Raw genomic sequence first — 72,089 nt, forward strand, 5'->3', positions numbered from 1 at the left:
ATTTGCCCTGAAGTGCATACTTAATAAGGGACAGAAAAGAGTAAAAAAAAAAAACAAAAAAAGAACAGAAATTTTCAAGCCCTTTGAGGGATAAAATCAGAAGTTCACCTTTTGGAAGATGCCTATTATGCTAGTTCTTGCTTATCAGCTGCCTGAAGGTGTGTTGTCTTCATCATATCTGTGCTCGCATTTAATTACTTATGAACACCTCAATGTTTATTTATAAAAACACCTAACCACTTTTTTTGAGATCTTCTATTTAAATTATTGCTTTATAATTAAGCCTGAGCCAGTGAGTGTTCCAGCACGTTGAACTTTAACTGCCTGTATGAGTAGTAATTAACACATTAGCATTGCCAGTCACAAGAAACCACTGCTGTAGGAGCAAGAGCACCAATGTAGGAGCAGCACTTTTCGCCCTGAAACAAAAGAAGTAGGGCATTGTTTGTTTGGGGTGGTTTTTTTTTGGTTTTTTGTTGGTTTTTTTTAATCAGAATAAGAGCAGAAATAATAGATCTATAATTATTCCCTGAGAGGTGCTAACTACTATATTTCCATGCTGTTTTCTCTGTTTCCTTTGGTTAGCTGTTTACAATGAAATGGTAGTGAAAAATGGCAGCATATGGTGGTGAACAAGGGCGAGAAAACAGAAGTGAGGGAATGTACCAAGTCAAATATAAGTAAAAGTCAAATCTGTGTTGCTGGGTCATTTTCTCTCGTATCTGCTTGCAGTTAATTAACAGCAAAATATGCCTTATGCACATTAATGCTCCCACTGAGTCCCAGAGTAAGTGATTCTGTCTTCATCCATTTAATTACTCAAATAGTTTGTGTTTCTTAGCCTTGAATTTTAACCAGAGCTTGAGAAACAAACAAACAAAACAAAACAAAAACAAAAACAAAAGAAAAAAAAATAGAGTTTCAAATTGAGCCTCAGAAGCATTTTGGATCTTCAAAATATGTGACTTGGGGTATATGAGAGTCAAAAATATTATGTTGGAATACACTACTTTGACTGTAGCTGAAAAAGAGATGACTTGTACCCCCTTTTTAATTCTGTGAAAGACCAGATACTTAATACTATAAAAAGTTACCTCCCTGGTCCAGCCTGAAAGGGCAATGATGTTGTAATTCCCCAAATCTGTAGCTTCTATTTGTGTCATCTGCTCCATTTTACTTCCCGTGTAAATAAATTCTCGGTCTTACTACAAGAAAAATAAAACATGTTTTTTTCTTAATTTAATTTAAGGGAGAAAGGAGGAGAACTTTTGGCTTTTAGTCTTAAAGAGATGTCGTTTCTTCTGTTGACACACATGTCAGTAAAAACAACAGTTTTGTTGCTGGTACATGAGCTGCTGTGCTTTGACTAGCAGATTACAAAGAGTCTTGGCAGAGTCAGTAAACTGTGACAGCAAGAGATTCTAGCTACAGTAGAATACAGTTAGGTAGGATGTAGTGCTAAATGCCTGCCTGAGGGATGAAAGAACATGCGTTGAAGTTCCCCACAGAGATTTTGGATCTAGCACATATCCTGTAGTAGGACTAGTGCTGAAAAGGAGCAATCTCTTCAATGCAGTGCATGGAGTCTGCTCTCTTTTCTCTCCCTCCTCTTCCACCAAAAGGCTGTTTTTGGATATTTTCTGCAAGAAGCAAACCTTAATAGCATTGCCATAAGTCTACACATACTTGCTCTCTAAAAAAGATTGTCACTTCATGATTACTTCCTATATGTGTTGAGCAGAGTGATGGTCATATTTGTTCACTGACTCTAAGTTTATTAAATGCTCTGCTATATATTTGAAACAAAAAGAGTTCGAAGTAAACTTTAGTCTACGATAACATGTTAACCTCATTACTGTCTTACTTCTTTATTAAGTCATAGAGGCATATATGTCTGCTATTATCTGGGCATTTATTTTCTGTATTTCTGGTTGCTATTTCTTTTTTAATACTGAGCACTCAGATAATAATAATAATAACTTATTCATCGGTTCAAAACTCCCATTAATTTTCTTCACATCTTTTACCTCAGCAGTAACTGTCATTTTGAGACTAAACGTATAAAGCAACATATCTTATGTTCAACCATGATTGAACTGGACTTCTGTTTGTCAGTGTTGTGTGGCTGTGGTTTAACTCCAAGTAGCTGTTCTTATTGACCTGATATATTCAGGTGTCCAAAACCACGCTGTTTTCTGAGGTATTTTGTTTCTTAACAAGAAATAGAACTGAATTCCAACCTCTCAAATATTGAGAATCTGTCTTCTAAAATAGTGGAGGTTTTTGTTTAAAATATGACCAAAGAGGGGAGCCAGCTTCCTACCATTCATCTGGTTCCTACATGCAGACGTGTCAAGGACTTACTCCTCAGCTGATGATGAAATAGAGAGTCCAAAATGTTCTCAGGACAGCTTAGGTATTTTCAGAAAGCAGTGATTTTCCATCATTTTCTCTATGCACTTTCCACCTAAATGGCTGAAAAGAGAAGAAATGGATAGAAAATTTGATTATGTGGGACAGTGGGGAAGTCTGCTGTGCCACAGACTCCCTGTGTAAGGAGAAAGGTACAGCAGCAAAGGAATAACACACAGTCTTTCAAATAGATGAGATTGTTGTCATAAAGGAAAAGGTGGAGAAAACCAGACAGCTTTAATTCCTGTTCGCAGATTATGGACTATCTTACTTATCTTTTTGGCTGTTAATAATCCTGCTAACATATGATAGCCTTCAGCATGCTTGCTGCTGTGCTTTTGGAGCATAACCTATTACACACTATATTGGGACCCTATGCTATCACTTGATTTAAGCACAACAAATACCAAAGGCACATTTTGAGTTGGTCTGACTGCTGTGTCTTCTAATGGTGTGCCTGGGTAAGAAGGAGACTAAAGGTTTGATTAACTCTGTGCATCTGATGATCTGACTGACTTAGATTAAACACAATTTTCCATGGGCACAGGTCTTGTGATTAGGCCTGTATATGGGGGTAATACCCTCATTTCAGTCTGTAAGTCTCCATCCAGGCTGATTATGCCATTGTACTTTATTTGTGGCGTCTAAGGTTTTGTCAAAGGCAAACTTTACTATGTAACAGCATTCCTCGCTTTACCAAGGGAGGCCACTAATAGTCCAGAGTTCTACAAAGCCTCTTGAATGTTGCTTCGATCCGTGTGGCCTTTTTCTTCTCTTTCATAACCACTTGGTGTCAGTAGTTGCTTGGCACGTGGTTTTAAAACTACTCCTGTATTAATCACCTGTACAACAAGGAATGTCTCCCTTGGGCTACTGCATGACACCAGGTAGTCAGTGGACAATGGGACACAAGTCCTGACTTACGTATCTGGACAATTCAGCTAAAGTGCCACTGCTCTTCATACCCACACACTGCCTTGTGGACTGATGGGCTCAGATCTCTGCTAATTTGGATATCTTTACACTGTAACCCTCTGTAACACAGCCAGTAGCTGCCAGGCAGCTTTGAAGAACTGAGCTGTAATCACCTTTCTCTAATGAGAAGAGATCTCTGGTAACATTATGTAAGTCCATAAAGCAAGAAAACAAAAACAAACACATGATGGACTTCCTACTTTATTTGCATCTACCTTCATTACTGCTGGTGAACTTGAACTGGAATAGGGCTGATTCCTCAGTTGCCTACACCTTCTAACATGTGTGAAATAAATATTTTTGCTGGCATCAGAAAAAAATTCAAGTAAAACTCTACTCTGTCAAACCACTACATGCTGTTTTAAATAGCTCTGAACACCTCATTTAGATACATCCTTGTGCTTTTCAGCAACCACAAAGTAAAGAACAACATGCATGCATTAACCTTAGTATTGCTCTTTTGCCAAATTTTTTCTCATTTTCCTTTGAGTTTGGGTAATACAATCAAATAAAAGCATTTAGCCCAACTGAGCAACATTTCTCTATTTTCTGTCTTGTTCAGCAGATTGAATTTAGTGAAACTAATCAGTTATCCTAACTATACATGTGAGGTGTGCATTTTATTTTTGCTACCAAATTTGTTTAATGGGGGAACAAAATGGCAGATTGGAAAAAAAATTCCTCTTTAAAGGCATTGCTGATTTGGGGTATTTTGGTAAAAATACTCGTTTGCTTATAAAGTACGAGTAGGCATAACCAAACTTAAGAGAATTGACCTCTAAAGTAGAGTAAGAAAGGCAGGTGAAACTTCTTTATAGAAGAGACATCTAAGTTCTGTTTTATCTTCACAACGGGCTATATTTATTTTGCAGTTTGGAGGAGTGTCAAAAGAAATGCTTGTCTTTGCTGCAGAATTGTCTAAACCTCTGTAAATAATTTAATTGAGCTGTGAATATTCAGTGATTGAAAACTAATTACTTTGGCTTAATTTGAGTACTGCCTGAATGCTCTGGAGTTGCGGGTAATTTAACAATGTAGATAGTGCGTGAACATGGAATGTTAAACAGTGACTGGGACAGAGCTAAACATTAAAAAATAACTCGTAAAGTTTACAAGTATGCCTTGGGCTGGGCTGTTTCTACCATCCAAGGCCTTTCTGCAGACAGTTTTATGCACAGTACTTTCTGAAACATCTATTTGAATATTTTTATACATCATTAAGTAATTGCTTTCCACTCCCCACAGAATTTTGAGATAATTTTGCTCATAAAGATTAATGGTGTAGCACAATGAATTGCATTCACTCATGTGAGCTTCAGCTTTCAGTTTTAATCATTGTTTAGGTATCATGCAAATATTTTTCCTATGAGTTTCTTTAAACATTTCAACCATGAGTCTCATTGTTCCTGGAGGGAATGTGATGTCTGTGCTTTTCCTGAGGAGGCATTTCAGTCACATTAAATTGCACAGTATGCAGTGCTTCTTCATCTTGTGTTGCTGATACCTGTAAAATGCAGACATCATTGAATATTCTTCCTACAGAACTTTAAGCCTTGTTTTCTGGGGTAATGACAAATCAACACTGCTTTACTTCTTATATATTATTGCATGCTTCTAGTTTTCAGCTGACTTGTAATAGACTTCTAATATGAATGTCTACTGTTAAATTATCTAGAGAATTAATATTTAGCTGCCCATAAATTAGTAAACTTCTAAAGAAGGCTGCATTTTAAATTACATTCTTATTTTTCTAGAAGTGATTAGGTGAAGTTCAGGGAGCCTGTGGAAGGAGTCAATTTTTTTAAAAAAATGTGCAGTATGTACTTTCCAGTGGAAAGCAAGGGAAATGAGACCAATGGAATAATGGAAAAACATGAATAAAGATGATATACTATGCTTGTAGTCTTCATCTATTATTCTGTGAGCCAGTCATCAATAGTGATGTGGTCAATAGTTTACTAGCATTTTAGTAAAATGAATAAATAAGAGTTCCAATTCATATATCAGTTTATTATCTAACTTTCTGTTATGTTCACATATCTCAAGGAAAATTGTAAGAATTGTCGGGAGAATGGGGTTAAGAGTTATCTGTGTTTCATGACAATGAACTGAAAGAATTTCAAGGTCCTTCTCTACTGAGTATGGTGATGGTAGAAATACTCGATAATTTTGGGTTTCTTTTCCTAATTATTTTACATTAGTAAAATGAGAATTTTTAACAAAAAATTGTCATCTTCAGTGAATTAACTAAGGCCACAAGGGGAAGCATCCTGCAGTTCAAAGGCATTCAAAGGTAACGTGCATTATGTTAGATCACTGCACAGAACTTAAAAAAAAATTAAAAAAAACCAAAACGAAAACAAAACAAAACAAAAAAAACCACCTGTGAACATAGTCTGAGCAATCCCTAAACCTGAAGAGAGGCTGGCTATGCTCTGTTCAGAGGAGGGTTCTCCTTACTAGGTATCAAATAACCTCTGAGATGGGTTTCCTGCAAAGCTGAATAGAGTTTAGTACTGCTCTTAGTCTCCCTGTGACACCACAGGATTAGTTCTTGGGAATGACTGTAACAATCCTTAAAATCTAATGGAAGAATGGTCAGCTAAGCTACAGGTGCAACAGGAGATGTTTCACCTATTAAAAAATAAAAACCTAAAATCCAAACCCAAAACAATTCCACATGAGATCATGATTGGCTGAGGTGTTATGGTGTTTTTTCTTAAGAATCTAACCTGCATGCATGGAGAGCTAGCAACCTGCCATGCTGTTACACATCGGTCACCACACTGGACAATAGAAAATATAATAGGTACAAAAGGACAAGAGAAGAGACAGGTGTTCAAAAATTGTTCTCCATGGAGTGTCTGCAGCCTATGACTTCCAACTGAGTTTTTTAATCCGCATGTAGCAAAATACGGGTAGAGCATTCAACTCACCCACAGGGCAGAGGAGATAATAATTCATACCCTGAACAGTACTTGAGGACTAGGAAGGTCATACTTCACTGAGTTATTCAATAAAGAGTATACTAGGTGGATCTGGATCAAGGATCTAGTAAGTAATTTTGTGATCTTTTAATGTTCTTATTATCCTCGTTTTGGCCAAGGAAAGCATTAAATTTTTGCAGCAGCCATGAGGGGGTGGAGCTGGAGCCATGTGGGAGTGACCAAGACTCTAGTATTATTCAGTAACATGTTATGATTGGGGATGGGAGGGCATCTCTCTCTCTTTTCTGGGAAGAGCAGTGTTCCTTTCTGGAACTTGGAAAAGTGTGGTGGCTAGAGGTTCTGTCTGCCTTTTTTTTTTTTTTTTTTCCATTGTCCCAGTCTTGGTGAGCACTGTGCAAAGTAAACTGCTCTCTCTTTGTACATTAAAAGTTAATAATGATTGTTTTCTCATTTCATTGCTGTTTTCAGTAAATTGTTCTCATCTAAGCCTGTGATCTTTCCCTTTTGAGCTTACAGCTGGAGGGGGAGGAAGCATTTGCTGGCACAGTTTCAGTGGGAGCAATAAATTGGGGAATACCATTGCTAAACCACGACATTTATCAGCCCTTCCAGTATGTCACAACACATGGTACAAAAAAACCCTCAGACCCCTTGAACTTTAAAACGTATTCACTGAAAAAGTTCTCTGCACTCCAGAGAATGGGAGTAGCATCTCTTTTTGATTCTTCCCTCTTTCCTTCACCCACAAAATTCTCTGTGACGGTGTTCATAAGAAAAGTCTCTGGCACAAGGGGATCTGAATCTTTTTAGGGTATGCTTGCAAATGTTTTAATAATGTGTGTTTTTCAACTTCGAAGTGAACCTGAGGAGTGCCTTTAAAACAATTTATACATCCAGTTTTCTCTCTGGGATTGTCTTCAGCCCTGAGGAAATTTTTCAGAAGTCATGTATATACAGAGGGTGGGCCCTCCAAACTCTCTAAATGCCGCAAAGTGAAATTCCTTGACTCTTGAGTATAAAACAATCTAATGGTCCAGATGTTGTTTTCCTAAAAGCATTTGGCAACCCTTGAGGTACAGAGCCAAGATTAAATACTTTTTTGTAGTGTGAGACTACATAAGAATACAATAACTTTCCTAAGTCTGTCAATATAATGAATATTTTCTGGGCTTGCTTTTTACAATCTATGAATGCTCTTACAATGAAAGTTATTATAGAAGTACTCTAGAAATTCTGCTTTTCTGGGAAGTTTTTCTTTCAGTAACCCACAAGTTTAATCCAGATAAAAGTTGTCAGACAGCTTTTAAATTCTGTTGAAAAGTAGGACATGGACAAAGGTTTTGTTCTCCTCTGTTTGAGAAGCTGGAAGGAAGAGGCTAGCCATAAAAAAAAAACACCCCATATTTCAAATTCTTTTTGAGACAAGGCATTATTATTTTCTACAGCTGTTATTGCTGTTGTTTAACTTCACCAGCAGCAGTGGGAGAGGAGCTGCAAAACAGAGAAGTACAGAGAATTCTATGCATCCTGTGTCAGGTGGATAACTGATGGATGAATGTGTGATGTATCTCTTCAGTTATCCAGCAGAACACAGAAGTTTTGAGTGACTGAACAGAATTATATATTCCCAGTGAGCAAAAAGATGGAAAATAGGATTATCCTTCACTGTGATTTTCTTTTCTATATGAAGGGCAATGAGATCAAGTAAGGTCCTAGTAGTAAATGGGAGCACCACGGTGAGTTTGCAGCAGTTGAAACACTTGTCACCATCAAAACAGGTTCAATGACTCACCACAGCTTGAGTCCATATGCTGACTAGTCAGTAAACCAAGTGCAGAAGACTTCAGACTTCCTGAAGATTAAAGCTTGTTTCTACCCTCACCTTGTTCTCTAATTAAGCTAATCTTCTTAAATGTGATGTTAGTAATGGCATATTGTCAAATGGAACAGATGGAGAGAAGCCTAGGCAGCCATTTTTTTAATAGGAGTGGAAACTGTGAAAGTGAGTGTACCACAGGACTCAGTGTTAATAGCATGTGATAAAAACGAAGTGTCCTGAATTGTGAAACTAACACTTCTATTGAAATCACAGAAAAAATTAAGTTGGAAGAGACCTTCAGTCAAAGCAGGAGCAACTTTTAACTTACATCAGGCTGCTCATTCCAAATATAATTCAAAGTCTTGGCAGGACAGTGAAGAAGAGTCACATACAGTTTTGGTTTTTTGCTTGTTCTCCCATAGTCCTGAGGAAGCAGTCCATTTTATTCACAAGCTTCTTGAGGGTTTTGATAAATTGGTGCTTTAAATACAGGAGTAAAATACGAGACATGGCTACAGACTGTTACATGCTGTGTTTCTGTTCTCACTCTTCCCTGGGTCTTCTTTCCTTGATGTGCTTCTGCATAGCCCAGGGTAGGTCATAAGAAAAAGTAGCAGTCACTCACAAGGGAAATTACAGGTATCTGAGGTTGACCCAAGCTCTTCTGTTCTCTGTGAAGAAAGAGGCTTTTGCAGAGCGCCAGAGGTGAAATCCTGCTCTGAGTTGTCCTCTGGAACTCTCTGTCTCCATTGTGTAGAAGACTAATTTCCAAATCTAGGCCACTATCAAAAGTGTGAATGCCTCCTAGGGTACAAGCTGGTGGCAAATCAGAATCCCAAAGGCCCAAGTGACCTTACCAGCCAGGAGGTCACATATTCATAGCCAACTTTTTTGCGTGTTGTCAGTGTCTGTTTACTTGAGTCTTATCTGGATACTGCAAAGATTAAACAGGTATTTACAAACAATCTGACTTAGTACTGTAAAGACTATATGGTCCCTTTGCACATAGTGAGTTGTTAATTTGAATTCAGTGAAAGGAGTTATTTTTCTCCTGCAAAATCATCCTTTCTTAACCAGTCTTTATTTGTTTGTTTGCTTGTGGTGGGTTTTTTGATATTTCTGACTGTTAAAATGTTTCCCTGCTCTATTCACTTTTAAGCATCCGAGTAAGTGGTAGGTGGAAATATTCAATCAACAAATCTTTCATATTTGTAATTTTGGAAAAGATACTGCAGTTCTTAATATGACTTGGTTCTTGTATGGACTTCTCCCTTGTGTAAGAAATCGTGTCCAAACTGGCTGCATACCGAGAGCTTCACATCTGTAGGTAACAGCAAATATTGCTTTGGAAAGCCTGAGAAATAATGTGACTCTCTCTGTGCTTTTGCAGCCTCTCTGAAAGGAGGCTCCCAAAGTAATTGGTATTTGATGAAATAATACAAGGAAACTTTCTTTACTTATACTCCCTCAACCCTTCCTATACCTCATTTGTCTTGGGTGCTTTCCTCCACATAATGAAAAAACAGTAACCACTTTGACTTCAAGTTATATTTTCCTCATTGCTCTTAGACATTTCCAGGATGACTCTATGAGATTCAGATGAATTCTTTCCTACTCACATTGATTCAGGGACTGGGATTGGTTTGGGAAGCATGAAAGAAGCCTGGTTTTTTTAGTTCTCTACCTTCACAACATACAAATAGTCTTGTTTACCACAATCATATTTACAATTCAAATCTGTACATAAGTTTAAATTTTTATTTTTTTTTCTCCCCTGCAATGTTACTTTCACACAGAGGGAGACTTTTGAGCTATCGGTAAATCTATGAAGAATTTTGAATAAAGTTCTTCTTTCAAATTGAATAGCAAAATGATCACTTGTCAGAATTGATGATCATTTGCATCAGGTAGAGATAGGCAATGGATAAAGCTGGGAAATACACTCTACTCTTCACACTCTTGCTGCAACTATAGACTAGTACTTGAGTGAGTAACTACTTTGTTTCTTTCCAGTGCACCAGTGAGGCTTCTGTTCACAGTTTCAAACATGACACCTTTACTTTGCACAGTACTGATTCCTCTTTACCACTAGGATTAGAGAGTTGCAATCATGCAATTTCACAAAGGTGCTTAAATACGGCATCTTTTGGCTTGTATCTAATGAATTTGGGTGAGAGGAATGTCCCCAAAAGGTACTTGAGACAGGCAAAAAAGAAAAGAAAATATATTCAGCATGCTCTAGAGCTTGCTGACAGTGGGCAAACAGTAGACACTGAAGGAGACTCTGGCTACAGGTTCAGTAATGGAGTTCCTAGTGACAGGGAAAGAGAATTTAAACCACTTTATCTGAGTGATACTTTCCTACTTCATGGCAAGAAACTATACCTATTTCTGAAAGCTACAGTGAAGCATTACATCCTAGCACAAAGGACTGAGCTGGAGCAGAAGTTTCTTTCTTAGAACATCAATTTATTTTGCACGTGGTGAGATTGTATTTTACACTCTCTGTGCACTGCATTTCATCCAAAGCTACCCAAAGCTTTTGTTTATGAACATATTTCAGCAGGTACAATGGAGATTTTGCTGTTGTTTTACATTGGCAGGTTTGCCAGACCCTGGTCAGTCTAGACTACCTTGCAAGTCCACTTATGTTGATGGATCTTGGTTGGTCAAATTCTGTCTCAAACAGTAATTCAAGTTTCAGATTGCAGCACTGATTCAGTTTGCTCTGTTCACTCCCTAGTAATTATGCACAAATTATGCCAAGGAATTTATTAGAAAACCTAATTTTCCTTATCACTGCTTTAGGATTAGAAATAATTTCAAACTCTGACATATAGCTATTAGCAATAGATATTATAGAAGAATATCTGGCATTTATAGTCACAATTATGCAACAATAAATGCAATAACACTGCTCGATTAGTCCAAACTACATGAAGTAACTGAAAAAAGCTTATTAACACAAAGCTCAGTTTAAGGTAAAATCACCTAAGGGATCTGAGAGTATAAACCTTTTTTCTTAATATTAAGCCTTTTTAATAGCATATAATGCTAAAACCTTGTTTCTGAACATAAGGCAAATTCAGAAAAAAAGAGATGTTATTTATATTCTTCAGTGCATCTATTTCTGCTCTCAGTTATTTTTTTATTTTCTCATTTGCCAGTCTGCCATTAATCTGTAAAGCTCTGTGCTATATAATTGTTTTCTAACTTTCAAGACATAGATACAATCAATTGTTTAGGATCTTCTTACAACTCCAGGCGAAAGAAATTTGATACTTTCTCCTTCTGAGTGCTATAAATAAATAGCATCAGATTGTGGAAAAGAGCACACCAATACTTTCAGGCATAGAAAAAAAATGAGAAAGCTCTTACATTTTTACTCTGCTCCTTAGTCTTTCCTTTTAATCTGATTATGCCTGGAATTGTCATGGGAAGCTAAACGTCTGACTATGTTTGGTTCTCTTCATATGTCTCTTTAAAAGCCTGCAAACCTTAACAGCGCTCTGAAGCATTGCAGCAATTCTGAAACAGGGTTTTCTTTTTCTCTCTTCATACATATTCCAAAGGATTGCAAGGTCTCTTCACAAGCTGTTTTAGGAGATGCTGCAAAGACCTTTGTCTCAGCTTTGCATAGCAGTCCAACACAGCCGGTGAAGGAATGCTGTACACCATTAACAGTATAATCTTTTACACTCACATAGTATATCACTGGAGATTAACATTTTAGGGATGTTTTTTGAGGTTTATTGTAATATTTCTTACCAAAAAGAATGGGAGGAACACATAAGCAGTTTTATTTAGATAAGATCTCTTTTGAAATGCAAAAGCACACGGGCTATTTTCAAATCAATTATTTATTAAGTGTGTTTGGGTGGTTTTATATGTTTTGTAAGTAGAAATACTTACAGAATCACAGAATCATTAATGCTGAAAAAGACCTCCAAGATCACCAAGTCCAGCCTTTCAACACCACTTTGTCATCTAGATCATGGCACTAAGTGCCACTTCCAGTCACTTCCTGAATACCTTCAGGGAGGGTGATTATATGACCTCCCTGGACAATCTGGTCCAATGCCTGACCACCCCATCAATAAAGAAATTCTTCCTGATGTCCAGCCTGAACCTCCTCTGGCAGGCCCTGGGGCCATGTCGTCTTGTCCTTCACTTAAGAGTACAGTGTACCCTTTCATAACATCTAATGGAAATCTTTTTACAGAGCCAGTATGACTTTGACAAGATTATTCAAATAATGTTTGATAGCAACTTGAGTTTTCTTTAAATCTAAGTTTTGGAAGCCCTGAGATAGATTCCAATTATGAAGCTTGGTCACAGGAAAATGTAGAGAAAGATGGTGAAGCTTTTTTCCTTCCAATGGTTAATTATAAGGATGTCCATAAGTCAAAAATATAGTATGACAGTATTTAAGATTTTTCACCTTTTCTTAAGAGTTGTCTTACAAGTGTCATATTTTTGCAATATTTATAGGTGTCCCTCTAATAAATATAAGATATCTCAGAAGAGGATATAAAGTTATATATTTCTATGATCTTGCAACTTCTAGTCCATTGGGTTGTCAAATTAGTTTATTATTAACAGACAAGTCTGCAATATCAATATTATCAGTTCCAACTTGTTTTCATTAGACTGCTGGTGAATACATGTTTGTTTAAACAAATTTCATAGTCACTGAATAATTAAGTAGGAAGGGATCTCTGAAAGCCATCTGTTCCAAACTGTGTTCAAAGCTGGTCAGATCAGGTTAGGTTGCTTAGAGTGATGTCCAGTTGCATCTTAAGCACCTCTAAGATTTCCAGCCTCTCTGGGCATCCTCATGTTCAACCACACTCGAAAGCTGTTTTGTTGGTTGGGGGTTTTTTTGTAAATTTCAAAGAGCAATAATAATAATAAAGTAATCATAATTTCCTGTTTTCTAGTTTGTGCCCACTGCATCTTCTTTTATTGCTGTGCACCTCCAATAAAAGTCTGGAAACATTTTGTCTGTATGCTCTGATTATATCTTTCCTTAGAGCTGCATGAAGAAAAGTTTTCATGAAAATTGTCAGTATATGCACTGTCCATTGTTCATCAATTTTATTAATTGACTATCCCTGAAAACAATTATGTGTAGGCAAAAATATATAGGCTGCATAAGTTCCAATTATTTCATTATGTTATTTATTCACTCTGTTTTGTGAAAAATAAATTCTAGAAAAGTAAGAAATCAGCTAGAATTCACAAAACTTCCAAAGCTTTATGAAATCTAAATTCATTAGATAATTTATTCCTAGGAAATAATTTAGCCACTTTGATTTATAATGGAGCAGGGAAAACAGTACCCTCCTAACAAAACTCAGACAGATTGGTTCCTAATTACAATGTTATATGTTCCAGAGTCATGTAGTCTTCTGGGTTTTGTCTGTATTCTTCTCTGAGAAGAGACATCCATATAAAACAGCTGCAGCTCCAAAAGGACTTCAAGTGGTAAATTGATTTGATTGATTCAAATTTGATTACATACTGGAAACACATTTAGTTCAAGTTAAGCACATTAGCGCACATCAGCTAGAATAAAATTCCAATTGCTTCTTTGTTATTCATTAATGGAACTTAATGACTCCAACAAAACATTAATGAAGTAAAAATATTGGCTTGCATAATTCATTTGGAAAAATTAATTAATTGTTGTATTAAGGGCAGTCTATTCCATGGAGTAATTACTGAAGCTTTGGTGTGGAATACTTCATGATATTTATTTTGCAAGCTGTTGTTTACTCCTTTCATTTCACATCGATTTCGTTATGCAGATAATATAGTTTTCCTGCAGAAGGAAATGAAACACACTTTGTAATGATGCTCCTAACCAAATATTTGTAATTGATAGGGTCACCACAGTTTAACACTCAAGCTGTTAACATGATGTTTATTACTTCCAGCACCTACTGGGAAGATGAGAAAATTTGTCAAGAGATAATATGCAAAGTCAAGAAAGGCCTTTGATAGAGCCAATTCACCTGTTCCAGTGTACAACATAAATAGTCACATCTGCTCAACTTTCTAACAAGTAGAAAATAACTTCTGGGCCATATTTTCAGCTTGCTGACATCCATTTAGAAATACATGGGGATTTCCCATAAATCCTTAATATTAAGACAATGAAAGCCTTACCTAGAAACTTCTTTTTTTTCTTCTTTTGTTTTCTTTTGGCTCATTAGTTTACTGTAAATAAGACAGAAAGTAGTTCATTGTGATTTCTGCTTTCAAAGGAGTCTTCGTTCTTTACTGAAGCTAATCCTCAGTTGATAAAATTAATTTTAATTAAAACATGACATGAAAGTGATTTTAGGTGAAGTAGCAGATGGTATCATGTGGTAGTCTTGTTGACAGCAAAAATAAAGTTTACCTAGAGAGATATAGTTCACTGGAACCAAGTGTCACTTACCTGATAATGGATATCTGAGAAGAAAAACAATTGTGAAACCAACAGCTCCTTTAAATGTTTCTCCAAGGATTTTTTAGTTTGCTTGTTTTGCTTTGTATCCTTCCATTGAAAAGATATCTTCTTTTATCATTGTTAGCTGAAAGGAAGATATGTGAGGGAAAATATTGCATACTTCTAACCAGAATCCCAGAAGAGCCAGTCCCCATAGCACTTGGAAGGCTCTGTAGGCTCTAGATGTAAAGTGGAACCATATGTCATCATATTTATAAAACTGTACAAAATAAAGCAGAGTTTTGTTCTGTAGCTAGGTTCTTGTTGCTGCTTAAAATGTGGTGGGTTTAATGAACAGCATTTGGCTGTTTAATCATTGCTTCAGAAGAAAACCAAAAGCTGTTTGTTTATATGACTTTTGGCATTTTGATCACAGACTATGCTCCATGTATGATTGGGGTTTTCTTTTTCCCTCCTTGGGAATTAATTTTAGCAACTTCTGCTGTCTAACCAGCAAAAAAACTGCCTGACCACCAGAGATATGATCCAAAGCTTACTGTCACTTATGTGATTTTCTCCCTGCATTAAGTAGGATTTGCATTAAATTTTGTACTTAGCAATATGCATGGAACATGGTAGGGTACAAACAGATGGTGGAGATGTGTTAGTTTAGGTGGTCAGAGATGGAATTAATTACTAAAATCCTCTAGAAATGTTTTTATGTGGCAATTTTTTAACAAATATTGAGTCCTTTCATTTGTATTACTGAGGAATGAAACAAAATACTGCAAGCAACCCTCCTGTGGTTTGGGTGGGGAAAGAGGGTCAAGAGATAATCTTTTTCCGGTTACTTTTATGAGAACAGAGAAAAGGACACACAATTTATGTAAATTGAAGTAGAAAATGAAACTCATTACCCAATAAAGACAATTTTCCTTCATCATAGGTAAAAAGAAAAACAAAAACCAAGGTTTAGTAGAAGTCTTAATCCTTCTGTTCACCAGCTTGGGATTGCTACTAAGTAAGGCTTTCCAGTGAAGCTGAAAATGGCCCACAATATCAAAGGCTCAGCAGCTTCTGTGCCTTTTGCTCTTTGGCAAGACTTTACTGTCATGACAGGCTGGATTTTGTGCTGGTTTTGCGAACAAACGACAAAACCAGGAAAGAATCAGAAGATGAAAACTCTCGAGTGCTACAGGGGATTCAAGTCTTCCATCTCTCCCCTGACAGTCAGTGGCAGGCCAGCAGCAAAAGAAAGAGAGAAACTGGAAAACATGACTTTGTTTTTTCCATTAATCTTCAAAGCATGAGCACGTAACATACCACACGATGGCAGCACAGGCTGCAAAATGCAGAGGAGTTGCTGTACACAATAAAGGGGACAGAGACGATTCGACATTGAAGATCCTGTTTTGCGAATGCGTCTTGGGGGTAGCGTATCACTGAACAAAACCGGCTGAAAAGTGAGGTTTTCCTGTACACAGATTCACTTGTCTAGTAAAAACCGTCTTTTTGAGATGGTATAGGTTTTTGTTTGTTTTTGTTTTTGTTTTTCTCAGAATTATGAGGAGTTTATTGTCTCTAGTGACCTTTTACTTTCCCCCGGACCCAAATTTTCTGTTCTTTCTTTAAACAACAGAAGTAATGCCTTCATCTCAAGATGCACTCTGTGCTGCGCTCTGTGACCTGCTCCTCCTGCACAAGGTGAAAGTTACAGCTTAGCAGGACAAGGCGTACTTGAGGACAGAGAGTGGTTCCAGCAGAAATCTTTGCTTTCCACATACAGCTGTCTCCAGCACCATTTCAAAGATTTCAGGTTTCAAAGGGAAAAGAAAAATGAACCTCAGGAAGGAAAATAAGCCGCAATTTTGAAAACTGATTGAAGGCAGGCTAGGGAGCTGTGATGAAGAAGGGCTGGGTTTGAAAGCTGAACAAGGTGCCCTTTGCTGCTGCCTTTTTAACTTCCCCTTTGGTTTTTATACTTCCTTTCTGTCTCAGAAATCCTGAACATCTGACTTTGTGCTCCTTTTTTGTCTGTCGGTGATTAACTGGTATCTAGCAGACAAATACTCACCAAATGAAAATACAAACCCCATAACATTTACAAAAAAGAAATACCCATCTAGAAAAAAAACTGAATATATCACTTTTCTGGATGTGGGATTACAATACCTTTTAATTCAAATTCATCCTAAAATGATTTTGGGATTTGTTACTGCCGCATTTAGTCTGGATTTCCCTTGTTTGCAGTAGCCCAGGGTGCAGTTTGGGTTGGAACTGATGGTTTGAAGGTCTCGCTTTTCTGCTAGGGCTTGCTGCCATCCTGAGGCCAGTTCCTGCAGTTTCTGGAGCAGCACACGCTGCGGGCTGGCTGTGTCGGGCTGCACAAGCGCTGTGCATCCCTGCCCGCTGACAGACCACCCCAGATCAAAGCTGGAGTTCACTGAGAATCATCGCAGTTTCAGAGGTAGCCGAAGATATCTTTTTCATTTTCACTCCAAGGAGTTAAATTAAATTTCACTTTTAGTAAGCACTCAAGTTTATCTTGTACTTTTAGGTAGTATTTTTCAGTCTGAAACCATGCAATTACTATTTCTACAATTGAAAGTTAGCTTGGTGTCGTTCTTCACTTGATAAATATAATTATGCCAGGCACAATCATTCTTTGCATTTTCTGGATCATAGATTATCTGTCTGTAAGTGGTGTATAACTCATCACTGGTTATCTTTGGGTCCTTAACGCTGTCCTAGAACTTGAGAGGATGAGCATGTCACCTTCATAGCTGCACACTGTTTCTAGTGTATGTTTTGATTATAGAAAAAAGCTCTGAAAAGAAACTGGGTGTTGCCAAGCTTTGGGATAACACACGTGAAGATGAATAGTGCCAGCCAGGTGAATGGATGCCGAGAGACACAGCAGGAGCTGGGAATTACGACCATTAGGATAACGAAGGACGTGATGCCAGCTACATGGATGGGCATAGAGAAGGAGGCAGGAGTCAAAGACTCGGGAGCAAGAGTGAGATTGTTGCAAGATTGGTGCTTGGTGAGACTGTGAGGGTATAAAAGCCCAGGGGCTCCTTGGTTGGGGATCCTCCTCAGAGGCACCAGCTTGGGCTGTTTCTGTTACTGCACTGTGAATAAATGGCCTTATGGAATAGACATCTGAGAATTTGCCATGGGAAACCTGGGGTCAAACTCCAGGAAACCTGATCTGACTGTGTGAGGGGAGTGTGTGAAAAGCCAAATGTGGATCTGTTTGGCCACAGGAGCCTCCTGCTGTGAAGGGGCTTCAGTCCAACAGTAAAAATCTCTGGCATTGGGAGTGCAAATGCTGGAGAGGCTTGTGAATGGACAGATTGGGAAGTTTCTGTAACAAGTGACCCCTCACACACAAGTTTCTATTTCAGCTCACAATGACAGAATGTGTAAAAGGGTTGAGTTCATGGTGACATTTGCTCCTCTGTTCAACTGTGGATTCCTCTGTGTCAGGGAAATCATCTCCTTTGGCCCTAATAGGAAGAATGAGGGTCAAAATGTAAACTGAGTCCTGCTATAGACTGGACTAGTAGTTTATGCTGTATTGTGTTTCTAAAATCAATTGCAGACATTTTAAATGATGAACCCTAAAACTAGTTAGTTATTAGTAACAGAATTTCTTGTTTTCAACTAGTACTGGTCTTCTAACATGAAAAACAGCTCCTTGTGTTGTTCTCTGACATCCTCCCCAATTTAGCTGCAGTGTTTTCTTCTTCGTGTAAAATATGAATTGCTTTAGAACTAATTGCATAAGAGATAGCCTGTCTCCATATGGCTCATTGTAATATTTTTAAAAAAATAGTAATTTTAAATATTTTCTTGTTTAGAATCAGTGGATTTTTTCAGGATGGAGCTTTAGAACATGCACTTTCTGTAGAAGGATCTAAGTTTCCCAGGTTCTCTTTCAGTCAATATCTGCCACAGGGTCCCAAAAAAAACACTGAAAAACCCCCAGATAAACTTCTTTCCTAACATCTGACAGCAGAAGAGATGGAAATGTAACAGTAGAAAGTTGTGGGATAGGAGAAAGAGACTTTTCAAGCTCTCTGTACTTACTGTTGTGGAGTACATTGAGCTGTAAAACTGATTCAGGATTTTTATCCTGTGATCCTAAGTTAAATCAAGAATGCAAGCCTGTAGCTAAATGCCCTTTTTAAAACTTCTACCAACAAAAATACATTAAATGCAGAATTCTAATGTACTTTTCTGCAGGTGTTTCTTTGGGAAAACATGAAGGACTAGATCTAGTGGAAGTCAGTGCTGGAACTATTACATCCCCTTTAAGCATGAATTGCTACAAGTATTGCTTATCTCTGTAAATACATGTGGCTAGATTTGCATTAATTTACTTTTTTTTTTTTTTCTTTAGAGCAAACTTGTGGTATGATTTAATTCTTGTCTATTTATTTCTTAGGTAATAAATTGAGAAGTGAGCTTGGAGAAAATCAGCTAGTAACAAATTAGTTAGAATATTATAATTAAAATATTAATGGCTTGTTGAAACTTGGATAATTATGAAAAGCAATGCAGTAGAGAAATTCAGTTGTCACATATGAATATTAGGATAAGAGGAAACGCTCATATTACCTCAACTGAAATAGAGAGCAAATCTTTCCCTTTGTAGTAACATGAAATAAAAAAAAAAAAAAAAAAAAAAAAAAAAAAAAAAAAAAAAAAAAAAAAAAAACATAAAGTGTGTGAACAAGTGTTTTACATAAACTATAATTACCATTCTGAGGGCAAAACCTTATGTTTCCCTTTGTAAGATGAACGAAAATATTTACACTCCTGTGAGTACATGAGAGCAACAGTGTAACAAGTAGCACTATATGATAAAATCCAGGTGGAATACTGAGGTGATGCTACATCTGTTGACTGGAGAAGCACCCAACCGTGTTAGCCAGTGTTGTACATCTGATAACGCTGTCCTTCACCTTTCAATCAAATCTTCTTTTGGTTCACTTTTGTTGTGATTTAACCTCGATAGGCAGCTAACACAGCTGCTTGCTCACTCGCCTACAGAGGAGTAGGGGAGAAAATAAGAAGAGCAAAAGTGCGAAAACCCATGGGTTGAGATAAGGACAGTTTAAAAGGGAAAGCAAAGGCTGTGCACACAGCAAAGCAAGGCAAAATAAGGAATTAATTCACCACTTTCCATTGGCAGGGAGGTGCTCTGCCATCTCCAGGAAAACTGGGCTTTATCATGCATCAGAGTAACTTGGGAAGAGAGATTCCATAACTCCAAATGTCCCTCCTTCCACCTTCTTCCACTAGTTCTCGTCAGCTGGGGTCAGTTGGGTGACCCCTCCCAACTGCTTGTGCACTCCTAACTTCCTCACTGGTTTGGTGGGATGAGGAGCAGAAAATACCTTGATTCTGTGTAAATGCTGCTCAACAATGACAAAAAACACTCCAAGCTTATCAATGCTAATTTCATCCCAAACCCTTACCATAGCACTGTTCAAGCTACTATACTCCAGACAAAACAAATACAACTTACTTAGAGTGCACACTCTGAAGTGTAGGCTCTTCTTGTTTGTTATCTGCTTGTGCAGGGTGAGCACAGTGAACCTCTGATCTGTAAGTCTTTACTATTAGCTGGAGTAACTTAGACACTGCAGTCTTTGGCTATAAAGCTGTTACCCTCCCTCTTACAGGAATGAAGGATTGAGGCAAAGAAAATTAATTGCTGCAATACAAAAAGCATGTTACACCATTATACATTTTTGCTCTCAGCCTTTGTTTCGCTTTCTGGTGTTTTTTCTAGCAACTGGAATAGTTTATGCTAATATCTTGGTGAAAGAGTTTGTCATAGCCACTGCTGTTCTAACTGGTTCATGTGCACTGGGAATTCACCCAAGAGATGAATGCTGCAAATCTGAAAGAGCACAAAACTTAGGGAACTGCCAACTTGCTCTTCTCTACATTTACATCTTAGATAGCAGTGAAGTTCATATGTTCCATCCTGGTTCACTTTTCCTGTAAAGCTCAAGAGTTACTGCTTAGCACTAAGAGGGATTCCTGCCATAATTTCTTTTGCTTCTAGTCTTCATTTCCTCTAATACCTACTATATCACAACATTATTATTTTTTATATGAACATCATAAAGCATTTGGGAATGCACTTGTTAGGAACAACAGTGGAAAAAAGTGATGTAGCAGTTCTGTCTACTGTCACTGTGCAGTAGAATGGGAGCAGATCTGTAAAGAAAATTGCCAGGTGTTGAGGGGCAGTGCTCACACTACAGGTGTGTTGGGGAAGTTATGCTCAGCTATGGCTATTCTCATCCCACAGGCTGTGTGTTCCTGTGTGTTTCACTGCTCAAGGTAAAGGGCCAAACACCAGAACAATGAAAAAGAAAATACAATGGAGAAACAAAGAACTTTGACAAGGAAGAAACAGAGATTATGTTGATGATGTGTACCTAAGCAAGCTAAACCAAAGATCCACCCTTCAGCTTCTGAACTCTTGCTTCCAGGCATTCACCGATCACGTTTGTAGTTTGGTGTTCTGCAACAGGTTATTCACTTTGAAGAGCTTAATCTTCCTTAGAGTTTAATCTTCCTTTCATATATGATTTTCTGATGATTGTGTTGGCCCAGTTGCCTCACAGGACATTGTATTTTACTGTACCTTTTCAGAAGAGTAAATTCAAGACTCGTCTTTTGGCAAAATTAGCTTTACTGGGTGTCTCCTGTGGCAAGAGTCAGCTTTAGTTGCTCAACATTTCTCTTCATCTGTTGCATTTATGTTTGATCTTGTTCACAATTGAGTCACTGTTGAGGGATATTTTGCAATCATTGTCCTTTGAGAATTTTTATTATCATAGCAATTTTGTTGAGAGCCAATTAAATCATGTTGGTAAGACATGTTTGGACGGTAAAAGGAAACTGCCTTGTAGCAGCAGAACAGTACTTAGTAAGAGTGTCAAATCACATCAAGTACTAAATCTCATTAACAGATATATGAATTTCAACTTGCTTTTTAAAGCAGGTTGCACAGAAAAATAGAGGCTAGGAAGCCCGTCAGTGTAAACTAGTACATCTGCCAATGGATGCAATGCTTTTATATATGTTTCTCTTTTCTTTCTCATTGCTCATCACTTCTCTCTTCTTTCCTCATTTCTTTTCACTAATTTTATTCAATGAGCGACTAATAATTTTAGCATTTTGAAAGGGTTGCTGAAATACATGTTTTCTCTGCTCATTTCATCCTATAACATTTCTTTCCTTTGTTTACCTGGAAGGTAAAGGAGTATTTTATATAAATCACAAGGACAAATACATAGGAAATACCATGTTTGGAAATAGAAAATGTTAATTTCAGAACAGGAGGAGAAGAAAGAGTATTATTCCTGTAAATATGAATAATTTCTTTCTCAGTGCATTAAAATGCTAATGATTTTTTATATGAGCTCAAAGATGTAGCTGATGCAACACTTCCACTTTTTTTTTTTAACTTGGCTTGAAAAATATTTTGAACAACTCATATTCACACAGCCATTATCTACACTTAAGCTAACCAGTTTTGATACGTGCCTTCTGCCTTGATCTTAACTACTTTTAATATTCTCTTCATTCTTAGTATGATGCTATCAGTTGTCCCAGATTCTACACCCAATATGTCATCAAAAGTTTCTGTGCTTCACTAGCAAGATGCTCACTAGTTTTTGCACAGCTACAGAGTTACAAGTTGATCCAGACAAACAAATCCTGTTTTCCTTGTGCATTTGAGTTTCACAGCCTGAGGTGAATATGACCTTAACTTTAATTATATCAACAAATTTGTCACTTGATGATTTTAAAATATTAAACCTGTCTCCTTTCTGCTTTTATTGCAATGAATTTGTCTTTCCATGTGGAGTGACCCAGATAAACGATAGCTGTTGCTGAAGACAATCAGAAAAATATTGTAGCCCCTTATATCTCTAAATTTAGTGAAATATGATGAGAAATCCTTGATGAACCTCATCCAATATGAATTTAGGAATGGCTTCTTACAGTGTCAGACAGAAGAGGGGTTTATAGCAGGTGCCAGGTCTCACATGCTTTTGACAAATTTCTGGTTTGTACATATCTTGCATTGGGCAAAAGTGCCTCAGTCATCAAAGCAGTTTCTACACTGACGTTTCTCTCTAGAGTACTTTTACGTAAATGTCCAAGTCACCCCTACTTACTGCATGCTGGTGCAGTTCTTGGACCAGTTCTGGTAGCAGCAAAATGAATTTGTTTAGGAGGAAACTCCACCAAAATCTCTGCTCTGTGTGTACATTAAATACACTCATCACTCCTAATGATGATACAAAGCTTCAACCAGTGAACAGCCCACAAAGGGCCTTTAATCACAGGAAGAGGATGTTCTAGTCAGGGAATCAGGTTAAATCTCGGCTGAGGTCACATGAAATTGCCATAGTCATCCTTGATGCGTAAGTAGAGGCCTTGGCACCAATCACTTTAACCTACTGATCCAGTGTTGGTGTGACAGATTGTTGGCTAATGTAGAATTAATCTGGAACTCCTACAGCCCTTGCAGGATTAGCCCCTGGTGCTCTGGTCACTCATTCATGGAGTGTGCAGGGTGGTTCTGGAAAACTCACCTCGCACCAATAATTTTGAGCACTATCATGCAATGGTCCAGCTGTTGGAATTTAAACAACATTTTCAAAGGAAGTGATTTCTCCCTTTTAACCAAGCAGATCTATGCAGAGGACAAATCATTTCCAATTTTTTTACTCCATTTCCATCCTGTCTTGTAGTAATTAACTTGTGCAAAAATGCTTCTGTTTACTTTCAGTAAAAGGGTTGAGCATGGTTTCAAATTTAGGTCTATTTTCATGATGCTTACTAATCAATGTTCTCTCTAATTCATTCTAAAACATACTGTATGTAGATGCTTACTAAGGCATAAATGTTGAAATTTTTTGCCTATATTTTGTTGCAATGGGCCATAGAGAGGAAATCTATGCTCTGCATACTATATGATGAATGTGATGAGTATGAGCCTGTTATTCTAATGTCAAAAAAGTCAATAATTATTTGCATTTTTTATTTGAATTCACACACATCATAGTACATTTATACTCTATCATACCCATAGCTGAACAATATTCTGTTCAGCTTTTTCATTCTTTTGCAGTTCCTATTTCTACCCCAATCTTGTTCCCATCCTTAATGGAAACAACTTTCCATCATAGCTGTGGTCCTTGGTAACAGTAACAGCACAACATGAAGAGATTCAGGCACAGATGTCAGGAAAGGGAGTTTTCTGTCAGTCAGGTCTGTCGGACTCTGTACTCACAGATTTTTATGTACATAAATTTATGTGGCCCTGATAGCCGCTGTCCCGCACCTGGTTACAAGTCCACAGTTGAAAACATAACCACAGCTTCCAGGATCAGCTGATTTCAGGTCATCTCCTGCTAAAATCAAACTTTCTGTTACAGCTGCAATAACAACAAATCAGTAGTTTATTTTATTACAAAACCTGTCCTATTTTCTTTTTTTTTTTACTCATTAAACAGTATCTTATCTTTCAAGCAGAAGTACCTGCTTTGCAAGTGCTTAACTGCCCAACAGCTTTCGAGGTTCATTCTCCCTGTTAAAATCACATCAAAGCCATTCTTCACTCCATCTACATATTTTCCTCTTTTATTTTGTGCTTGTTTGTTTGTTTGCATTGTGTGCATGTATACGTCCCCAGAAAAAAATGAGTTCCAAACTTTGTATTTATCAGAAGAGTGGCCTGCAGTTTACACCAGCAAGCTGTCGTAAGAGACATTAGGCTCAAATAATGTTAGGAGTTCTGGAGTTTCCATAACAGTATCAAGTTTCAGGAAATATATAGTGCTGCATTCTCGGCAGGCATGTAATACACAGCTGGCTGCACTCTGCTTTCCCCGACAGACCCATTGTACAGAGCAGAACTGGTCTCTTCTCCCAGGCTTGGCACCTCCTTCAGTGCCTGCCCATGGCTCAGCAGCAAGGACTGCTTTACTGGGGCACAGGCTGGGAACAGTGTGGAGATGTGCACCCTCACTACAGGGAAGGATGAAAAAAATTGAGGGAGATAATGCTGCCAGGGACTCTCGTTCCTGCCAACAAGTCATCTTTGGTAAACATTTCTGTTGACCTGTCCTCTCACATAGTCCTAATTGAAGGGGTGAATACTGCAAAAGTGCTGAGAGCAGATGATAGGGTTTTTTTAAACACTCTATGGAGCACATAGAAAGAAATGCATACTCCTCCAAAAGTGATGGCTCAGAGATCTTCACATTGAGTATTATACCCTAGTCTGTTACATGAGTATTGAGACATGGTGCCAATGCAAACATCTAACAGAAACCAGAGCAGTTTTTGGAAAAATTATACATTTTTGATAACAATGATGAGGGAAGCAAGCTTTCATCGACTCAGTGTTTACACTTGATCTCATCCAAAGACAAGCGAGCCTTACAGCGAATAAAGAGGGGATAGCTATTTCCAACATCTTCCTGCAACTATTTCTCTGGTAAGAGTAAACCATGCTTTTTTTCCCATTTTTTCCTGGTATTCATTTCCTGATAGTCATCATACCAATGAGTGTGATCCATGCTATACTGTCACCAGTACACAAAGCAGACAGCTGTCCTGGGAAATAAATTATATAAAACATCACAAGTTAGAAAAAAATTGCATTTTTTAACCTAAAGCTCGGACAAAATAGGGTCAATATTTTATCAAATTTTCTTCCATACGGTTTCTCTAAGATAAAAACTAATAAAACTAACACTGCAAAGGTTATGATTGTCTGTAGTGTTACCCACGTAATGGTAGGATCTTTGAATTTTCATTTTGATATTGTTATTTCCTTCATTATTATTAATTGTGAAAGATTATCTGTTGTGTAAATTTTTGCTAGCTGTAAACAGCACTGTGGGTCTGGAGTTCTAGATATCTGGTTAATTTTAGAGAAAACTACTAAAACCTTGGCTTCAGTAACAGACATCCACTGGTAATCAGCAAAGGGTTTTTTTTGTTACTACAGAATTTATCAGTAGCATGAGAAAATCGTGTATCCTTTGATTACTACCTAAAAGCTTCTTGCATTTTCTTTGTTAGTGTTACATACTTAACTTTTTCCCTTTAGTTTTGTGATTGATGTAGTTACTAATTGAGCTGTGTACAAAACAAAACCCAAGATATAAGACGATCTTAAAACCATGTGTTAGGAAGGCAAGGAAAAGGTGCCAATTGCTTTTGTGTTCTAGAGCACAGGTGGATCATAAAACCTCATCACATACTCTTTGATCTGGTCAAATTACAACCTCCTTAGCATGGGAGGAAAGAGTTGGGACTTTAGCAGCCTATTTGATTTTTAGCATTTATGTGATAAGTTTGTCATGGTTTGATTGCTGTTAAGGGATGGCTTAAGGTAGTAGTTAAAGTTGATCCAGCAAAGTTACCTGTATTTAAATAGTTGAGTAATGCTTCCTGGCTTGCCCAAGACTACTTTCAGTCAATTTCAATCACAATTTCAAGTGATAAAGATCATTTGCATTGAAAATCTAAGTTGTTTGGCATTAGGTGGAGCCAGACTTTTTCTCAACAGCATATTTAACTTTAGTTAAAAAATATAATGCCTTATTAGAAAGAAAAAAAAAATCACATATACACACACAGAGAACTCTTCCTGTTCAAAATTTTCAGTGCCTCTAATTTTTTCTATAGAAGTTTGACTATTTCCATGAGGTTGTTCTACTGTCTATATATCTATACATGTCTATTGGTGTCATGCTTGTCCCACATGATCAAATTGTGAGTCTGATTTGCAATTTGCAGACAGCCTATGAGTGTCTGTTGGCTCCTATGCAAAGAATATTTCTAAAGCGTGCTTTGTCTAAGGATCTTTGAAGTTGACCAAAGCTTTCCTTTTGGATGCCACTGTAACCATAGGCCTTCTGACTGAAATTTGATACAGAGGTGGGATTCATTTGACCAAATAGAAACCTTTATCTGCAGGTTGAATGAATCACGATCCAAAACTCCATTATCTAAATCTCTGCTAACTAGAAATTTGTCTACATTTTTAAAATGTAAGTTATGCTATGTTTCTTGCCTTTTCCTCACAGACCCTGTACTGGTGTGCAGACAGCCCAGAGATTCAGATTACACAGAAGCTGAACTGCATGAAGAGAGGAAAAAATTTCAAAAAAAGGTGTTTGATATACGGAAAAAAAACCCCAAAAAGCCAAAACATATCTTTTGAGATGTAAGAAATTATACCAGTATTCACACGGAGACATGTCCTGAGGCCAAGGCTGTGAACAAAAGCACAAGGGAAGAGAAAACTAGGATTAAGAAAGGGATCCGCAGGCTAGAGCTAAAGAAGAAAAGTCCCAAAATAGTATGAGGAGGCTGGGATCAGACAACAGAACAAATTGCTTGGGGAGTTGCTTGAAAATAAGTAATGTCATTTCTCCATAACATATGAAGCTACTACTCTGGATTTGCTGATTTCTTCAAGGTATTTGCTGATGGAAAGCATTGCATACGTGCCTCAGCCAAAATAAGACTGTAGATGTTTGAAAACTGTTCAAAATAATGTATGGCTTCTGTAGATCTCATTGTTCATCTTTGCTGATCATCAATATTACCTGGGAAACTTTAAATCCAGCAAATCCGATTTTGATACATAACACTCTTTTTTCTTTTTATGTCACAGATTTATCTGAAGATATTACAGAAGTTTGAATGAATATTTACATTGTTACAGTTGAATAAATACTGAAGGGTAATAATCAATAAATATTTCAGTAGAAATCAACAATAATTCATGGGAAAACACACACTGTCCCCTAAAAAAAAGATAAATCACAAAAGTGGTAAGGCCAAAATAAAACCCATAGCAAACAATGACAGATTTTATGGTAGTCTATTTTCAGTAACAACTGTTAGACAAGCTGGTTCGCTTCTCATCTCAGGTACATTTTTGTTCTAATAAGATAGTCCTTTTAACCTAAAACACTTGTATTATATACGTTCAGAAGGCTCTGAATAGGATTAAAAGAGCAAGAACAGCTCGTTGTGTAACAGCCTCCTGACAAAAGAACGTTTTGCCCCCTTACTCTCCCCCCTAGGAAAATACATAAACCTGAAAAATGCAAGATCAGTGAGAGACTTTAAATCCCATTGTCATTGTTATGCTTAAGTACAGCCCCAGCCTGAGGTTGACTGAAGTTGAAGTGACTCAGTTTCAGGTCCTTTTTCTTTCCCCTCCCACCAGTTTCTCCACAGCTCAGGCGCCCCAGCACAGTGGATGTGACCACCCTCCATCTCACGAGTATGGCCCAGCACACAAACGCTGAGCTCAGCACTTTGATGCTGGCTGCTTGATGAGACAACATGGAGTGTCATGGACCCTTTCTGCCCCATCTGTGTGACCTCACTCCTGCTCCTCCTCTTACAGTCCCACAGCACCAAAAAACCACAGGAAAGAGGGGTACCCTATGTATGGAAAAACAACAGCGGCAGAAATATTGACAAGGAGTCAGTATTAAGGCAGGTTCACTGCCCTCCAAGGTAAGGAGGAACAAGGTGTGCTCTCAAGAGAAACATCTGTGCCCACTGATCCTGAGCCATGCAACAAGCAGCAGGAGGAAGCAGTGAGCAGGTGGCTCAAGAGACAGATAGACCCAGCTGTCAGTCTGACCTGCTCTCTTGACAATTTTGCTGCTTGCCCACTGAGAACTTATGAGAGAGTATTAAAGAGTAAACAATGTGGGTGACAAGGTAGTATTTGCTACGCGCCCCCTGACCAGGAAGAACAAGTGCATAAGGCTTTCCACAGCCAGCCAGAAGCAGCCTCCCATCTACAGACTCTGATCCTCATGGGGCATTTTAACCACCCTGATACCTGCTGGAATGCCATTGAACAGCAGCCTGGCTGCTTGGACAGCCCAGCTTGGCAGAACAGGACCTGGGGCTCCTGGTAGGTACCATGAGCCAATGTGCTTTCACCACAAAGGAGGACAATGACATTTTGGGCTGCATGTGGAGTGTTGTCACCTGGTCATAAGAAGTGATCCTTCTAATCAGCACTGGTGAGGCCATGCCTGGACTGTTGTGTCCAGTTCTAGACTCCTCAGTAGGAAAACATGGACAAAATGGAGACAGTCCAAAGGTGCAAAAAACATGAAGGGACTGGAGCCTCTCTCCAATGAGAAAACACAGAGGAATATAAACTGTTCAGCCTGGTGGAGGTTCAGGGGTGATACTAATTTATACCTGAACTTGAAGTGAAGGTGCACAACTGGCAGAGCCAGGCTCTTTTCAGTGATGCCCAGAACACAGGCAGCACCATCTGAAGAGCAGGAAGCACATTATTATTTTGAAGGTGACTGAGCACTGGAACAGGTTTCCCAGAGAGGCTGTCATCTCCATCCCAAGATACTCAAAATCCATGTGGTCCAGAACAACCAGCTGTAAGTGGCCATGCTTGAGAAAAGAGGTTGGACAAGAGGACCTCCAGACATCCCTTCCAATCTCAGCCATTCTGTGATTTTCCCTTTCCCTGAAGCTGGATTACCAAACTCACATTCCCACATTCCACTTGTCTCTTGATCGTATTATCATCACCCCCCACTGTACTGATATTCTGCAGCTTTGCATGCCAATCATGTTAAAATTTGGGTTATCTGCTGCTACTGGTTTTCAAATGGGTTTTATGAAGTTTTCAAAGCAGGCACTGTTTATTTTTTACAAATTATCGGCAAGATGACAGAGTAAAGCTTTGTACTTTTAATATCCTGAATTTGCCAAGTATAAACTCCAGCTAGACACCCCCTCTAGGCTCATGCTGCAAGGACAAGTACTACCTGCATTACAGCACTAGAGTGGCACAAAACCACTTGCATTAAAATTTAAAAATCCAATCCTCTGCAGAAATAGACATACTTATCTTCATAAACCGGAAATTAAAAGTTTTTATGGAACATCCTTTTATTTTGCAAAAAAATTTATTACTCACTGTTGTACAAAATATACCTAAAAATATGATGTTAAGATAATTTTGACACAGCTAGGTAGATTGCAGATTACCTAGTTGAAGGGAAGAAATTTTCACAATTTTTAAGGCAATTCAAGACAGTAACAACAAGTGAATTATACATTTTGAAATAATCCATTTATAAGATTTACACAAATGTTACCTGGTACTTGGTATCTGTAAACTTTAATGCTTTATACAAAGTCTCCATTCACATAATTAGAACATATAATGAAAATAATATTTTGCAGGGGGTTTTTTAAAGCATCTCACTTCTAGTCTTGGTTTTACAGAAACAGCTGGTTCAACTCAGAATTTTAGTTTTTAAAAGAGACAAGGGAGTAGAAGTGATTCCAGATTTCTACTTTGTTTAAAAATGGGGGGAAAACAGCTATGTTTGCTGAAATGTAAAAAAAAAATCAAACCAAAACAGAAAAACAACAAAAAACCAAAACCAAATAAAACATTTAAAAGGTAAATTAGACTAGAAAAGCATCATTTCGATTTAAATAATGTGTTATTTTAATTCTAGGATGGTAAGTTGGCAGCCATCTGCTTAAAACAGCCAACAATGATTCAATTTAAGCTTATACAAATTTGTTTTTTTCTTTCAGAAAAGTACTACTACTGTATTTCATGAGGAAAGAAACCATACTTGCAGGGGTTTCTCTACACCACCCTCCAAGTAATTTCCAAAAGAATGCAGTCGTTATTTGTCCTAGGTCCTTCTGAACCAGAGGATTTTTATATAATTTAAAATACAAACAAACAAAAACACCACCAAACATTAAGGGAGGGAGGGGGGAGACATTACTGTTACCTTAAAAAGTGTATAGGCAATAACTAAACATAAAGATGCAAGACACAAAGCAGCAAGAATATCATTAGAGGACAGGTCTTCACCTGGCATAAAGTCAGCATAGCTCCACTGACAGAGAAATTCTGACTTGTATCAGTCACAGATCTGACTGTCCACGTACAGAAAATTTTGTTTATGTTAGTGATAAAGATGAGCAGTGTTCAGAAGAGAAGTGTTAGAACACATTTTTTAAATTAATCAAGTTCCTAACACCTTGCTTTTCATCTAGTATTTTGCTGATGATGACTGTCATTCTTGCCGCTGGCAGTGTATTTACTTCAGGATGGATTCATTACCACTTTCAAATAATGCAGTAAAATATATTTAACATTGGTCTATTAAGTTCTTAACCACAACCAGTTCTTACCAGAAATATTCTGAAGCCCATTTACAGTATGAAACACAAAGTTTTAAAAGCACTATTTTATAACGTTGGTAAGTTTTTATAAAGTTACAGGTTTTCACTGACCATTACTCATACGGAATGAACCGCAGCCACTGGAAGTCAGCAGCGACTGAAATTTAGAGCAGCATGACTCTTGATTGTTAGCAATTATTTCTTTTACAGATCATTAGCTATAGTAAATTTTTTAAAATATCTCTAAGGCATATGTTTACAGAGCAAATCCTAAAAGCAGACTTATAGCAATAGAAATAAGTAATTGCACAAGTTTCTCATAGGCACCAAGATATTCTTTTAAGGCACAAGTGAATTCCCAGAGTGCAGAAGATAAATTACTTAACCAGGAGTGCAAACATTAAAAAAACACTTAAAACCTGGGAAGCAGAGGTGGAACTTCACCTGCTGCTTATGGCAGCATTCAAGCCCCACTACAGTCATCTGCCAAAGGTATTTCAGACTTTTGTGTGTTTGTGTGTGTATATATATATATATAGAGTATATGTATGCTTAGTCTAGTACAGTAACAAATGGGATTCAGATGGTTTCTGCCAGAGATGTGTGTAAATATTGACCTCTACAACTACCCCAAATTACAGTCAAAAGAGATGATTTCTCTCAGTGTAATTTTGTATCTCAATAAAAATGTACCTCTAAAACTCATTATTTAACGCAGTGTGCTCAATCCATTTGAGCCCTATCTTCTCTCAAGCTCTACTTCTAAAAAGAAACAGTTTGATGAAGTCCATAACAGGGCAAGTAGAAAAGGTAGTGGTAGCTACACTGGATAAAACTCTGGGCAATGGTCATCATTTCTGCAATGATACTATGTCAAAACTCACAAGAAACTGAGGTACAAACTTGTGTGAAGTAAACATGAGATTTATATTGCATTCATTTGAATAATGGTATTTTACTCTATTGTGTGATTTTTATTTTTTATTTTTTGATCTCTTATTTCCTTAGAAGAAAAATACATCCTCGCATACAATGCTGATACCCAATGTGGTGACACTATAAATCCCTTAGGATAGTAAGTTTGATGGGTGGTAACCCATTAGGAGAAATATATATTTTTGAATATTATTTTACATATATACAATATATATATATATTTAATTTTCAATCAAAATGTAAAGTTTTCTAATATATTCATGAGTATTTTATGTCCAAAATGAAAAAAATATTTTGTATCTCAGTTCATATAAGTTAACAAGGTGTTTAATATCCACCAACAATATGATTTGCTTCATTTCTACAAACTAAAAAGAAAACAAAGAAACAGTGAGTTATAGTTTTCCTTCTCCAAAGCCAAATAAAATAAAATTTTGAAGCTGAATAATTAATTAAAAGAACACCAAGTTTTGCATTGTGAGAAATCACAAAAAATGCAAAACACAAACTAAGTAGAAACTAGCACTACTATATTAACCTAAGGAAAAAATATTTTGAATCCCTTTTTTCTGATAGAATGCGTCCAGTGTACGAAAATGTAAATTTAAAGCAAGAGTTATTTACACTCTCACCAGTCTACCTTAATTTTGATAAACCTCTGCTCCCCTCAATTCCAAAGTATCTACTATCACAAAAGTATGACAGCCACTTATTTACAGGTTTTTTTTCAGCACTGTGAAAGGCACATTTATCTTTTGATGCATGTTTCTGCTAATGTCCTAAACTTAGGTTCCAACTGATCTAAGAAGTCAAGTGCCTCTTCTTCATGCTGATCACTGCAGCAGCCTACAGAGCCAGCCAAGGATCCTTTTCCTTCATAGTTATATGAAAGGAGATAATCTTCAGAATGCTTCTGTTCTTCATCCTGTCTGCATAGGTGCACCTTCTGGATAGGAACAGAACAGATCTTATTATTTTCTTAAATTGTTATCCTGAACATATTGCAAAAAAAAAAAAATTTCTTTTTGATTTACCTTTCATTCAATTATTTTTAATCAGAGTGTGTCCTCTAATGGATTCCTACATACAAAAAATGCACATGATTGGTCTGTATCATTACAACTATAAAATATAAGTATTTAATAAAGAAATAATTTCTACTAATGATGTATGTAACAATAAAAGAGGAAGAACCTGTTTAAATAACCAGTCAAGCAACTAAAATTCACTGAACATTAAAAGACTGATCTTTACATAACTAGTTAGGCAAGTAGTGAGAGTTTTTTGATCTCAAAGAAATGGAGCTGACTATATTTTTAATGCTGTACACTCATTCCTGCTCCATTGCTAAGTATGAGCTTTAAATTAGCACAAAGAAAGCAGTTAGGATAAAAACAAACAGATATCCTCAGAAAAAAATCACAAAAGCTGCAGTAATTATTCTAAATTATTCAGAATAAAAAACAGCACACTGCCTATAGTTTAAGCCAAGAGAAGAAAGTAATTTACACTTTTGTCTGAAATATGTCAAGGATTACTCCTTGAAAGAGCAATATTCCAAAGGGGGATGCAGAGGAACAAAGGAGAGGAAAAGAATTAAATTAAATCAACACCAGAAATCCACCTTCCTAGCACATTTTCACATCTTCCTTGAAAAGCCTGTATATATTGACCATAACCTACACTTCAAAGAAAATCAGTTTCAGAATACTTACTTCGCCTAGACGAGGATGTGTGAAATTATGCCATTCTGAGTAGGAGTATCTGCAAGTATCCATCATAGGCTGGCCTCCTCCTTCTTTAACTGATCCCAGAGTCTGATGTCCACCTCCCTTGACTGATTCCAAGGTATGCCCTCTTCCTTTTACCATTTCGAATGTTTGCTGCTCTCCTGTTTTGACTCCATACCCTCCTTGATCACATGTATTTTGCAGAGGAATTATATTGTGATCCTAAACAAAACAAAACAAAAAGCAGTAGTGAGGATATCTTTTTTCCTTCTCATTTTTTTTCCCATTTTAAATTCAAAAGAAGAAATGGCAATCAGAAACTGTCACAACAGAAATTTGCGAAGTCTCTATCCTAGCACTGTGGTACTTTGAACAAAAGACTACCCTTAGTACTTAGTGTCTAAAGATCAGTAAATAATCTTGGGAAAGGACAGTATGACAAGAGAGAAGCGAGGATATCAGCATTTAAATATGATATTTTATTAAAACCCAGAAGTTTTATCCCAGAGAAATGCATATAATCCATATTCTAGCTTGTAACAGCACTACATTATTCTTCATAGGCAACATGAAATTTGCCTCTTGCCATCATAGCAATTTTTTGGTTTTTAACATGAAATATTGTTTTTAAGCTTATCTCCTCTTCTTGGGGAAGACAATGTCAGAGGGTGAGGGATGACGGAAAAGAAATGGAGTTAAACGAGCTAAGTTCTTCTGCATGAAGACAGTCCCAGACTGAACTACGTTCATGGTAGACTAGAAGAAGTTTAGATGCCAAAAGCAAGAAAAATTTCATTAACAGGGACTTTTCATGAAATCAACTGCATTTGAGGTCATTTTCAGGGGAAGAGTAAAAATAGCACCTGCAATTTACACAGCTATCTGCTAAATATAAAAAACCTTCTCCAAGGAAAAACAATGTTTTGCCATTAACACATATTCAACATAGGAAAAAAAATAAATTTCCATCTAATAATCTCATGGTTAAAAATGACTAGAAATGATGTTAAAATGTTCACCTGAAGCTTCCAACCAAATCCTTAAAATCTGGAAGAATTAAAAGTAGCCAGCCAAGTAGCAAGTAGTCGCAAGACTACAAGGTATGTTTAAATGTATACAGTACTACTATCTCTGCCTAAAGTAACAATTTTCAACTTGTTAAATAGCAGATATCTAATGATCTCTGCATTGATTGCTAATTTCCTTTATCAAATCACTTACTTGCAGGTAGTCCTGTTCTCAAACTGCATGCTACGGACATGTCAATTGCAAGTTTCTATGCTGAAACAAAACAGACAACTTACCATCACTTCTTCTCCTGGAGCTTCTGTGTTTGAAATTATTAAATTGTGGTTGGCACAATCATCAGTCACCTGCCTGTGCATTACCCCAGCACCACAGCAGCCACAAATTGTGATCAGGATTACTATGGAAAAGGAAATAATACTATAAATTTTACCTCGCAATGGTATCTACTATGTTGGATAATGAATTTTAAGGGCCTAAGCATCAAGAATGGCTTATTTAAAGCTTTATATATTCACTTTTTTTTTTTTTTTCAAACAGTATAAGGAGTAATCATTGTATTGTTGAATTATTTCATTCTTTGAAAACACATCTGGTTTTTCCAAAAGAAATGCAAGCATCCTTTATGAAAGCACTGTGACTTCCACAATTTCACAGTAACTAAAAATTTAATCCAAATCCAGGTGAAAAATTGTGTCTTATGCCTACAATTAGGTTGCACATGAGATATTTTTCATGTCTGAATACGCAAATGTGAAATTATACCTTAAGGAACTAACAGGCAAGCTAAGTGTTCCAATACCGGAAACCTCTGCTTCACAGGAAAGGTCAGCAGAACCCTGGAGGACTTTCAGCATCATGCTATAGAACAATCTTATTTGATCCCTTGTATTCATTTTATTCCTCTTAATACTACTGTTTTTGGTTTTCAGAGACTCACGCAGTAGTGACTTTGAATACCAAAATCATGATCAACTAGCACCTCTCCTAAACAAATGACAAAATCTTTCATTCAGAGAACCATCTTGTTTTCTTCACTTTTCAAACTGTTAGCTTAAAAATAAAGAAGCCCAAGAAGAAGAGAACAGTTCTGCCTAACTGCCCACTGAGCAATTTGATCTCTGAACATATAAACTTCTGTGAAAATTGGCCAAGAGCCACTTTCAAGCTAATTTAGCTTCTGTAGCATCAGCTGTCAGAGAGATCTGCATCAGTAATTCCAGCAATGTTGCCTCCTGATGCTGACAGATGGGAAGAATACATCCATGACAGCACTGACCAGAGGGATACACAGGGTAAAATCTATCCACGGGAAAATGAAGGGCCTATTTGTAAGTGATGCAGTCAAGAGGCTGTGAAAAAGACGTAGGTGACGTTCACACAGTTCCTCTACTGCATGTTCCTACATCTGAAAATTCCACCTTCAGGATATATCCCAAATTTTGGCCACCTGCCTCGTTTAGGTAAAACATTGATCTCACTAGCCTTCAAAACATGTCCTGGTCCAGTGTTCTAGCTACTTAAGTAAGAACAGCTAGCTCAGATTCAACAGGAACAAGACAATTTTACTATGACCAGAATTAGAAAGAAGGAAAAAAACTCCAACCAAATTCTGAAACACTAGCTACTGTAGCATGTCCTCTGTGGTTTATAAGGATGTCATTATTCAGACTATGTTTGATTCTGGTTAAATAAACAAAAAAAAAAAAAAACCCAAAAAAAAAAACAACTTGCTTCTACTTTTATATATCATCCTCATTGTCTCACTGGCCAACAGCAATATTACTCCTCTCAAAATCTGTTAGGCTTTGGGCTGCTCCAGTAGCACAACATATGTTCAAGGTTTTGGTCTGTTGTGAACTATTCAACCTGTTCTTTAATGTTTCTGCACCTCAGATGGGGGAGCCCTGGATGTGTGTGTAGACTGGGGGAAGAGATGCTGGAGAACAGAGCTGCAGAAAGGCACCTGGGGGTCCTGGTCACTAGCAAGTTGAACCTGAGTCTGCAGTGCCCTGGCCCTCTGGAGGGCCAACCCTGTCCTGGGGGACATCAGGCACAGCATCACCAGCCAGGCAAGGAAGGGGATTGTCCCACTCTGCTCTGAGCTGGGGCAGCCTCATCTCTGTGCAGTTTTTGCTACTGCAATATAAAGGAAATTTTAAATTAATTAGAGTGTCCACAGGAGGGCCACGAAGATGGTCAAGAGCCTTCAGAAGAAGGTCTGAGATAATTTGGTCTGTTAGGCCTGGAGAAGAGGAGGCTGAGAGAAGACATTGCAGTCTGGAATTTCCTCAGGGGAAGCTCAGGGGCAGAATCTGATCTCTTCACTTTTGTCACCAGTGACAGGACTCAAGCATATGGCATTAAGCTCAGTCTGGAGAGGTTTAAGTTGGATAACAGGAAAAGGTTTTTCACCTGGAGGGTGGTTGGGCACTGGAATAAGCTCTGCAGGGAGGTGGTCAGAGCACCAAGCCTGAAAGAGCTCACGAAGTGTTTTGACAAAGCTCTCAGGCACATGAAGTGATTCTTGTTGTCTTGTGCAAGGCCAGGACTTGGATGCAAGGATCCTGATGGTCCTTTCCGATTCAGTATATTCAATGGTTCCATGATTATATGGGGTCTTGTAAAATACTTTGTGAATTCCAGTGTCTCAGATACTCCACGTTTTAATCCACAACACCAGAAAAATCACAAAATATTCTGGGAAATTGATTTCAGCATTCCTAGAAACTGAAATGTTTCTAGAACTCACAAACTTTTTTTGAAGTCTTTTGGTTCAAGTGCTAAATGCCAGTTTTTTTGGCCTCACTTGCATGAACATACAGAACATCTCACACAAAATATACTTAAAAAAACAGCAATCCACACACAGTAACTACAGCACAAGATAAGAGCAGGAAGCCTGTGATACTGATACAAACAAAGCAGGTACATAAAGTCAGTGATGACAGCTAGACAACCGTCAAAATAAAAAACATTTGAATCAAGTTTGAATCAGGTTCTTTCAGCTAATTTTATAATTAAATTAATTGTACTTTGTGTTTAAAAAAAAAAGTACTTACGCAGCAGTAACAGTGATCCTAAGATCATTGCAAGGATGGCCCAGAGACCAAGGGTAACATTCCCACCAGTAAGCTGACGACTTCTGCCGTCGCATTCACTTGGAGTAACACAATCACAAAGGTTGACTCTCACAATGTTCTCTCCTATCTTTCCTCCATTATCAATCACACTTACAGGAATTTCATAAACTCCATACGGAATGTCACTCTTCGGTGAAAGATACCAAGAATTATCTGTAAAAAAAAAAGACAAAACCAGATGTAGAGTCAATGATACTTGGAACTCAGTTGTCACAAATGTGACCGTAATCACGATTTTCCCTTGTGTTAAAGCTATACTGCTACCTAATCCACATTAATTACTTTCAAGTTAGATTAAATATGTTGATATAAAACTACATCTTGGAAGGATTTATATGCTCAGCACCTTTTAAATGTTAGAACTGACAAAGCACACCTTATACAACTCTCTGAAAACATATGATTTGAAACTCTGAAGTTGATTTAGTTCATTACAGGAAATGACACTATAGGAAATAACATTAATTGAGCTTACTAGTAAAGATCATCAACTAAACTGACATTCATTAAAAAGACTTTTGGTAGCGTGACTGGGATAATTATTTATAAACTTAATTCACATCTCCTCTTTAGTTATTTTACTGTATTCAATGAGAATGACTATTTTCAGTGAGGGAAAAAAATCCGTATTATCTGCTGCCCTGTTTAGAGGTAATGATTAATGACCATATTTTTTAAGGGGCAAAATAAATAATTTGTAAAAAAATGTACAAGACTGACACTAATGTACATAATGGTTGTTTTATGATGAGTTGTTTTATGATGAGAAGGATCATCCAAAATGTGGTTTTCAATTTGCATGACATAAAACTTGAAATTCTTAGTCTTTGCTTTCAGACTGTTCTGTCTTTTTAGTGAATATCTGATGGAATACTACAGAATCAGATCCTTTGCAACTAATTCATGTCACCATAGTAGCAAATATATGTGCTGCTTTTGCTACCATCATCAGGTAACCACCAGGAAACCACCATCAGCTACAACTTTTTATATCAAGAAATTTCAGGAAAAGGTGATTCCTTTGTTAATAAATTGTTTATCTACTTCTAAAAAAATTATAAAAATAAAAAATATATTAAAGGACATAGTCAGGCTTTCTTTCACCCAGCTCAGCTTTGCAAAAAAATGTACTGGGTAACAGCAATAGTAACAAAAAAACTTCCAGAACTTTCGTCAGCCTATAATCAATTTTAGGTGAAGTTTCAGTTTCACAGTTCTCCACCATAATAACAGCCATTTTGTTCTTAAATTTCTTATGATTATAAATCTATAGTTCCTTTTCCAGGTGTTGATGCAATGCATTACATCTGTACATAAAGTCTTTTTTCTTTTTGTTTTTTCTCCTGATCTTACATCATAACTTCTGACAGTAGCTGATTGCTGACCCAAGAACACTAGGGACAGATTCTTATTTATGCTTTAAGAGAAAGATTTTTCTCTCGCCTTTGGGATGCCAAGAGTGTCATCTTCTCTATGGGTCCCTTCCCACTAGAGCAGGAACTAGAGGGGAGCTCTAGTGGGACCATCACTGAGCCCCGAAGTAGCTCCACTGACTACACCAATTCCAAAAAGAGATTCATCCAATCTATTCTTGCAGACCACCCAAGTGAGGGACAGCAAAGCCTCCTCTGGCAGCCTGCAGCTGAGTGAGGAGGAGGAAGTTTTAGCATACCGTCGTGTGGAGTCAACTTCCACATGGAAGCCAGGTTCCGGTCAGTTATGCGATACACAAAGGGTGCGCTGTAAGGAGCCTCATCAGCATCCTCTGCCGTGAGGCAGATTGGTTTTCTGTCTCTGCACATGATATAGTCTGTTTGAGCAATTCGTGGGAAATTCTTGTTGCCAGGCACGATGCAAACCTGGATTGTTCCAGTGCCCGTTTTACCATCTATGAGATAAAAATAACTAGGTTTAGCACTTCTAACATTCGCACAATAATTTCTAGTCCAAACTTTCACAATTAAATATCATCAACTGTAATATCCGTGTTTAGAAGGTGAAAAGCAGCAGCTCATTTAGCCAGAGAGAGGGGGGGAGTTCTCACAGCTCTTTCTTGGCTGCTTCTCTTTGCTTGGCTGGTTGCAGATGCATCAGCACCTCCGACATCTCCACACTCTGCATGTGCAGACTGTATTTTGTTGAGCCTGTGTCTGTGTGGGAACACATACTAGTCTAACAGAAGGGTAAGAGCAAGGGCTCATAAGCCAGGAGTAAAGGACACTAAGACAAACAGAGACAAGAGGAGAAAGTGAAGATTTCCAGCCTTTTAACATCAGGAAGGAGAAAATTAATTACACCTTCCCTGCATTCACGTCCCCTGGGAACACAATTACTAAGGAAACAAGGGGTCCTCTTTCTAAGTCACCAGGCATTCATCAGTGGCTCATACTATGTCATCAAAGTCTACATGCAAGAAGTGAATGAAATCTTCCTCCTAACTAGTTTTCTCAATACACAAATGGTCAGTGTTTGTATATGCACTCCAGTGAAATTACATCAAGTCTACTTTTTAATACTTTCTCTAGAAAGAGTCGATTGCAGATGCCTGTATCATGTTTACTTTATAGACAATTGTTCTAAACAATTTAGATTTGTATTATTTACATTTAACTTCAATATGCAAACTTGGACCGAGTTAGAAATTTTTGCTGCAAGGTCCATGACTTCTTTTCAAAAAGTCCTCTACTTTTTCTGTTGTCTAGCTCAGAGCTGTCAGGAGCTATCACCTATAAAAGAATAGTCAGGAAATAGAAGAAATATAATCCAGAGGCAGATCTCTCAATTTAAAATTACTAAAAGGATTTTAAATAGGGCAGATAACTTCTCAAAACATTGAGATCATGCCTGATTCCTAAAGGCTCTCTCTGCTAAACAAAATTCCCTAAGCATTTGACAGAGCTACCACAGAGATAAAACAATGGACTAGGTGAGCCACTGGTCTGGACCACTACAGTTGTTCCCACACTACATTTGCACATGAACATCTGTTCCACACCACAGGGAACACCAACAGTTAGTACTCACTTCTGTCTATTGCGAGGACTGTGACATTGCATTGACCTCTTCTCATTTCTCCCATGTCTCGGTCCAAGACCCTAACAGTTCTGACTTCACCTGATTTGTCATCTATGTTGATCCAATTACACTGGCCAGGTGGTATCCGGTATCTGTGAAGAAGAATTTGTCTCATTAGGGATCCCAAACATAGCACACATGTGTATGTAAACATAGATATATGCATTCATATACTCCGACAGGTGTGCAGGTGCACACATGTAAACACAGCCTCAACAACTACATCCCCCTTCCTGTAACCCACCCACGCTGTACTCCAAAAAAACCTAGTAAATAAGGTTGTTTCATACCTTATGCCCTCACTATTTCCAGTTTCTGGATCTTCTGCTACGTATCTCCCAATAGCCGTCCCAATGTCTTCGCATTCTTTGACGTCTAAGCGCAACAGACAGGGTTTAAACACCGGCCCTTCATCCACATCCAGGACATGCACAGTAACAGAGGAGGTGCTCTGGGAAAGCTGTTGGGAATGGGGCGCCAGCACGTAGGGTGCCTCATTGTTGACTCCAATCACCAGGACCCTTTGCTTGGCAGTTTCATAGTCCAGTCCCTGTAACAAAGGTGAGGTGGTGTTTTGTTTCCCTTCAAAACAATACAAAACCTAACACTGTTTTCACCGCACAATTATTACAGCTGAAACTGTACCACATTTATTTACAAAAGAAGCCAGCTATCCTCAGATAAGCCATCGAGACAGAGAAAAAGAACATTTTATTTTTTTTTAAATAAAGTTTAAAGTCAGTGAAAGGAAAGGGCCTGAAAAACACCCAAGCAAGCAGTACCACCGCAAAGTTTTGGGTAAATATTCTGAAAATGAGTTACTAAAAGGACAGAATGCAATTAAATTTAGTAGGGGAGTTTCTTCTTCCATATTTAGTTAGTCATTATTTTAGCTTACATAGATTTCCTTTTCACCACTAGTCAATCACGCCTCTTTCTAGTAGCTTCAAATCCATCTGAGAATTTATGGAGTTGACAGTAAGGAGCTACCATTTGCTCTTCAGACATGTTCTCCAAAGTAATTTTGTACCTTTAACAGAGCTAATATTATCTAAAGTCACAGTATTCTCTAGTCTACAAAAGCATTACAATAAATGTAAGGAAATTCAACTGTGTTCACATACCAGGGACAGAGCTTTAGAAAAATTTCTAATTATTTCTAGAACAAAAACCCCATAATAAATAATATTAATTTAAAAAATTACTAGAATTTCTACCCCTACAATTTACATGTTCAAATTTTAATATTAATATTTTCTGCTCCTCTTACAGACCTTACCTCTTACAGATGTCTTTTACCTCACATCTGTAAAACACTTGTAACAAGTAACTAAATTGACACAAATTCTTATACACATACGGACTTCCTCTTCTGGACATGCCAGAAAAGCAAACCTGAAGTCGGTACACTGCAAAATAAAATCTGGAGAGTTTTATGCTGAAATAGGAAGTTTACTTAACTCCCAGAGGGAACAAGACTGGAGAAGCTGCTCAGTCTTTCCCTGCTTTGCCCCTCTCTCATTTCTTTTAAAAACCATGAAGCATTCCTCAGTTACATCCCTGAGTCTAAACAATTCCAACTGTAGAACCAGGCCAAAGCAACAAGCTCTTCTGAAATGAAAAACCAAATTCTTTGGATTCTGAGCACACAAAACTGAGGAACAATCTGGAAGGTGAGCTTTGTGTGTTATGTTTTAAAACCAAAACTTGAAAATCCATACATTTTCCCCTAGCCCTTCAATTTTTACTTACCTTAACAACGCACAGTATTCCTTCATTTGTGTTTTTGTCTGTTGTAATTTCAAAGGCCTGATCATCATTTCCTCGTATAATTTCATATACAGCTCCTGAGCCAGGTGAACCAGGTTCATCAAGATCAACAACAGAGACTCTCAGTATTTCTACATTCACTCTGTTTTCTTCCACTCGTGTTTCATACTTGGAGTACCCAAAAAAAGAAAAAATTAATTTACATCAGAGAATCCTGTTCCATAAGGCAGGACTGAAAGGCACTGTATTTAAATAAGACTACTTCAACTGAAGGGGTCAATTTACCATGCTGCTGTAATGATTTGTTTTCATGCACTAGCATATTTTCCCCACTCCTCCCTTAGACCCTGCATCAAACAGTAAACCTTTCCTGACACCACAACTGAAATCTCAGCTTCTTCATACACTCAAACTATCGCTGACCTAATTAATTCTGAAATTCTCATTCCAGGAAAGGCAAGTTAGCAGAGTTTCCCTCAATTACATCAGCTATAGATTGCAATATGCAAACAACATAATCAAGCTAAGAATCAAAAAGGCACTGGGGTAAATTAAAAAATATATAAATGAACAAACCAACAATAACTTGAAGAAAAGCCAAGGAGGATTAAACACTTCTCTACTCAAATGGCAAAAGATAATTATCTGTATTTTTTTATCTTTTTAAAGAGCTGTGTTATTCTGTACAAGCTGAAGAACATATAAGAGTGGTTCTCAATTAGTATTACTGATGATATTCTACAATAGTGAACAGAAAGCGTAAATTACATGTATTCTTCATGAATGATGAATTATTTTTTCATACATTTCATATGACAAAATCTCCTGTGCTATTTGAGATGCGTACATGGTTACTGAGACATACTCTTTGCCCTGTATCACACACATGGCTGGAATAGGCAAAGACATTTATACTGGCATTAACTGGCATTAGACTCTATATTTGAGGAACTGTCCATCAGGAAATTAGAAAGGAGATGAAAATACTTTATTTTTAACCTTTATACAGACATTTTACTTATGCAGACTTACTTGTAATTGTTTAAAGGATGGTGCATTGTCATTCGTATCTTCAATTTTGACGACAACTGTTCCTGTAGTGCACAAACCAAAAGGCTGACCTGCCATATCTCTCACTTCAACTAACAAAGTGTAACTGGGTACAAGCTAAAAGGAAGAATAAAAGCATACAGAAGTTTGTCACGCTCACTTTCTTAATTGCATAGCTACACAAAGGAGAACTAAACATTTTGCTCTTGCTCCACAATTCTGTTCTAAATGCAGTGCTTCCCAATAAAATAGGACAATTAGTTTTGGGGCTTTTTGCCCTACAGCTGAAAAGGAAAAGCAGCAAAATAATTTTCAGTGGCTAGGCAGCACTGAGTTCAGCATCTGTCAGTAACATGCATGCTCTATCCCGTATCAAATAAAGCTTCTCACAATGTTAGCATTATGTTCCAGAACCTGAAGTTTTGGCAAGTAACAGATGACACTTTCATCTGCTATTTGTCTCCCCTTTGGAGCAACAGAGTATTCCCTCAGGTTGCCAGCAGGTGAAGTGTTTCAATGCACATCTCATTTTACTGAGAATGAATGAAAACCGTGCTGCAACTAGCCTCTGTCTGGGCAATACAGGATAAGGCAATGCCTGTCATTTGGCAGGGTCTGGCACTGGAGTCAGTGTCCTTATCAGTTCCAAGGGGCTCCCCAATAGGAAGCAGCCCACTCAAATCTCTAACTTGAGCCAGAACAGTAGAAAGCTTTTTTTTTTTTTTTTAATGTGAACAACCAAGGGAAGTGGGACCTGGAAAAAAGAAGCATGGGCAGAGGGGAGGGAACACAGGAGAGAACAGACGGGTTGGGCACAAAAAGAGAAAGTTTGTAAATCAAGACAATAACTCTAGTTCTGAATGCCTGCAAGTAGCATTTGGTTTCTCTGGTGCAGGAATGAAATCTCCTGTTCTACCTCATAAGTTTATATTTAAAAGATAGGCAGTGGACTAGTTTCTCAATCCCTCCTTCCTTCAGGTAGCCACTGTGAAAGCTTCCTTGGTAGTCATGGTGATGCTCACAATCACTGCAATTTTCTCTTGATAAAAAAGCTGAGCACTGTATCTGCAAGGGTAAAATTTTGCAACATGATGTTTTATGTGGACTTCCAGCCATGAAACAACACAAGTATGCCATAATACAACTCCTTTTATCTTCAGAAAAGATGTGACTGTTGCAGTGTTTCCTAGAATGACTGTCTTATGCTAGCATTATTAACTAGAATTACACGCATCTGTCTTTTTTTCTAGTGTAAACTATCCCTCACATGACATTCTATAAAAAAAAAAAAAATCCTGTATCTTATTTGCTTGAAAGCTAGCTGGTAAAAATAAATGGGTGGCACACTGATTTTAAGAAATGGTGTATCAGTGTTTAGGTTTCAACTATTGGAGGTATTTCTTGTTAATATAGGATCACTGGCTACTTCCAGAGAAAGTTGTTCATCTTCTATATGAGGAAGCAAGAAACCCATAAATCGAGCTTAATTAGGAGGAAATGGTGGCTCATGGGATTCCTGAACACAGAAAAGTGCTCAGTAAAAAAGTTTAAAAAAATCCATAGGTTGAACAGCTAAGCAGTGGGAAGTTCTCTGCCAAGGTTAGCTAGAATATGGTAATCTATGCAGAAACTCTCTGGCCTCATTACAGGTCTCTGAAAAGCTGCAGAAGCTCCTTACAGACATTAACAAAAAAACGGAAAAAAACCCAAAAACCTATGTCTGTTGATTCCCAAGCCAGCATTTCATAGAACGATAGAAAGGCTTTGGTTGGAAGGGACTCTAAAAATCATCTAGTTCCAACCTGTCCTTGCCATGGGATTTCACCCCCATGAGCTTCCACTCCCTAAATCCATTTGCTCAGGGAATTGTACAACCTGGCCCTGAACACTTCCATGATGGGGCATCCACAACCTCTATTGGCAACCTGCTCCAGTGCCTTACTACCCTCTGAGCACAGAATTTCTTCCCAACACCTAACCTAAACATCTCCTCTTTTAGTTTAAAACCACTTCCCACTGTCCTACCATTGCTCATGTAAAAAGAAGTCACTCTACTTTTTTATAAGCCCCCTTTAAGAATTAAAAAGCTGTCATGAAGCTTTCCTAGGCTGAAGAACTCCAACTCTCTCAACCTGTCTTCACAGAAGAGGTGCTCCAACTTTTGGATTTGAACTTCTTCACATCTCTCCTCTGAAGCTGCTCTAACAGGTCCATGTCCTTCCTGCACTGAGGAGCCCAGAGGTGGATGCAGCCCTGCATGTGGTGTCTCACAAGGGCAGAGCAGAGCACTGTTAAGCTATCTGTGTGCACGAAATGACAGCTGAGAACGCTCCAGGAAGCATCACCTCTCTGTCCAGCTGCGGCAGTAATACGGAGATGACGCCGGTGTCACCGTGCAAAGAAAACGCTGGGGTGATCGGTGGGGTTTGGGACACAATGCGGTATTTCAAGGTGGTGTGCAGAGTGTAAGGCTCATCTCTGTCCTCTGCAATCACTTTTCCAACAACAACACCTGTGAACACAATACAGCTATTTTTAGTTCCAAATAGTAAAAAATTATCTGAAAAAGGATTTCTGTTTAAAACATGCAAAAAGAGCTACTTGATCATTTACTGCTGCCCTTTGCAAATTCAGCCTTTAGTGTAACATAATACTCCCCAGGAAATCCCACTAAAATGTCTTAAAAGACAGACCACACCTTACACACCAGTCATACTGGTATGTAACAGAGCTGAGTAGTGGCAGGTGTGTCCCGTGATTTAAAACAACTCTTACCAGGCCGGGAATTTTCAGGGACACAAAATTCAAAAAGGTCTTGTGTAAAATATGGAGCATTATCATTGTCATCCTCTATCCTGATTGTATGCACAAGTGGCACTTCTGGTGAATAACCATCTGGAGTGGTTGCAAAGCAAATGATCTGTAAGAAAAATTCAGCACTTAAGCGACATGCAGTATTGTTACACTTTTAGTTCAATGGAGGAGTCAATAAAATGAAATGAAATACAGTGTGCAAAGCACATCCTTCTCAAGACCAGGCTCTTCAGGCACATGGAAGGGGACATCACTGGTATCTTAGAGTGAAAGCAGAACAAAACCTTTAAATGCTTTCCAATCTTTCCTCCTTCCATTCCTCACATGCTGCAAGTACTTTAATCACCTTCTCCCTGACCCCTCCTCCAACTCTATCACTTTTTCCAAGTCTCCTGAACACTTTTTTTTCAGGTGTTTACAAGGCACCTCAGCTACCAAAATTTTGATGTATACATTGTTATTTAGAACAAAACAAGAGGAGCAAAACTAATTGCCCATTATAAAATAACCTAATAAAAGGCAGCAATAGGTATTCAAAAATATGTTTTAGACGCTGTTTCTACTAATCGGCTTCTTACACTTCTCAGCCAGTAGAGAGAGCAGTGTACCTTGTTAACAGAACTGAACAGCTTGAGAGACTCAGCTGAAAATCAGTCGTCTAGAGTTTACCATTATTTTGGTGTTCTGCAGATCTTTTTAACCTTCCCTGGAAAATTCTTCCTAGAAATGATGCAAATCCAATAGCTCACTATATTTATGCTGCAATTAGAGATTAAGCAAAGAAAAGCAAAACTGCTCTCAAGATCTAGATGACCAGCTATTTATTTATTTGCTACTGATTTTATCTCTTCAACACCAAGGATATTACTCAGAATAGACAGGTGACTCCAGATATTGTTTGCTGCCATTTCCCCTGCAACCCAACTGTCAAATATATGCATGAGAGATTAAAAAAAAAAAAAAAAAAATTTTATTTACACAACATAGGCCTGTACCTGAAAACTTGGATACTGTTCACGGTCTACCGCACGAGTAGCAAAGATATTTCCAGTTTCTCTTTCTATGTAAAACAAACCCTTTGGATCTTGATCGATTCCTGGTCCACTTGCAGAATAATAAATTGTGTAATTCTGAGCTGTGTCTGACTGGACCTATAAGAAGACATTTTTAAGCCCAAGGGAAAACAGCAACAGCATCTCAATACATTTCCCCCTTTTCATGATCCTATTTAGCACAAACAAAAACTCCTAAAACAAAAAAACAAACTTGATTTACTGTTCACAGAATCACAGAATAGGAGGACAGTCTGACATGTGACTCCCTTCCTTTATAATGTGGGTACATGAGAAGCGGAGTTAATTCAAACTCATAAATATTTAGAACTATCGAATTAAAGAAATGACTGTATAAGACAAAAAAATTGAAACCAAATCTCTCCAGAATACTTCACACACAAGGGAAATTCAAACACAGATGGCTTACTTCTGAATCTTTTCAAGACATTTTGGTTTTAGTGCCTTTACTGAGAATGTGGTTTGCACCTAACAAAGAAAAAGTGAAGGATGGAAAGAAAAAAGAAAGACCACGTAGAGCATAGTTCAGAGATATGCCAATTCAGATAGCATCTGCATCTCATTATGTGCACCATTAGACTTATCTATTTATAAACACTCTTCTCCCAAAATACTTTCCTTATTTACTGGATGCCAGAAGTTAGGAGGGTAAGATTAGTAGAGGAATGATTGCTCTGCACAGACTCTGTTATTACACTTGTCTCTACAGATCTGCTACCAGACACTCTGTAATCTAGTGAAGGCTAGATGGATCTATGATAACTTTAGTTCTTGCATTTCTCTTTCACGCCTACTTGTTTTCTCCCAGTAAGTCCTTTTCTGAATAACACAGGCCATATTCTTCAAGGCTGAATGTACACACCTCGAGCTCCAGAAAGGATGTATATAAGCAGGCAAAATTCACCCCAGCTTGTGTTTACAAAATCCTTTTCTAAGCAATGTTTAGTGGAGGGTTGTTTGCTGTTAGTTTTCTTTTAATTACACACACTGATTTCCAGGCCAAAGAGCTCTCTTTGATAGTATGTCTCCCTTCCTTTTCCAACTTTTGTACAATTCTATTTCACTCCAACAACTAAGATCACAAGTTATTTCATGTACAAGGTCATGAGATATACAATAAACAGGACGGAACAAGACAGAGGAATAATAGTAGGAATGTCATCGGTAGAGAATACGAGACAGCTCATTTTCTTCATCATAAAGTCATAAACAAAATTAGCATGGGTCATAAAATTAAGCTTCATACAAAATGTACCTGCTGTATTTGCAACGGGAAAGGTCCCAGTGAGTTCTCAATCATGACAGATGGAATAGGACCCCACCTTCTTTTGGTTCTCTTGAGAACTGTATCTCTAGCATGCCTGGTCTTCGGTGTCTGGGTCAGGAAGATAGGAAGACAGATGAGAATACATCCATGTATTCTTAACTGCATACATTTTTGCTTAACTGCCATCCTGCATTTCCATCTTTTTCCCTCCATTCCAGTCTTCCTACTGGCAATTTGTTTTTCCAAGGTCTTAATTTCTGATTCTATCTGTGATAATATCCCAAGCTTTTTCATTTCTTGTAATACTTTGTATGAATAAGATCTGCTTTAATTCCTCAAACATGGCTTTTAAGGTTCTTGACATTCCTGATTATGCTGCTTGCTAGTATCACCCATTTGAGAAAGGAAATCTGCTGACTAAAGCAACACAGCAATCAACAACTGCTAAATAAAATACACTCTACACCGGTATTTTGCCTGATTATTTGAATTCTAAAATTCAACTACAGATCCTTAGTATGTAGCTGGGTGAAAAATTATTTCAAATGGGTAAGATATCTTAAAAATAGAACCTAACCTTTTTTTCTTCTTTCACCAAGTCAACGTGTATTTTCTTTTGAATTTGTTCTTGAATGTCCTTAAGCAATATGGTAAAAGTCTTTCTCTTAGCAGACAAAGAAAGAGCAGATGTTGTATACACAGAACCATCCTCTAGAACCTTGAAGTTCCCATCACTGGAACTGATAAACTCTGCAGACTGAAGGCATTCTTTCAAATCAACTGTAAAAAAAATATTCAGACAGTAACTCAAACAGCAAAAAACAATATCCCTCACAAAACAAAAAAATGCAAGCCTCAAGTAAAAATTGTATTTACTGACAGACAGACTTCAAAAGCTTGTCATTCAGTATTTAAGAATCACAAATACTGATTTTAAAACCCATTTATGCACTCAGAATTGATGAAGTTTTCATTAATTTTTACTCTGATGTTCATTAGTGTTTCCTAAACGACATAGGTGATTTATGGATATAGCTCAACAAAACATGGTTACACTGGTAAAATTATAGAAGCATCAGAAATGAAATTATGTACATTTAAATGTTAAAAACATTGCAGACATGCCCATTATCGGACCAGTAGCTGTTCCATTTGCCTCGTGCTCCATGCCCTACAATATCGGTGAAGACGATCAATTAATGCAAATGCCCAATGGAGATTTTACATCTTGGAAGTTTTGCCCTCAGGAGGAAAGCACTGACTGGTACTGTGTGATTTAATACTCTTGAGAGGACAAAGGCCTTTAAATTATGAGGCAGACAGATGGGAGAGATAAAGACTAACTCTAGAACAAATGATTAGCAATGTTTTAATATGTATGTGATAGAATCCCATACAGGTAATTTCAGCATACTTCCCAGGTATTTTTCATTGTATTTGTTATCACTTACGGGTAAAATAGATTTTTTGCACTTCAATAAACTCAATTTACCAGCAAGTAGTTTAGCAATACAGGTGGAGAAAAAGCAAAATCAGGATATGACCACAATCCTAAGTAAGAATGATTTGGCATCCTGAAAAGGATGAAAGTCAGAGACTCAAATTCCAAACACATTATCATTGCAGAGTAAAAGAGGTGTGTCATGGTCTCAAAATCAAAACTTTTCAATACTCTTTCAATGGTATCATAGTGAGTGGGACACTGCGGTATGAAAGCTGATTGCAAAATTCATGAGGATTCAGAATTCAGAATCCTGTACATGTAGATGACATTTCCAATAAACTAAATTTCATTTTGCTTTCAAAACTGCAAGAACAGACAGGAAGAAGAATACGATGCGAATTGTTCTTCCTCTTAAATCTGTCCTTTAACTGCACAAATAAAGATTTCCTAGACTTTCCATGGTACTACAGCAATGACTCCTATCGTTTTTCATCTGTACAGTGCAAATGGAGTACTGAAAAGAATATCACTGCCTCACTTAAATGTGCCTCATAGTGCTGCCTATTCCAGAACTACATTTCCAAAAATACCAGACTGGAGATGTAGTTTCTGATGGTTATATGAGTCAATCCTACAATACATTAGCTATAGTTTTGTGGAATTGTGGGGTTTTTCTCTTTAAAACTTCTGGTATAAGATATAAAAAATCCTTATGGTAAGCAGGAAAATCCTGACTAATTTCACTGTCAAGGTATGGTTCTTGTATCAATGTAAAACATTTCTCCGTAAATGCTTAAGTAATGTCATTTGAGCTGTAATGGTTTTGTTAAAAGTATTGGGGGAAAAAAATTCAAGTTCTGTGTTATGCGATTTCTTTCAAAGCACTGCAATAACATAAAGTTTTATTTTTATATAAATTAAGTTTATTTACATAGAGAAATGCTAAAGTCAGTGAAAACTCACACAGCTGTAGCAGCCTTCTTCATTTTAAAATTTAAAAGATAAGGAATTTTCACTATAAAGCTAGATTTTCTGAGCAATTATCATGAACTGCCAATTCACTTTATTTCTTCCTTCCACTGAAATATGGATTAGGACTGCAGACCTGGAGCATACTTCTCTGTTGTCATAACTCACAAAGGGCATTTCTGAATCCTCAAATTCAGTCTCAGGCAGCACAGAATCCTTCAGCACCTCCTATGCCACACCTTTCAAAGCTGCCTTTGAAAGACTGGTTTGAAAAAAAATAGGAGTGGGATGTTTTCTGGTCTCCTCTACTCCTCTCAGTCACCTGCAAGCTGCCCTGAACTGAGGCAGACTGTCCAGTCAGACGGGAGCACTCTCCCAACAGAATGTGCATGCAGGACACCTCTGCAACACATCCCCTCTGTGTGTGTGTGCTCTGAATGCCCCAGCACTGCTGAGCAGTCACATCCGTGTTTCACAGAGCAGTAGCCTCTTGGTGCCTGGTTAAGCAGGTTTGGTCTTCTTTTTCTATCGTTTCCTTAGTCCAAATGACTTATTCTCTTCTTCATAGGACCGTGGCTTATGCGTGCAGTTTGGAATATCAAGCATTTATTTAAATAGTAAGTAAATAGTTTAGACTCCAAATTTTGAAAACATTAAATTCTGCCATTTTAGTTTTAAATTAAATCCTGTAACCTGACAATAGCTCTTTATGCAAAAGTCAAATGGATGCATGGAGCTGGTGTTCAAATCCGTGACAAACACAGGGTGTATCCTTCATAAAAAGGCTGATCCAGCTGTTTAGCTGGCTCTCCAGTCATCCATTCATTCCATTACAAATAAAGTCTCCTCCACTGTTAACAGCATCTCCAGCAAAGGTGCAATGCTGTGTTGTTAAGCTGAGAATTTCATAGTTTCTCTCACCTCTGCCAACTAACATGTCAGCCTCTAGTTCAGAAGGAACATGAAAGATTACTTTCTTGCAAGCTTCACAGCAGAAACTCAGCACCTAAAAAACAAATGAAGAAATCAGGGAAAAAACCCACATAATTACATGGTATTTTGAACTAGACACTGATGCTGACTTTAGTTGGTTTGTTTGTTTGTTACGACAAGCAAGTGAAACAGCACAGAAAACACCCCTCCCTTACAGCTCAGGTACTGTGAAGCAGAGTATACCAAGTTCCAAGCTGGAAACAAGATCTGACTACTGCTCCTGGATTTATCCATGGCTCCTGTTCCGATTTTTTCTAAGATCACTCCACCACTAACATTAACAGCAAGAGTTCCCTTTGACAAGGAGATTTTGCCTACACTATTCATCAGTAGAGAAAATATAGAGCTTCGCTGTGTGATCCATCCAACATCATTCCTGGCAAATTTAGATCCAAAGTCTCTAAGTACTAAGGTTTAATCCATCAACACTCAGTTCGGTAGAACTGTGGTGATGCTGAACATTAAAGGGACAAGTGTCTCATTAAAACCACATGACAACACTTGCACTTATGTATTACTTTGCATGTTAAAAGTGCATTCTCAACAAACTAATTAAATGTAGCTTCAGCAATTAGATATGACATAAATAAAATGTCATGTATCACAGCAGTCCACTCCCATATAACCAGTTGCAAAGTCAGGTCCTCCTAAAAATTCAAATGGGTAGTAGATAACCAGACCTTTTTCTAAAAAGAATCACACAGAGGTACAAAGATTTTCCTCAGCACAGAGCAAGTGAATCCTGATCTCAGATTATATGTGTGTGTTTTTGCCTGGTTTCTATCTCTATGTTTAAAACTGTAATCCAAAAATCACACAGACAATTAAAGACATAAAAAAATGTAAATAAATCTATCCACCCTTTCATGTGCATTTACTCTTTCAGGATGAAAGTCTAGCAAAAAAGGAAAAACATTTTTATTTTGCACATACCTTTAAGATTAAAGGTATAAAGAAGTAAATAGCTAATGAAAATCCTTAAAATTACTTGTGATGCTTATTAAGAAAATATTTAAATAAAAATACTTTAAACTGTGAAAGACATTAGGACCCTTTAGAAAAAAAATGCTGTGTCTGCACCATAAAAGCTCTTCATATAGTTCCTTATATATATACACAGATATAAAAATGAATATAAACAAATAATTTAAACATCCTTGCTTATGTATTAGTAGGCTTTCCTTATTAAGAGAAACACTTAATAAAACACTCTCTCCTCAAAGACATTGCACTAATTTTTAAGTTATTGAAATCACAATATCTTTTTACACTATTCTGAAATATTTTAAGAATCAATGGCATCTAATTTTTAAATAGTAATGCCAAGCCCAGTCTGATGCCAGCACAAAGAACTACCGAGGAGTTAAACAAAAGTAAGTGGCAGTTATTCATGGACATCAGGACATAAGGAAATATCAGGTAAAAATAAGTTGTGATGTCCTTTCACTTTACACAAAGAAGACACTTCGGGAATTTTTTCCCTTGAGTGTTGTTCGGGTTTTTTCCTGCTTGACAGGAGAATATTTTTTTATTAGATGCATGAGCAAAGTTGCTTGCATTTCTTTGGGTTTTACTTCAATAACCTAGCAAAGGCAGGCACACAGTGTCTGTAATAGTAACATTTTCATTAAAATACGCATATATAATTAATATTAAAATAATACATTCAGTGCTTCAACACTACCAAGTATTTTTTTTTCACAGGCTCAAATGATCATCTGCCCTCTTTTTGTGAATGCACTGTTAATAGGGAGGAAAGGGGCTAGGAAACAAAAAGCAAATCACTTTTATTCATCTACTATAAACTTTACAAAAATAAAATGTGAGCGAGAACTCCCCTGCTCTCCCCGCCAAAGGCCTTTCTGGAGCTGATAATTATATATAAATACAACAAACTTAAGGTAAAGGAAATCGCTGAAAAGTGTTCCATGCACAGCTAACTCAGAGGAGCTCAACACGCTCCACACACCGGGCACAATCCTTCCCACGGAGAACCAGATGGGGAGAGGCAACAGGGGGAGATTTAAATAAAATGAACTGCGGTATTTTTTTTTTTTTTCCTATGAATAACCAGCAGCAGCGACCCGAGAGTGCGCCCGTGGCGTACCCTCAGGGCAGGCTCCAAAGGCCACCCGACCACCTGTCCCGACGCGGGCTGCGCATCCCGCTGGATTCCCGCCCGCGCCGAAGCCCCCGAGGAGCCCCCGCGCCGCTCTGCGCCCCTCGCAAGGGTCCCGCCGAGGAGAAACCCCAGTTGCAGTCAGGAGCCAGCCACAGATCCCCCGCTCGGATGTCCGTCCTGTGCCTGCGCACCCGCGGAGCAGCAGGAGCAGCGCGGAGAAAGGCGCGGCCGGGTGCGCTCCCCCCGGCGCCCACCCACTCATCCCGGTGATCCCAGTGATCCCGCTCGCTCCCTCCCGCACTCACCAGGAGGCCGAGGACGAGGCAGGGGGCTGCGGGGGCCATGGTGCGCGGGGCTGGGCGGGAAGGGGGGAGCCGCCGCCGTCGGTGCTGCCACGGCGGGCGAGGGAGCGAGTGCGAAGCGGCGGCGGAGGCGGCGGCGTGACTCCGCGGGAGCCCGGCTCTGCTGTCCCCTCCCGTCTGCCACAGGAGCCGGCCGGTGGGGAGGGTGGGACCGCGCGGCGGCGGCGACTTTAATTACGGCCTGTTTTTTTTTTCTCGGCCTTTTGGGTAATGCCCGTCCCGGGCACGGCGCTGGGACACCCCGCCCGCTCGCCGCCCACCTCCGCGGCCGGGCGCTGCCCGTCCCCTCCCCTCGCCACCCCGCCCCGCCGCGGCGCCGGCTGCGCGCACAGCCCTGCGGAGCCGCGCCCGGGACACCTCTGCCCCCGCCCCGGCGTGCCGCTCCCGGGCGCGGCTCCCGCTCCTCCCCTCCCTTCTCCCTTCCATTGCCTTCCCTTGCCTTCCCTTTCCCTGCGGGCCGCGCTCCGCGGGGCGCAGGTTCCGCACGGGCGGGTCCCGTCCCGTCCCTGCCCGTCGGGGGCCGCCACGGAGGGCCAAAGTGCCCCGCAATCAGAGACAAAGTTTTGGCTTTTCGGACGGGTTTCTTCTTTTCGGGACGATTGTGCTGATCTGTGTGAGGCCGCGCGTGCTCGCCTGTGGCTCCTGGATTTCCAAGTGGTTTCAAGGGAATAAAAGCCGAAATAATAGTAACAAACGCGGAGACGCGGGCTGCACACGCAGGAGGTGGGCTTCCCACGGTAACAGGCTGCGCTCGAAAGGCCTTTCAGCCTGAAGCAAGTGTTTCAGCCTGGTGTTTGTATTTTATTCCACGCCTTGCTGCAGAAACAATTATTTGTTTCAGTCCCAAAGCACGCCAAAATGGAGACCAAGTAGATTGCAGTATTTGTTTACATTCGTGTACATTGAAATTCACAGTTCAGGAGCAAAAATTCTGAAAAATAAACCTTCTGTTCCTTACAGTTTTAAGTTAATAAGGAGGGATCAGTTGCATCTGACAGCATGAGACATTCACTGCTGGAGGTCACCAGTAGTGATTGTAGGTGGCAAGAAGATAGGGAGAGATAAAACAGTGGCAGTGGTAGTGAGATGTGCACATTTGTGTGGGCATGAGAATGCTGGGATGCCTAAAAGTATGGCCATGTCCTCCCTCTGGTCTTGTGGGCATCCACAGAGGTGTGTGAACAACTGTACGAGTGCACTCTGGGCACAGGGCACTTTGTAGGGCAACCTGTGCCAACCTATGATAACATTCACAGTTATGTGCTGCAGTACTCCATGGCATGGAGGATGGCTCTGCTGATGGTTGCACCATAAACATAACAACATCGCACCGAATTCCATCATATGGATTCAGTGAGAGCAGAGGAAAAAGGGCTGTAATGCTTTTTTTGTTTGTTTGTTTTGTTTTGTTTTGTATGTTTATTTGAACAGGCAAAGTCTGATTTGTCTTAAGAAGCAACCTCACATCCCTGGCTGTCCCACTTCAGGTGTTCAGACAAACACAGAGTAAGAGCCTGCAGCCCCTTGCAGCCCTCTACAGCTGCACCAGACCCTCCCCTTTGCCTTAGAGAGATTTCCAGCCTGGTGGGATGCACAGAGCCTAATTTCTAAGTAATTTAATTTTTTATTCTCCATTCAAGCACTTGTGGACATAGGGAATGAACTGTCTGGACCTGCAATAATTTCCATCCAAACTTATTAACTCTTTTTACCTTGTGGTCAAAACTTAATTTTTGAGCTTTTAAATTCTTTGTTTAGTGTCAGTGTGGGACAAACCCACATCTGTCAGAATAGGTGCCTAGATTGGGTTGACCCAGACTGCCTATTCCAAAGCCCTAATTAACAATCTTAAAATTCTGGCCTGGCTTCGTACCACTCATGTTTTCCTCCTCCTACATACTGTTCAGCATTTGTAGTAACACGCTGGACCCCTACACTGAACAATGATGCTGCAGCTGTGCTTGAGTAAGCAGGAGTTTAAGGAAAGACAGGGCAAATGCTGGAAGGAGAGATTTAGACAGGAATAGTAATTGAGATAGGGTTGTGGTACCCTCAGCCCAAGGCTGCCTTGCTCGTACTTTTTCTGGCTGTTGGCTTCCAGCCACAGCTGGAGAAAACACACTGGGCTAGAGAGGCCATCAACTTTAACACAGCTTGGTTGGTCTCTCATGTACTCCTGTGCTACCATGAGTTTCTCCCAGAAAATCTTGGATCTTCCTTAATGTCAGTTGCATCAAAGTCACTCAGCTGTTCAAAAATCCAGTTGGAAATTCCACCTGAGTGAGTAAATGCCTTTTAATCACAACACTTTTTAGAGTCATTCAAGCCTTCCTCATCACCAGGAAGCATTTGTATAGCAGAGAGGTATTTGACAATGGGCTGTCCTGCCCATTGGAAGAGTTGTATTGAGTAACTTCAGTAAATCCCTGCCCTATAAGCTATGTGTCCATGAGCTTATACACAGATTTCGAGGCTTTGGTTTGATCATGAGGGATCTGTCATAGCTGGAGCTCTGAATTAACCTTCTTCCCACATCATGCTTTTGACCATAGGTGTGCATGCATATGTTTATATTTCAAGTTCTTGTGAGTGCATTCTTAGATCAAGCAACAAGAATGTGAGGGGGGAAAGCATCCTTTTGTTTCATGCTATTTGGGGCACAGAGACCCTACAAATTTCCACAACAGAGTCACATAATTGCAGAATGAATCCCCCAACAGTTTTAAGTAAAACTTTGACAGCACTAGTTTGCATTATAGTCTTGGGGCAAAAGTTTTAACAAAAAAATTTACTTGTGATTTTTCTTTACAACCAGTTAGTACAAGGAATTATTAAATGGTGGGCTCAGTGAGCATGTGAAGACACATGAAATACTGGGGAAGCGTTAGCATGATTGTCATAGAGGGCAGTTACATCTCAAAAATCAACCAGAATGTAAGACTGGACTCCATACAGAAATTGCTAAGTTTCACCTGTTCAATGCAGGAATTTCATCCAAGAGTTTGATAAAGCCTATCACCAAAAACTATCCTAAATTAAAATTACAATAGGTGTAGAGATTTTGCTGTGATCATAGGTGGTCTTAAATGGGGAAAAGAAGAATTAGGTAAGTTGTGTTGTAGGGGAGGTTGGCAGCTGGACCTGGCCATCTTTTCATAAAGGATGTGTGAAAGGAGATTAGTAGTAATACAGTAAAAATAGAATTAGTCATATTCCTGACGGCCATATTTAAGGCTGGCTACCCAAAATAAAGCAAAAATGTTACCATGTTTCACTCATAGGTGAGTGAAAAGATGCTAAACTGATAACTGAAATTTTAGTACAGTAATAGAACTAATGTGATGCAAATAGAATGGCAAGCTCTAGCCTTGCTGCTACCTTCCTGAGAATAGATTTTATATAGTTCTCTGAAAATATCTGGAACTCAGTAACTAATGTCAATCAAAGGGAGACAAGCCATCAGTAATTCTTTTGAAAGAAATAACATAAACCTCTTAAGGTTTAATGTTATATTCTCTGAAATCACAGGTACCTCCATATATTGAAAAGGATATTTTTGCAATTCTGTTAAGCTGTTTCTTAAAAGAAGCAGTAGAAGCAAAAACAGTACCAAGAAAAGCAACATGAAAAGCTTGTAGCCATGAAGACCAAGTGGGACTGGGTTCCTGAGCTTGGAAAAAAGGAGTATACACAATTGTTAGAGGTATACACAATTGGTAACAATACAGAGAAGACAAACTGGGAAGGACTGCATACTTTCTTGTAATATAAATATCATAATAATTAGATGTTGGGAATTAAAAGTAGTTTCACCTTTGGTTCTGAAAATTCTAAAATGCTAATATTTGGAAGCAAGAAGCGATTACATATATATTTTATAGGTAGGAGGAATCATTCAATAATTTCTGATTTCTACTCTTTTTCTATAAAAAAATCAGCTACTTTCTACTGCTGAGATAGCGAACTATTGAGTTAGAATGGCAAACCATTCCTTACTGCTCACGTTGGTAGTTCAGAGTACTTTTCTGTCTGGCTGTGCTCAGTTCCTCACTACACATGAAGCAACATAACACCAATAGAGGGTTTGGAAAACATGGAAGCCACTTCTTCCTTAGCAGCAGGATGGTGCAACCTTTATTAGTTGAGTAACCAAGAACCTGCAGCCAGATGTTTATGTTGGAAGCATCCTTGGACATGAAATTTGGTTCTTTGGTAGGTCACCTCAGAAGACAGAGGCACAGCATATATTTTGGTCAGGGGTTTCTGTTACTGTGCATTGTTAATAAAATGTGCAAAATGTGCCTAATTTAGGTCAGGCATACTAATTACCTTAAGAGTACCTGAACAATAAACAACAATGACCCTTACGGAGAAACTAATTAGCTTTGAAAATTTGGCTTTCTTAATCATCAAAGAAGATGGGTTAAAGCTCATCTTTAATTTAGAGAATAATTATTATCAGTGGTCTGAAGCTTTCCACATTACTCACTCCCACATGAGGGTTGGATTGAACAAGCCACTGGAGCCTATAGCCTTGCACTTTTGCACTTCTGTTTCTCTCATATTAAAATGCAAGCATACTCTGAAATTTAAGATTAAATCTCCAGTTTTGAAACTGTTTTCATTTAAATGTTTATCCACATTATAATTTATTTCAGTTTTATATCCCAGAATAATAAATATCTTCTGTATTTAAGCTAGCTTTTCTTGTTTGCATTTAGTAATTCTCGTTATTATTCTTATATGAAAACCACTATTTGCCCAGTAAAAGGTATACTTTTCATGGTCTGAGTATACCTGTTGTCACATCATATCTTGATTTTCATGTGCTTTTTCAAAGGGGAAATAATCAGGTATTTCATTGTGCAATTTCAAAAAAATGCTAAGTAATTTCTTTGACATTTAAGTATGTATAACTCCAGATCTTTGTATAAAAAGTATGTATCTAGAAATTTTATTAAATAGTTCTTGTTTTAATTAAATTGTTTTACATGCAGATAATGAATCTTTAAATTGAAATAGTTCATTTAAAAGTGCATGGACATTTTTAACACTTGGTTGAAAAATTGTCTCTTCGAGTAAAAAGCCAGGAAAATAGTGGCTGCTAAATCAGTTTATTTGGAAGTGAGGATCCACAATTTTCCACCTCTAAGTGACAATGAAGGATATACTATAGTTGAGGGGTTTTGCTGTGTTCAGGCCAAAACCAGGAGCAAAAGGAAGCAAAAAGCTCATATTAAAATATTTTTTTTCAAAACTATTTCAAAAACTTGTCCAAATCAAAAGACCTTAAAAGGAAGTGCTTGGTGGTGAAGTATCATTAGCTTAACTAATGAAGAAAATGAGTAGTAGAAGGCAGAATATGTCTTGTTGGTAGGAAAGTAGTGCATCTTTTTCTCTGTGTTTAGCAAGTGTTCAGGTAACTGATCTTCACTATTACCAAAATATAAGTGATTGTTTTCTGCAAGCGTACACTCTTGATCTTGAGTTGCAGGAAAAAGCATGAACAGCTTTCAATGCAGAAACCCCTCATGGTAAAGGAATTTTTGTTTCTCAGGAAACCTCAAGTCATTATTCAGGGGCATTTGAAAAGCAAGTGGAATCTCAAAACTTATTAGGAAAGGAAGAAAGCGGATGCAAAATCGTGAGCAGAATCATACCACTGTGTGAATGCAGGGATTTACACTGTGAAAATTCTGCATACTGGTCCAGGCATCTCAGAAAGCACCTACAGGAGGCAGAGAAGTTATCAAGAAAAGAATTAAAAAGTGGTTTTCATACCATGAAACTAAATCCAAAATCGACAGTGGAAGGCATGGGCAGTATGTTAGATAAGCGAGGAAAAGGACTATGACAGGGATTTGCCACATAACGAATGACACATGGACAATAATAGAGAATATTTAGTCAGTTTCTTGTAAACTGAGAATTTAAAAGTTATCAAGGGAAATGCTGAGGCAATAAGATAAAAAACAAGTAAAAGCAAGCATGTGTATTTTTATAGTAAATAATCAAATGGTGCACCCTAGTACTATCTTACTATAGAAGAAAGAAGCATAAATATCTCTGAAAAATAGATGAGAAAAAATAGCACAAGGTGTGCTCATCAGTGATTGCTAGAGAAACCGTCCTGAGTGCCTGGCTTTGGAAATCCCTAAACACTGATTGGTAGAGTTGGAGAGTATACTGGGAAAAGACAATGCACACATGCTTTATTTCTTATACTTCCCACCTAAACATCAGTTTCTATTTACTGTGAGAGATAATATGAAAGTAATGGATCCTCAGAAGGGTGTGGTAAAGCAGGTGAATTTTATTTGTCTCTCATAATGTCTGTCTGTTGTATTTTCCTAGGAACTAGCAGAGGTGAGGGCATAAGTGTTATGAGACAAATGTTTTCATTCTTCTTATAAAACACATTGGGTACATTTAAAATCTTGAATTAGTTCTCTATCATACTTTCACCTCTATTTTTCTAGTTACATATATGGAGATGAAAAACAGAATGACAGCAGCTTGTCACATGCTTTGAAACCGGATGTATTTGTTCTGCCCATCTTTATTTGGTCTCACATCAAAGATGCATAATAAAGTTGCATAGGAGAGGCTGATACAGTAGTTACTTGAGTGTTACTCATCATACCTTTTTTTTGTGTACTATCTTTTCTAATCCTATGACTCCTTTTTACTCACAGCATGTGTCAAAACTGGAACTTCCTATAGTCGTATTCCTAGCATGTAAGAGAAAAATTAGAGAACGAAGTCAAAGATGTTGTTTTTAAAAAAGCCAAGAAGACTCCCTAAAACATTTTATAATCTGCAAAACAGAGTTGTATATGTGCTAGAATACTCTTAGAAACTATGAAAAAAATGCATAGATTTCCTAGACATGGTAACTAATAGGTTACAGTAATAATTATATTATGATAGCAGCTTAGATGTTCTTGGAGAAAACACCAAACAAATTTCTTTTATAAAAAGAAAAGTATAACTGCCATATTACATTTACTTTTAGAAGCCGTGAATCTTAATTCAAGAGTAGGGACCGAGCAGAGAGAAAAGTAGCTTGAGACAGCATTCTTGGAATGAGCAAGCACAGATAGGTTCAAAGCTCCCACAATGGGTTCAAGTGCAGGGTAGACAAAGATTGGCAATAATTAAAGCTTCCACATTTTGAGGCAATAAAAGCAACTACGAGGCAGTAATGGACTAAAATGCAAATGACACATGGAATCACATGAAGAGAAAATTTCAATAATCTGGGTTTGAGTTTTAAGCAGAAGAATGTAGAAAAGAAAGAACTATGGACCCGCCTGCACCACTAAACACTTCAAAGAGGACATAGCAGGTGACCAGGGAATTTACTGAAATGAGATTGTCTATCAATGTGTATGTCAGAAAGTACAAAAATAGAGTCAAAAGGGCAAAATATCTGAGCTAGATCCTTCAAAAAAACTAAATGAAATTATAATATTTCTAACCACAGTACTATAGAAATAATGTGAAGGGGACAAGTAGGGTCGAATCCTGAGAATCAGACAGAGATTAGGGGACATTGAATGTCACACATTTTTACACTTTGCCCCAGATTTAATTGAAGAAATTATATATATGACTAAGAAAAGATTATCCAACAAGAATAGGATGGAATGGAAATTATAACATCCATGGTGAATTAAAAATCAAGTAGGTATTGTGTGAAATCTGAACAGCCTGGATAACGTACAGTAACAGTTATTTTAAAAGAAGCTGCAGTTTTGGTCATGGTACTTTATTGCTTCCCATTAGAAAATAGTAAGTGTGATACATGTATCTGATAAGGAAAAGTGAAATATCCAAAAGAATTCCTCATTTATCCTTAATAAAACATGCAGGATTTGTATGGAAAAGTAACAAAGATTATGAAGTTTAAATAAGATAAATTCAATATGATTTTGGCAGAAGTAGATTGTGTCATGCTATAGCACATCTTTTTCTTTTAATCCTTTAGGTGGAATCAATGAATTCAGTTTAGTAATCTATGTTTCAGTTAAGCAGTGACTCAAAGGAATTAAAATTGATATCAAGGAAAGGAAATGAAAGTGGAAGTTAAAACAAAGACTATGGAATGATTAACATGATAGCTGAAGAGAAGATTACAATGATAAGAGTTTTTTCCAGATGGATAGACGCTAGAAATTATATTCTCCAAGGACCAGTCTTAGAACAAGTTCTGCTTAATATTGGTATTTGTAACACCGCTTTAAAATATTTGTCTTTAATAAACCATGGTGTGGATGATGTAACACCTGGAAAATCCAGCCAATGTTGACAGGAACAAGTGGACTGTACATTGTGAATGGGAATTAAAAATGTACATAATGTACACAACAGAAAGTAAAGCATATTGAGACTAAATCCAGAAGTTTTAGTTTAAATTGAAGACTTATCAACTGGAGTTGGCACTTAAAGAGAGGGAATTTATTGCATTTATTGAAAGACCACAGGAGAATTTTCTGTAAAGACTGTAATTTAGCATTACAGTGCATGGCATTAGTAAGATGTTCCATGGTTATAAAATAATATAAATTTGAATAAAGAAAGAGTAATATAATAATAATTGGGAGATATATTTTTAGAAGTTTAAAAGCTATTTAAGCTATCAAGGTAAAAGTTTTAGAGAAGATATGTTTATTCTTTAAAATTTACCTGGATAACCTCCAAAAATGGAAGCATAATGATATTTTAGGCATAATGATCTTACAAAAGGCATTGTATATATAAAGTCTGTAACTATTTAAAGAGGGAAACCCTGTACTTTTCAAGTGAAATGGTAGGCTAGAAACCCTTACTGTTTAAATATGATGCTCGTGAAGTTTATGAGGGTTTTACAGACTCATACTTGCTTTGAAATTGCTGGAAATATTTACTGTGGTGTCTTTTATTGTATTCAGCTTATTCCGTGGATAATGGATTCAATTAATTTGTACTTAAGGCAGGAAAGAATTTTTACAAGTTTCGATCCACAGTGTAGACTCCAGGGAAATTTTAATTCCCTTTCTTCCAAGTTTGGAAGGCATCAAAACAACAGCAAGGAATAAGATATTATCAGTCATTGACTTAGAATCAGAAAGTAACTTGTCTTCAGATCCAAGTATCATAAACCCTTGTTTTGTATTTCTTCTTTTGGGTTTTTTTGTTTGTTTGTTTGTTTTTGTTTGTTTTTTTTTGTTTTTGTTTTTGTTTTTTTGTTTTTTTGTTGTTGTTGTTGTTGTTTTTCCCTAGAATGATATTTTAATTCTTTGGATCAGTTTATTTTAGAATATTTCACACTCTCATTTTCTTTTTCGTAACACAGTTGGAAGCAACCTTCATGGTCTCCCCAAGGAGAGAGAGCATGCCCCAAGATACAGCTTTTTATTAAAGATGTAAACCTTTTCTAATAAAAGCCGAGAAGTCTCAGTCATGTTCTCCAGTTGATGTACAAAGGACAGGTCGATGAACTAGATTTTCTAATGGATTCTTCTGGAATTAACATTGATTATAGACTGTAATACCATTCTTCACTGTGAATCTGAGAGCTAGCTAGAGTTTACAACAGAAGTGAGTCTTAATTGCAGTTCTGTACTGCAATTTCCTCATGAGCACTGCTTTTAAAAGTCAGTTAAGTTTTGCAGAAGTAATTTTGAGATACCCAGGTATTTGCTAAGCAATTTTTGCTGTGGCAGTGCCTAAGACCATGTAGTTACATCATAAGAGGATTTAATATGAAGAATCTAAACATAAACATCTATTTTAATAGTTCTGACCCAATATATGTGACAACTATTATAAAAGTAATGAAATATACTTGCTGGAACTCAGCAAAAGGCAGAAGTGGCAGTCTGGCTGGCCAAAATAACTATTGTTTAACTCCAATTAATGAATCAAACACAATTTGTTAAGGCAAATGAGGACTCTACTTTGAAGTTGCATGTTATTTTTTCTGGTGAAAGATTTGGCTAAGTTCCTAATTCATTACCTTGTCATTCAGATAGGTTTTTGTTGAAGACAGAGCTGTAGTTTATGTACATTTCATGGAACTGTAGATGTCTTCCTCTCTTCTCCCTCCTCTCTTTCCTACAGTATCAGGTGAAAACTTTTTCTGAAAGATAAATCTTCCTAGAAGGGGAGCTCCCTAAGAAAATTTTCAGTGTTTTTTATTGAAACAGTAGTAGAAGTGGAAACTCAGGAACTGCCAACAAGAATAAAATCCAGAGCAAAAATTAGTCACAATCATTTGGGATTCTATGTGAAAACACAGAATTTCCCAAGGATTTCTCTCTTTTCTTTCTCTCCTTTCGTTTTATGTGCAAATTTATTATTTAGGTTCATCTGATTAAGAAAAAATAGTTATTTTAAGAAATGGAAATATGAATTTAACAAATTGTAAGTATGCCTTCAAACCTTAATTTTATATAATCAAGAAGAAAAACTTCAATACTCTAGAGAAAACAGTATTTTAGTGACATTTATATACTGTGGATGTAGGAAAAAAAGTAATGTTACACAAGGGAGAAAGTAGAAAGAATAAACAGATTTTGAAAATATTACAGCTGATACTAGTTTTGTAGCTTTATTGTTTTGTAATTCCATTACTACATTTTCTACTGCTGCATCTAGTACTGCTATGTCTGGTCTGCTTCCTTGCTCTGCTGAATACAAATATCCTAGTCAAGGGTATTTATCCTGTGTTAGAGAAACTATGCAAATAGTACAAAGAAAATTAAAAATGTGTACAGAAATATAATGCTTCAAGTAATGAATGGCATGCCTATAAATAGCCCTGACAATCTAAAATAATCATTTTCCAAAAAAGGTCTCTTTTGACAGCTGTGTACAGATATTTTCATTTTATTTTCATTCTATTTCATTAACTGTTGAGTATTGTTTCTCATAAGTAGATAAAGGTAGCAAACTGACGTATTTTTAAGGTATTGTTTTACAGCATTTCATCTTTTTTAGAAGAAAAAAACTAAGCCCCAGTGCTTTTTTTGGCTCCTCTTGACAAATAAATTTGTGTAGCCTTAAGTTACTTCTTCATTTTCCTCTCACACAAATAAATGCATTTCCTAGGACATGTCTCCCAAGTGTCCTTGAATGTGCCCTTCTCTGGGAACAGCATAAACTCAAGGGTCTTTTTTTTTTTTTTTTTTTTTTTTTTTTTTGCCACGAAGATTGGTAAAATATGCAGATATGAATGATTTTTGAGAATTACAACATTTTGGAAGTCTCTGTGCAGGGGATTAGGAATTGCAAAAGGGCAATAATATCTCTTGTGAATGAGGAAACAGATAATTGTTAATCGCAAGGTGAAGAAAAAATTGGAACAGAAAAATTTAAAACTCAATTTCCAGTGTTGTGCTACTGAAATCAAAAATAGTGATCCTTCATTTCACAAATTTTTGGCATATTACAAAAAAAGTTTTGACATATTGCAAAATGTTTCTTCCTTCCTAATTTTTTTTTTCTTTAAGGTCATGTGAACTTCTGTAAATGTGTGTTATTGTCATTAGGCAAATTCAGTTAGTGTAAATAGGAATGTGGATGAAATGTCAATGACATATTTGTTTTAATCAAATGGAGCTTCTATCCAATTAAAAGACACAATGGTACCAATACATGTGACAGGTTAATATACAGGCAGCAGTTTGGTTTTCTTACTGTCACTGTTCTTTACGCATCTAGAATTGTTACCAGAAGTAGTGGAGAAGGTTTGCAAAAGAGATGCAGTTTCACTAAATATGGAATGAAATAATGAGGGCTCCCATAAAGTATCAATTAGATGATGGCTAGATGAGATGAACAGTCTCTTTATTCCTTTTTCCAAGTATCCACTTGTGATCAAACTCTTATTTCAGTTTCAGAGGCAAGTGCTTCAGAGAGTTTTTCTTTATTACCGTCTTAATTTAATTCCATAATATAAAAAAATACTCTCTTTAAATGTTACTGTGGAAAGTTTCATTCTGTGCTCTAAAGTCAACATTTTAAGACAAAATATAGTCTGTGATCTTGCTAATGCTACTGTGCTATCCACAACATATGAAAAAGTTGCATACCTGATTAGCTAATGTTTCTAAAATAAAATTTCCCAGTGAGATTGTTTACATTTGGATTCTCCTCAGTTCTCTGTGGCCAGTAAGTGTTTACATTTGGATCCTTCTCAGTTTTCTGTGGCCAGTAAAGAAGAAAAGCAATTAAAATATTTAGAGAGATTACTTCATTTCAAACAAAATAAACCGCTTGCATTATTGATTTAAGAAAGATGAGAAGATACTATATCATTTTAGGTTTACTAATCTTAATTTTAATGTTTTGGTGTCAGGTATAACCAGTAACATCTTTACTTTTAGAACTAGTTTAAGTCTTTAAGGTTATTTCTCTATATGTTTACCTAGCTCTTTAGTTGACTTCAGCACTGCAAAGCAGGGTTTGCCAAAACTGGTACTAGTCCTGTGTATGTGACCAACACTAGTCTGACAAGAGGTGCAGTCTGAAAAAAAACAGGATAGATGTATACCTTCCATATACCATGCATTCTGCAAGGCCAGCTATGACTTTAACCAAAACCATTGACAATCATCCTTCAGGAAGACAGGGGAAATGAAGGCTGCTTAGCTGAGTTGTACTGAAATGTAAAATTCTTTATCCTTATGCATATCTCTTAAACATTATTTAAGGAAATATAAAAATTATTCAGAAGCTAAGACATCACTGGCATTGGTATTCGGAGTCAATCAAATGGAGCCTTGAGAGATTTATGTAAAGATGTATTATGTTGTCTAGCTTACGTTGAAAATCATGTAATCTCCTTGCTGACATACCTGCAGTTGGATGGGTAACTTCACTGGTGGTTAGGGTATATTGATCTCCTGCCAAAGTTTGCTACACACAGGAATACATGTAGCATATTTATTACTCCACTGGTTTTCTTTTAAATTACATCTGTTCCTGAGCTTTACAAATGCTTATTGCACAGCTGGCTTTTGGATAGAGCAAAATAAGCAGGTACATAAGGTGGCAAACTTCTGGTGCCGTGTTCAACAGCCTTTGTAAGAGACAGAGGAGGTGGTTGACTATACGGGCCTGTCTAACTACACTAAATTTGGTAGCTGCTGTCTCCAAAGAACCAGTTCAAATCAATGGTCAGCAGCTGGTTTTAGCTGCTTCTTGCAACAGTTGTTGTATCTTGCTCTGCTCACCTCTCAGGCTTTGCTTGAAGGTCAGCAGCCTCCTTCTGTCCTTGAGCCCCCAGCCCAGCCTCATTCTTTTCCGTCCTTTCCTTTTCCATCCTTTCCTCATCCTTTCCCACAGCAGGAGCAGATGCGTCTGGCACACAACATTGCACTATGTATGGGAGGTAATGCATATTACCCTTCAATCAAACTCTGTATGGGAGGTTATGTTGGCTGCTGTCTGTGTCTTTTAAATCAAATCAGCTTGTAAATGGGGGGTTTTTTCAAAGACAAAAATGGGAAAAGGATTCTGGACCCTTTTGACTCTCTACGGCCTTCTGAAACCTCCATGGTCTGTCTAAGGCCTCCCCACATCTTCTGGGAGAGGAAGCCTGGAAAGTCCCTGAGCTCTCACAGCCCCCATAAACCCCACAGGCTTTTCCTGCTTCCTGCTATGCTTCTTCCCTAGTGTTTCCTGAGGCCCTCGAAACCTTCCTACCTCAGCAGATGTACAGTGCCTATTTGAACTCCCAGATTCCTCCATCCCAACTCACTCGCATGTGGAATGCCCTTTGCCACCACCTAGTTTTGCCTACATTGTTGAGGTGCCTCAAGCCACTTCTGAGATTAGTTTTGAGATATACATGCCCAGAAACATGTTGCTACCCAGTCTTTATCGTACCATAACTCAGGCAAATAATTATCTCAAAACAGCTTTCATAAAACTATGAATCATGTACTTTGTTCCCAGTCACCTGAAATTACTAGTAGCTTTTAACTCTGGTCTGTTTTGGTTTGAAAGACTGTCCAAGAGTCTTTCTTCTGAAGTTTAGATACTGAATTCTCCATAAATCATGAACACATTCTCCCAAGTTCCCTCACTCCTCTGTAGGGTGAGATGGCCCTCCTGCAAAAATGGTTGATGTTGGGGGAAATGGTCAGCTCTACTCTCAGTCACTATTTGTCTAGGGATCCCAATTTATTGTCCTATTTAGATACTGTAAATTCAAGCAAAGATGTCTTTTATTATTTGGGGGGAAAAAGTATATAAAATAATGTAGTCTTAAAAAATGAACACATAAACTTTTATTTTTCCTTTTCAGTAACTTATCACTCCTACTTTCCCTGTCACTTTGCATGAAAGTATCTTGTACCCAGCCTTAAAGGTCTTCAATCTTCTACTTCTATCTTTATTGTTCTCCTATTATTTGTTCTGGCCCTAACATGTTTGGTTTTAAGTGTTTCATGCATTTCAATGTAACAATTTTTTGAAATGGAATACCCTTATAAAATTAATTGTGGCATCTGAGGTCACTGGCAATTAATAAAGACTAGGGAAATTACCCCTGAAAGCTTTATAAGTTTTCTTCTACTTGTACCATATCTTGAAAATAAAACAAAATAAATTACATTAAAATAAAAGTTGTCTATTTGTTGGAAGGACACAGTTAGGCTGCACCAAACAATGTAATACTATATCCTGTCAATTACTGAACCTATATCCTGTCATTTGCAAAACCGCAAAATCATGGAATGACTGAGGTTAAAAGATACCTCTGGACATCATTTTATCCAAACCTTGTATTCAGAGCAGGGCCAGCTGGAGCAGGTTTCTCAGGACTGTGTCCATCTGGATTTTGAATATCTCCAACGAAGGAGACTCTGCCAACTCTCTGGGCAACCTCTGCCAGTGTTTGACTACTCTCATAGTAAAAAAGCCTTTTCCTTCACTTAAGTGAAATTTCCTGTGTTTCATTTTGTCACTGTCCCTCGTGTCACTGAGAAGAGCCTGGGCCCAGTTCCTTTGTTCTATTCATCAGGTGCTTATGCACATTGACAAGATCCCACTTGAGACTTCTCTAAACTCAGAAGTCACAGCTGTCTCATCCTCTGAGTGCATGTCAGAGTCAGATGCTCACAGACATTAATTACTTCTGTAGCCCTTTGCTGGACTCTGCCTCTGGCCTCATCCTCTCTGGATGGTGGCACGACCCTCTTAAGTGTATCAGCTCCTCCTCTGTTTTGGATCATCTGTAAACTTTCAGAGGATACACACTTTGTCCTACCTATGACTTTATCCCACTGTCCGGGTCACTAATGAAGATGTTTAGCTGTACCAGATCCCTCAGTGCCAGCTGGAGGTACCCCAGTACTGCCTGGCCTTCAGCTGGGCTTTGTGCATCTGATTACAACCCTCTGAGCCCAGGAGCTGAGCCAGTCTTCAATCTACCTCACTGTCCACTTATCTAGCCCATACTTCAGTGTTTCATTTAAGGATGTTATGGGAAACAGTGTCAAAATCCTTCCTAAAGTCAAAGCAAACAATATTTCACTGGGTTTTTTCCCTTGTCCAGCAAGGTAGTCACTTCTTCAGGTTGTTCAGACAGGATGTCTCTCATAAATGCATGCTGACTCCTTCCAGTCACATTCTTATCTTTAATATGTTTGGATATGGATTCCAGGATTACATGGTCAGTCACCTTCCATGGGATTGAGGTGAGCCTTACCAGCCTGTAATCCTCCTGCATGACCTTCTTGAAGATAGGAATAACATTTGCTTTCTTCCAAGCCTTGGGAACCTCCCGCAATGCCCACAACCTTTCAAAGATTATCAAGAGTGGCTTTGGAATCTCATTAGCCAGCTCTCTCAGCACTTGGTGCCATGGATCTGTGTATGTTCAGTGTGTTTAAATGTTCCTCGACCTGATCTTCCTCCAGTGAAGGTAAGCCTTCCTGGATCCAGACTTTCCTTCTGGTCTCAGTGACATGGGATTGCAGAAGGCAGGTCTTACCAATGAAAACAGTGACAAAGAAAGTGTGTAGTACCTTGTCCTTTTTCATGTTGTAGTAGAGGAATTATACAGAAGCAACAACTGAACACAAGTTTACAGTGCTACTAGTCAACAAAGCAGAGTTAATATGATTCTCAGCTATAATATGGAGATTGGGAGAAAAAGACAGAAAGTTTACATCTGTTTCCAGCACTGGTAAGGACACTACTAGAACAAAGAACCTAATTCTTATGGTAAAGAATTTAAATGCAACAGCTACAAGGCTGCACTTGGGGTTTGAAAATTGGTAGACACTATGCATGGTGAGAGATTGTAAAAGCTCAGCATGCTAAAAAAGGAGGGGTGAAGGAGTTGGAGACTCATGCTGCTGAAGACCTTAAACCAAGACCAGGAATAATAATAAGATTTAATAATAATTACTTCCTAAGCCCAAAAGTATTACTCAAGCACAAATTACTGAGCCTATTGATAGATGAGTTGACCCAAAACATAGGAAAAGACAAATGATCAGGTATTGTAGCCTTTTTCTTCTGTTTAAGTTCTCATCATTTTGAATGGAGATTAACTATTACGTTCTGTATACTATATGATCTCAAAGACATTGACCTCAACTGAAATGTCTAATGACAGTTGAAGAAAGAAGAAATATTTTTATACTTGGCATAATTTTAGTATTAGATAACATTACATTCTCTGGGATATTCAGCTAGGGTGACCTAATTGCATCCTTCCAGTGTCTGAAGGGAGGCTACAAGAAAGATGGAGAGAGATTTTTACAAGGGCATGTAGTGACAGGATAAGGGGAAATTACTTCCAACTGAAAGAGAATATGTTTAGATTAGATTTTAGAAAAAAATCTTCACTGAGGCACTTAATGGGGTTGTCCAGGGAAGTTGTGGATGCCCTCATCCCTGGAAGTGTTCAAGGCTAGGTTGGATGAGGGTTTGAGCAACCTAGTCTAGTGGAAGGTGTCCCTGTCCATGGCAGGAACTAGAGGAACTTGAAAGAAGAATCTAGAGGATCTTGAAAGAGCCTCTAGAGCTAGAGGATCTTGAAAGTCCCTTCCAAATCAGGCCATTCTGTGATTCTGTGATTTAACTGGTGAACTTGGGTGTCCCCAGTACTTCCTGCAGTCTTGGTCTTGTACTTGTCCCAAGAAATATATTGTGACCTATTGTCATACAAAGGGCTATCCACATGCATGGGTTCCCATCCAGTGGAAATCAGGATACAGAGGAGGAGAGATGGTTGGAACTTGGGATGATTTCTTTTTTTTTTTTTCCAGTAGGACATGGTTGGGGTTCTCTACTTGATGTTGGAGCACTCCTAAGTCTTAATGTATATGCTGTAATATACATAGAACTTTTATACTCCAAAAGCCATTTTCAAATTGCATAACAGTTATATACTTATTGAAAACTTCATGTATTTCACCTTGACTGTGATTTCTAGATGACTTCCA

At 37.9% G+C, this 72,089-nt stretch overlaps 1 protein-coding gene across 1 annotated transcript; it reads right to left on the reverse strand.

Annotated features, from left to right (window-relative positions):
• Positions 1-31,628: 31,628 nt before the first annotated feature.
• Positions 31,629-52,150, reverse strand: DSC1 (desmocollin 1). The gene is made up of 15 exons (XM_066330311.1): positions 52,087-52,150; positions 49,330-49,532; positions 48,741-48,860; positions 47,408-47,563; positions 46,374-46,518; positions 45,944-46,110; positions 43,581-43,715; positions 42,531-42,716; positions 41,069-41,328; positions 40,728-40,870; positions 39,376-39,591; positions 37,623-37,856; positions 34,839-34,960; positions 33,520-33,756; positions 31,629-32,750 (listed from the first exon to the last, which is right to left on the reverse strand). The coding sequence occupies exons 1-15, from the start codon at positions 52,100-52,102 to the stop codon at positions 32,553-32,555; spliced, it is 2,538 nt and encodes an 845-aa protein (XP_066186408.1). The 5' UTR covers positions 52,103-52,150; the 3' UTR covers positions 31,629-32,552.
• Positions 52,151-72,089: the final 19,939 nt, after the last annotated feature.

This window comes from Sylvia atricapilla, chromosome 1, assembly GCF_009819655.1.
Source record: "Sylvia atricapilla isolate bSylAtr1 chromosome 1, bSylAtr1.pri, whole genome shotgun sequence".
NCBI lineage: Eukaryota > Metazoa > Chordata > Aves > Passeriformes > Sylviidae > Sylvia > Sylvia atricapilla.

Coding starts and splice junctions, on each gene's coding strand:
- DSC1 (XM_066330311.1), bottom strand. Junction 46,519..47,407: donor AACAGTATCCAAGTTTTCAG/GTACAGGCCTAT, acceptor TTTTTCTTACAG/ATCATTTGCTTTGCAACCAC. Junction 43,716..45,943: donor TGCCGCAGCTGGACAGAGAG/GTGATGCTTCCT, acceptor TCTTCCTTTTAG/CTTGTACCCAGTTACACTTT.